We start from the raw sequence: 62,628 nt of genomic DNA, 5'->3' as shown, positions 1-62,628 counted from the left end.
TCCCCTAAGGATCTTCCAAAGAATAGAGCTACGTTGGGACCCACCCCAGACCTATCCAATCCAACCCGCCAGAGGTGGGCCAAGGAATCTGTAATAAGCTTCCCAGGGGATTCTTTTGCAGACAGACTGACACCATTTGGGTCTGAAGAACAGAGGAATGATTCTATCCAAGTCTATTTACACAAGAGTCAGTTTAGGGAGTTTCCCAAGGAAAATAGTTCTGCTTATCTCACATAGAGGAAGAAGAAGGTGAGAGTCATAATGAATATACTTAAGTTTAGAGGGAAAGATGTTTAGGTTTGAAAATGTATTGTTTTGAGTAAAGGAATTCAAGATAAATAAACATGTTATTAATAGATTTCTTTGTAGCTCCCAGTCCCAAGAATACTTAGTTTTACTACTTCCCGAAGCGTGATAAAGTCAACGAGTAGACATGAGCCCCCTCTCATAAATGAGCTTTAGGAGTAAATCTATACTGAGAGTTTGCTCCAACCCCTAACACGGTGATCTTGAGAAGAATGACCCAGTGAGTATATGACAATAGAGAGAAAACAAAGACAGGGAAAATATACAAAGGCTGAGCCCTGGCCCCAATCAGGGCTACCGAGGTTGGCATTCTAGGTCTTTCTTGACAGATAACACCCTGAAGCTCAGCTCCTACTCCCGGCTCTTCCTGAACCAAGTCTTGGTGGTGTCTCAGCACAGCCACGAATGTAGCAGGCACGTGTGGTACAGCACGGTCAGCCATGGCCATCTCGGAGCACCCCAGACCCTAGACTGTCCTGCCCAGAGACCAAGGGTGGGGGGAGATGAAGAAGACAGTGCTTCTGTTTGAAGAGTCTACCCCCATGGGCGAGACTGCTCCAGTCTGAGTGTAATCTGTAGTCACCACCTTGGGGGAGTCTAGGCAAAGATCCCTTTGCCTCAGCCTAAGCAAATGACTTCTGTGGGCTGCGGATCACTGAGACCCTCCACCTCTGCCCCACTTTTAGTGCCTTGGGAAGGATGGGATGCAGAAAGCACCCCAGAGTGTTTCAAGCAGCTTGTTGACAGTCTCTGAGGATGTGCCTCTGGGGCTCAGATGGAACCTAGCCGGGGACTCTCTCTCCATGCCTCACATCAGCACCCCTAGAATGGGGCACACCCCTTGGTGATACAGGAGGTGATTATGGCAGTACTGGGGCCATTTTTGTTTTAATAGTTATGCATTTATTTTGAAGAAATATAATTAGCTAAATATAATTAGAGTATCAAATCTTGATTTAGTAGATTTTATTTCTTAGGACAAGGTTAAAGGAAGTATTTAATTTTTTAAATGAGTCAGATTAAGAAAGATATTAAGTAAATAATGGTACAGGTGGCTCAGAGATAAGCCAAAAGTCATAAAGTGGTTGGAAAAGAGACAGCTCTAGGCTGACCACAGGAGTGAGAGCCAAACAACCAGGCCCCCTGGAAGAGATGGAAATGCCTTCTGGGAAGGACACGTCCTAAAGGAACGCAATGTCATAGGTCCCGCGCAGGAGGAGGAAGGAGGAAACCGACCCCTTCACATTTCCTTCCACCCGCAGCCTCGTGCCTATGGCCCAGGCTAACAAGCTGCGCAAAAGAGCAAACGAAAACCACAATGATCTTGTCAATAACCATAATATACTACTTTTGTAACCAAAAAAAATATATATTTTCTTAACTAAAAGTGTTATTTCACCAAAATTCCCAGGGACATTGCAAGCAGGAGCTTTAGCAACAACAGGAGACTGACCATGGGCCCCGGGCACCAGCCGTGGGCAGCAGGGTATCCACTGCCTTGGCATGGGCAGAGACAGTGCCACACTGAGCCAGAGAAGGGAAATGACCTTTGCCAAAGAGCGGCCAGGATGCTAGTCCCAACACTGAACCAGAGACACTTACTGCGGACTCCCAGATGACTTGAAGGGAAGCTGAAATTTTTGCAAGTTTGTTCCATCTTTATCATTCTTAATTTGTATTTGTGAGTGTGTGTGTTTGGCAGTGGTCATTATGTTAGGGCATAAGTACAAATATCATTTATGAATCAATAAATATCAGTGTGCACACTCAGAATTGTTTGCCAATGGGAGGCACGATCAAAAAAGTCTGGTGACTATACATCCATGTTACTTTCTAACTGCACCTGCCTGGGATAGTTGTCTACCCTTCCGCCATGTAAACATACCTCCCTCACTAAATGCTGGGGGAGAACAGTTGGGGAGTTTTTTGGGGAACCTGTGCCACCAAGTTCAAACCGTTCCATGTTGTAGTGGGTTCACCAGGGCCTGGAGGGTGGGTACAAAGGGGTCCGGGCTCCTTGTGGGGAGTGGATATAGAGAGGTTCCATAATGTTTCCTGGGGTACTGGAATGAGCGTAGGACTAGCCTTCAGAGGGGCATGTGCTGGAGCCCCAGCCCTAGCACACATCAGGTGCACAATTTCAGGTGACCCACTCTGACCTTCAAGTTCATCTTCTACAAAAAGAAGACACCAGTGAGTGATGTATACTTCATGGTATTCTTGCAAGGCTCACATGAGTTTACAGAAGAGGGAAAGAGCTTTGGGGAATCCTAGAGCATCTTCCTTCACCCAGGCAGGGTCCCAGGCATAGGGTGGCCCCACAGGCCCCCTGAGCTCCAAGGCCTGCAAGGAGGGGGTGCCAGCCAGGGGAGTCCATGCTGAGGCCTCTGCTCAGACAAAGACAGATCTCTGCTCAGGTGAGCCAGAGGCATGCACAGCTCGGGTGAGCTGGAGCACTAGCATGCAGCCACCCACACCAACCATCAGCCACCACTGCCACCTGCAGCCTCCTACAGCTGCTGAGGAGTTCAAAGGCAAGGTGGCTTTTGCTCTTTGACTCTTCTGTTGATCCCCACCAGACTGTGGGGAGGAGAGTGGGGAGCAGAAACGACTGACACACACAAGTGGCAGGCTCCCCTTTCTGAGTGGCCCAGGGCTCCTCCTGCCTTGCAGCCTCCATGTCACCAAACTCCTCCAGCCCCTGCCCCGTGCTCCCGTGAGACAAATGCAGGCTGAGTGAGGCAGGTTGCAGAAAACAGGATAAATCAGGACTGCTTTGATCAGCTGCACATTCAGAAGGCTTGGGGTTTTTTGTATCTGTCCTTGAAGCATCTAGAAACACCTAACGGCTTGGATGGCTCCCCTCTCTCTCCTTCCTGTCACCCAGGCACCTGGATGCATATTGGACCCTGGACCAGAGGCTCCCAAACCCTTGTGCACCCTTTGGAAGAAAGGGCTCCACTGACCTCCCCCAACCTATCCCCACCCCATCTGCTTCCTCCAAGCCTCTGTAAAAGATCTCTGGGGCAGGAAAGTCGCTTTGACTCATTCCATTCTCCCATTGTTGATTCTTGCCATGTCACGAGGCAGGAGAGAGGGAAAAGTTTTCTCTGTGCTTCTGTGGGGATGTGTGAGGGAGGGAGAGGCGGGCTCATCTCTGCCTGCATCCGGGGCCAAGAAAGGACCCACGGAGGTCAGAGGCTCTGCCTTTCACTCCAGCTGGTGGCACAAGAAGCAGAGCAGGTACCCTACCCAATTTTGTGACCTTGCACTGCACAGAGGGCACTCTGTGGGTTCGTAGGGAGGCTGACATCACCAACAGATTGGGAGTTTCTCAGGTTCAGGCACATGGCTCATGTACCCACACCGGGACTCCCACAGCCCAGCTCAGTGCCTGGCACACAGGAGCCGCTTGTGGGTGCTCAAGTGAGCCGAGAGCACAAAGCCACACCAGACTCGGCTCTACCCTCCCAGAGTCAGCACAGTGTCCACCACAAGTGGATGCTCAGTACTCATTTGATTAAAGGCTGCTGGAATTAACAGCCACCCCTCTCCTCCCTCTGCCCTGGCTGAGACCCTCAATCTGAACACCCAGAAGATATTGCAGATCAGGGCGGAGCCTCAGAGATCCATTGCACAAGTGACAGCCTGAATTCGAGGTTTTACCCAAATGAGAGCTCTCCCAGCAGCCCAGGAAGCGGGTAAAGGGGGAATTCTCACCACAGCACAGACAGACAGGGTCACAAGGACTGCTGGTTCCATGCCACCTGTGCATACCCTTTACCAGCAAAACACACTGCGGGAAGCAGAGAATGCCAGAGCCAGCTGTGTCACCTCTACGGTGACTCATTTCCCCACGCAGGTGCGCAAGCAGGTCCACCTTGGGTTTCAATATTATGGGGCTGATTGTGAACAAGAGGCACAGAGTGAAGCAGGGAAAGCACAGGGTGTGAGGTGCCACCTGCCGGGTGTCCACAGGCCAATCACAAACCTTCCACAGCATTGCCTGCCTCGCTGGGATGTTGGTGATGTTGGTGCAGATGACATGAGAGGTGTGAAAATGCTCGGCAAACGGGAAAACCCTCCACACTTGTGCATTGTTTAAGGTGTTAACAGGAGATGCTGGTCAGATTCAAAGGCATCTCTTGGAACAATTGGGGCACGGTGCTATTTGTATAGACTCAATGTAAAAGGTCATGGCCACCCACCTCCCCATGCCCAACCATGCAGCTCTGCCTCACTTTCTTCTAAAAGAAAGCCCAGACTCCAGTGTCCTGAGTCCAGCCTTCCATAGCTGCATGGAGGGCCAGGGGACCCAGAAGAGAGAGACAGGAGCGAGAGGAAAAGCAGTTTGCTGCCCACTGGGAGCCCTAAAGGGAAGCAGAGCAGTTGTGAATGATGTGTCTCCCACGCAAGCAAGGATTCATCATGAAGCTAATATGCTAAGCTTCAGGCCCCTTCCTTGCACAGACCCTCCCAAGCCCCTCTACCTAATTTTGTATATATAATTTTGTATTGTTTGTCTAAGAAGGCCTGAAAACCACATAAACTTCAGGCCCCACAAAACCTGAATCTTCCCTGGCTCCAAAGTAGAACTCCTCTCTCCTCAGAGATAAGCCCCCAGCTGTCCCCAATCCGATGGCCCACGTTCTCCACCTCCCAGCCTCCCCCCGCCCCAAGTCCTGCCTAGGCATTCCCCTGTCTGGCCGAACTTGGACAGGCCAAGCGCATTCCTGCCTCCAGGCCTTGGCTTGTGAAGTTCCCCTGCCTGCCTTTCCCCTAACTTGTCAGCCCAGTGAACTCCTACTCACCCTTCAAGACCCACAGCAAATACTTCCAACAGTAGGAAGCCTTTCCCCAAGTCCCAGCCAGAATGAGCACTCCCTCCTGGGCGGCCCCACCACGCTCAGCCTGTCCCTCTGTCACAGCACAAATATCCCGCAAGGAACTGAGGGTGCGTCCGCCTCCAGCCCAAGCTGTGCTCCTCCGGGGTCCAGATGGGCTTATCTGATTCTGTAGCCCCAGAGCCCACTAGCTCAGGGCTGGCCCCTCCCGAGTACAGGGCAAATGTTTCTTGATAAATGAATCTATGAACGACAGAGTGATTTAAAAGGTCAGAGTTCAGTCCGGAGCGGGCCTGAGAAACCATTCCTGGGGCCTATGCGCCCCCTAGTGGCTGAAATGGTGCCTTCCCCAAGAACTGGAGGCAACAGGCAAGGCCGCAGCTCTTCGACCTCCGCCACCCCCAGTGTGTTTGCCAGGGTCTTACTCACTTGGAGGCTGTGTCCTCCAATTTCTGTACTTCCTTGGCCAGGAAGGCGCTAGGAGGACTCATCTCACCGTTGGTCCCAAAGACCCCCAGCCCAGGCCCGGTTCCCCTGACAGTGATGTTGGTCTCGGTATCTCCCTAACAGGGTCTTAGAGAGGAAAAGTGGGGTTTGGATCATAATCCTGAAAAACACAATCCCAAATGCCATAATCCCAAATGTTGAAATCCAGAAAGATCCTGAAAATATGATTCAGAAAAAAATAATTTTAAAATTCTTTAAAGATATTTGTTTATGTTTGTAAAAATGGATTCATTTGAGAAACATATGAAAGCATGAAGGAATTTGGGATCACGATCAGCTCCCAACAAGAGAAGGCCAGCCCTGCTTGCTGTGTGCCTGGTCCGACATTCCTGTCTGTGGCTTCCAAGGCTTCTGGCAGCCTCCGAATGGGCACCTCGAATCCCAGGGCCTCCGAGACATCTGGACTTGTGCAGGGCCAGGATGAACTCTAGAGACCCAAACCCACAGGGGGCAGCATGGCAAAGTCACACCTTATTCCTGGTTTCTTAAGGACCCCGCCAGCTTCTCCATTCCAACAGCCTCACTCCCTCTGCATCCCACACGGCCACCACCACCCCAGCCCTGCCACCTCCACTCGGGACAGTGCTTCGTTGTGCTTTGTTCTGCCTGTGCAGTGCTGTGTTCATGCTTAAATGTGCTGCCTTTTGGTGTGGCATGCCTTCTGCTGGTGTCTCCACCTCCATTAAATATATGTCATCATGTCCCTCCATTTCTCCTGCTCCTGAAAAACTCTGAGTCAGACAGCCCCTCCCTTCTGCACGATTCATTTTCATCCTCCTTTTCACACCATTTCATGTCTGCCTATAAAACACCACCTAATGATTGCCTCTTCTAGGAAGTCCTCCTTGATTAATTATTAATGTTCTTTCAATAATCATACACAGCTGTTTTGCCACACAAGCCAGGCATGTGGACATTAGAGATACAGCCACAGACCTCTAGGGCAGGGAGACCACTACAGTGACAGGCAACATAGGAGGTCAGCACTGGGGCTTAAAGAGTGCTGGGGGCTGGCACGGAACCCAGATCTGGGGGCGGTGGCAAGGAAGCGATCCTGGGTATTGCACTGAAGGATGATTCACAGCCAGCTGCCAAGCAGAGGAGGTGGCAAAAGGGGAAGGGGCTCTGGGCCGGAGGTGGAGAGGCAGGAGGGATCATGGGCACAGAAAGCTCCGTGTGGTTGGGAGGCGGCTGGGGAGTCATGTTGGGGGGGCAGGTCATGAGAGTCATTGCTGCTCTATCAAGGAGAGGCGTGACTATGTTGGCTCTTTAGACAGCTCACTTCAGCTCCAGCATGTGGGGGACCGTTGAGGAGCAAGACCAGGATAAGGGACATACTAGGAGGCTGACCCAGGGAGGGCATGGGGGAGAGGTGGACAGGACATAGGGAGGGGGGGTCAGCAGAGTTGGGTGATCAATTGGATGTAGTGAGGTGGGAAGACAGAGGACTCCCAATAACTCCCAGGGTGTTGATAAGGCAACAGGGCTGATGGCAGTGCCACTGATCAAAATGGGGACGTGGGGGAAGGCAATTCCATTTGTCCTGTTGGGCTGGAGGTATCTGCCAGCCCCCAAAGAAGAGATGTCCACCGGGCAATGGAGGTAGACATTTAGAGCTTAGGAGAGTTCTCTGGACTCGAAAGTTTAATCTGTGAGGTGGCAGTGCCCAGGTGACAGGTACAGCCTCGGAAGGGGGTGCGATTCCCAGGGAGAGAGCATAAGCAAGCAAAAGAGGGTCACAGAGGGTGTCCTGAGGAACGCTGACACGCTGAGTGGAGGAGATGGAGAAGATCCGGCCAGAAGGAGGAGGGCAGTCACAGTGGGACAAAGGTGCCAGGAAGACAGGCCAACTCCGCAGAGAAGTCAAGTGATGCCATCGAACACTGTACCAACAGAGGCGACCTCAGCAATAGCAGTTCCAGTGGCACGAAGGGGGCAGGGACCAGACCACTAAAGGTTGTAGAGTGAACGCCGGTGGAAGGGGGAGGTGGAGAAAGGAGCAAAATAGAAAGGTCATGCATTTCCGTGATAAGTGTAGGTAACGAGAGCTGGCCACTCTCTCCCCACGCTGAGTGATGAAGGGAAGCGGTGGCCGCAGAGCTTGAGACAGGTGTGCTGGGAAGAAGGGAGACTTGGACATACCTACCAAGTATGCTCAAGAAAGGGAGGCATCAAAGGCACAGAAGGACCTGCTGACTGGCACTCTCTTCTTCTTTTTTTTTTTTTTTTTAGATACAGTCTCCCTCTGTTGCCCAATCTAGAGTGCTGTGGCATCAGCCTAGCTCACAGCAACCTCAAACTCCTGGGCTCAAGCGATCCTCCTGCCTCAACCTCCCGAGTAGCTGGGACTACCGGCACATGCCACCATGCCTAGCTAATTTTTTCTATTTATTTTCAGTTGTCCAGCTAATTTCTTTCTATTTTTTAGTAGAGGCGGGGTCTCACTCTTGCTCAGGCTGGTCTCAAACTCCTGAGCTCAAAGGATCCGCCCGCCTCGGCCTCCCAGAGTGCTAGGATTACAGGCGTGAGCCACCGTGCCTGGCCTGCAGCTCTCTTCTTAAGGAGAAAGGGAGAATGATGTTCAGGAGGCTTTGAGGGGATGAAGACACGTCCCCCACCGAGGCTGAAGGATGATCAGGAAGGGTTTGGGTGTAGCTGGGTCTGTGGGGGTGGGAGGGACAAGGACAGGCGAGAAACTGAAGGCATTCCGACCTGAGGATCTCTTCTTCCTGTGTGCAGGAGGGGGTCAGAACCCCTGCTGAGAGTACTGGGGAGGGGGGCCTGCAGCCCTGACAGAGCCACCACAGGGAAGCTGACTGTGGACACACAGAAAAGTGCTGGGGCCAGGGGAGCCCCGCTGGGTGCTGTTGCTGTGGTCACCTGGGCATGGTGAAGGCCTTCAGCACCCAGCTGCAGGGGTGGTGTGGGTGGGTGGTTGGCTTGCACCAGGGGCAGAGTTTAGCTGGCCGGGTGTTGCAGAAGAACAAGGAAGAAGGTATTGGCAAGAGTGGTGTGCTGAGGGGATTAGCCTTGGGGGCTGAAAGCAAAGCCAGGATTTGAGAGAACGGAGATGGACTGGGAGAAATGCGAGTCCAGGAGCAGGAATTCTGCAAGAGGCAGAAGGGCAGGTGGAAGGAGAGCATGGGAGTGGGAGGGCCGGGAGGGTTGGGAGCAAGACCCGAGGATGAACCAGTGGAGACTGGGTTTTCTGATGCCAAGAGGCAGTTTTTGTGGAATGAAACACAAACAGCTTAAAGATAAATAATGACATTCATGTTCAGTTCATCCAAGCCTATAATTTGATACCTGGCCACAGGGGTGGGATAACTGCAGGGGCTTAAACATTACTGACCCTACGACCTAATTTTCATATGATCAATATGACGGCTAAGTAGAACAAGTTTTGTAATTGTTTTAAAAAATTGTCTCAGGCACTCATGCCCTGGGGCTGTCCACCTGCCATGGTGCTGTTCTGTTGAGCAAGGACTGTAGTGTCCCTGAAGCAGAGGGACTTGTGCTCCTGGGCATGCTTTGTCTGCTACTCACCTCTCAGCCCCCAAGGTGGTCCACTGTACCCCCTTCCCTGTGTCCACACCTCCTTCCCTTGATGTTTCCCTCCTATCCCAATCCCAGGTTCAGTATCCCCCAGGGCCAGGTGTGTGGGGAAGCGGGGAGAGCAGGAAATGGACCCAAGGTGGGGAAGGCCCAGGCTGGGCAGCTGCGGGAGGGTCTGGCAGCAGTCGTGGCTTGGGCATAAGGAGAAAGGATGACATTCACAGTGGGGGGGGACGCCCCCAACGGGGGTGGGGTGGGGGGGAATGGTGAGAGGCACATGCCAGGGAGTGGAGCTTGGAATAGGGACCAAACCAGAAACCTACTTGTGAGAACACAAGAACACTCAGAACTTGAGGACATTCAGGGGCAGTCACCTCTCTGTCAAAGCAGGGACAGTGCAGGTGGGGTGCCAAAAGCCCAGCACCCAGCAGGCACCCCTCTGGGCCCACCCATGACTCGAGGGCTGGAGCACCGAACATGTCCTGCCTCCAGGCCACACTGCTCTGGGATGTGACCAAGAGCCCAGCTCCGAGGACTGGAGGAAGAAATGAGGCGGGAGTCGTCCTTCTGAAGAAGCAGAGACGGCAGTTTCAGAGCCTCGCCCCACCCTCCGACCCCTAAAACAGAGCACAGTGCTTTTGAGGTTTTGCTGGTAGAGAGGCAGAGTCAAAAAGGGCAACTGGGGCAAGTGACAAACAGAACAGAAACATCCCCAGAGCCTGGTGGCAGAGCTGGGGGAGGACTCTTGCCAGGCCAGGGGCTTGTCCAGAGAGGGGGACCCTCCCTGCTCCTCCACCCTGGGGTTTGTCCCAGGCAGGGGTCGCTGGGCCCCGCCTCAGTCCAAGTCACCAGGCACTTCCGCGCCTACCACATCCAGGGTTAGGAGCTGCGGGAGCTGGGGCGGGTGATTAAGAACGTCTCCCAGACCCCGGCTGTCCCTTACACGGCGCCGACGTGAGCAATGATGAGAGGGAGTGTGGAGAACACTGTCCCCTGTGAAGCCGGGCACATGGAGGGGGTGGTCTCCGTCTGGGAAGGGGAGTGGTGTTTTCTCACATAGGTACTGAGGGGAGGGAAGGCGCCCAGCGTGGAGCCCGCAGACCTGGAGGGGTGCAGCTCTGCCACTCCCTGAGGGCTCAGCCCTCTGATTTGGGATAACGAGCAGCCTTAGGAGAAACAACTCAAAGCGCCTCAAGTGCCAGGACTTTGCCACCTGCAAAGTGCTATGCAGAAGTTGGCCGCCATTGTCAATAACACAAAACATGCAACGGGGGCTCCATCACCAAGGCAAGCAAGTGGGGTGCCGTGGGTGCCCTGGGCCCACCGAGACCCCTCCATCTCGATTGGCCCTCAGATGTGCTCTACCTCGGTTCCTTCGCTGCCTCACCTGGAAAAGCAGTCTAGGTTCCCCAAGTTCTGCCTCACTCTGGGCCCACGTGAAACCCTGGAATTGGTAGGAACCCCAGACCTGGAACGTAGCGTGATGTCCTCAGCCCTACTGGATAAACTGGTCTAGAACCAGGGCTCCCACACAGCCCTGCTAGGAATCAGAGATCTCCCCTCCCTCCATGATGGGGAAAATAAGACTGAAGCCAGTTAAGAATCTGCAGACAATTTGATTAGCATTTTATCATCTTATCTCCTTGCCCTGAGCTTGGGAGCAGGTGGAGGCGGCACAGCCCTGGCAGACAAACCTGCACACCCACCTGCGAGGCTCAAAGAGGCTTGGAGTCTGGGTGGGGCACAAGGAGACAGCCAGGGCTGTACCCCAAGCCCAGTCCCCTCGGCACCAACCCCATTCCCACACTCCAAACCATCCCCACTCACGTGCCTCTCCCCTGGGTCCCCCTGCCTCCTGCCATGGCCTGCCTGGGGTCTCCCCACCCCATGACCTCTCTGGGGACCAGGAATGGGGGGAGGCTGACGCCTTTTTCCACCAACACGAGTCCCAGCCCTTTCCCATGCTCTGAGTGTGAACACCCTCTCCCACCTCGCCACAGCCCTCTTGCTATTCACTCTTGGTGCTAACGAAAAACTGGAAAATACCAAAATAGGACCTGCTGGCATCAGAAGGCATGAGTCAGGGTTTTGCTGCAGTCGGCTTAGCTTCAGCCAATGTTATAACCTCCCTTGCCAGACTAGAAGTGGGGGGTGGGAGGGGCAGGCAGCCCCGGGAAGCATTGGTGTTGGGAATGCAGAGGGGCCACCTGGCTCCCCCGGGGGATCTGGGAGGTTGCCCTTGCCCGTCTTTCCCTTCCAGGCTTAGCAGCCTGTGTTCCTCTGGGTGCCATTGGCCACCCGGAACCCCCTCCACAGAGCTGGAGTCTAGGGGCTCCCTCTGGCTATTCCCTTCCCTGCTCCCTTCCTCTAACCCCTCCAGTCCCCTGCCAGTTCCAGGTCCCCTGGAATGCTGGTTCCAATCCGGCTTCCAAATCTCTCTTCGGACAGCCCTGAAAACAGACACGGGTCCTCCCACCGCCCCCCTCACTTGGCGGCCAGCCCTCATCCTTTGGATCCCAGACAGTAGCCACCCCGCCCCCCCCCTTTTTTTGTTTGTTTCCAATTATTTTATTTTATTATTTTTGTATCTATTCAGGATACTATGGGGGTACAAACATTGTGGTTACATGTAATGCTGTTTGCCCCACCCAAGCCAGGGCTACAAGCGTGTCCGTCCTCCATACAGTGCATTCTGCTTCCCTTAGTTGTGAATTTAACCCCCTACCCCACCCCTACTGGCACCCAGTGAGTATTACTACAATGTGAGCACCTTAGTGTTGCTCAGTTAGTACCAATTTAATGGCAAGTACATGTGGTGCATGTTTTTCCGTCCTTGTGACACCTCACTTTGAAGTATGGGCTCAATCTCTATCCAGGATAATATAAGAGGTGCTAGTTCACCATTGTTTTTTGTAGTTGAGTAGTATTCCATGGTATGCATATACCACATTTTATTAATCCACTCATGTATTGATGGGCATTTGGGTTGTCTCCACATGTTTGCAATTGTGACTTGTGCTGCTATAAACGTTCGAGTGTAGATGTCTTTATTATAGAATGTCTTTTTTTCTTTGGATAGATCTGGTCCCCCTTTTAATTTTCCTTTGTTGATCTAAGAGTAAAGGGCAGAGACAGCACATCCACGCTGCCCCTCTGGCCCTGCGTCCTCCCATCACAGTGTTCTGGTTGAGGGACTCCAATGGGACGGTGCCCAGGCTGGCACAGCCTCCCAGAAGCATCGCTTCTGCGGGGTCACCTGTTCTAGCATCTGGCCCTGGCTCTGCTCGTCCAGAGATGGGACCCCTTGCACCACCTCCTCAGTGACAGACACGTGCTACCCACAGTGGGGACCACCGAGAGGCCACAGATAGGCCAGGCCTCAGGGAGGTGATTAACAGACCAGGCTTTGGCCTCAGAGAGACCTAACTCAAACACCAGATCTGAGCCTGTTCTCCCTTCTGTAAAATGGAGAAAACAATGCCCAGCTCACAAGATCATTGGGAGGATTGGACAACATACTCACATGATCTCACTCAAAGAATTGGGTATTATGCCAATGTATTGATTTTTTAAAAAACGGTAAATTATTTCAGGAACTCGAGCGGCAAGTCCCCACCTGAGGTTATCTTCTTGGCATCAGTGTTCCAAGAAGGCAGAGTCAGTAACTAGATTACCAGATGAGCACAGTGAGATCAAGGGAAGTGGAGGCGGTGGGGGAATACTTCACCTGTGCCCTAGGGAAGCCCCACAGCCACCACCGGCCCCCACAGGCCACCCTGTGGCAAGCACAGCCCGCTGGTGCCCCACTCCCAGGCCCTTCCTCTGACCTGGGCTACTGGGCACTGATTAGCTTGGATCTACAAAGCCTGTTTCCTCTGCACCCGGACCCCCTTTGATGACTTTCTCTAGACATGAGAGTGTCCCCTAACTAAGCCAGAGTCAAGCGTTGGTCTCCTGAGCCTCTGAGAGGATGTATCTCCTCCCAGTATGAGTTGACTTCACAAAACCAGCCCTCCTTCCTCCAGGGGTTCCGGCTTTTGCAGCCCACAGCCTGGCTGTTGGCAAGTAAACAACAATGCCTGGGGCATGACCCCACCCACGGCCTCCGGCCCAGTTTATTAGGACTCAGTCTCCCCCTCTGAATTGGAAGGTCCTTGACCACCCGCCAAATAGGCTTCCAATTTTGTTCCATCAAAAAGCAAAGTGGGTCAAGGCAGGCACCCAAAGCTAACACATCAAGTCAGGCCTCCCTCCAGTTCCCTCCAGACCCTGCTCGAGGGCCCGTTGTCAGGGGACATAAAGTGACAGCTCCTCCTGCCTGCTTCCCACGGCCCCGCTGGGTACCAGCAATGGAGACAGGCCATTCACTGGGCTCCGGCTCCTCCAATTTTGCAGTTGGGAACCAGGCATACAGTGGGCAAAGAAGGAAGAAGAAGGACGAGTGCTTCATCCATCCGAGGCCTCTCTCCGTCCCTCCCTCCATATCCCCGACCCCCTCAGCCTCTGTCTCCTCCATGTTTCTGAGTTTCTGCCTCTTCATCGACTTCCACCTGCCATCTCCCTCACTGTCTGATTTCTCTCTCTTAATTCCTTCCACTCCTCTGTTTCTTTCAGTTGGTCATTTTCTACTTGCCTTTCTACTCTCTGTTTTCTATCTCTCTTTCTCACCTCTCCATTTTTCTGTCTTTATTTCAAAGTCTTCCCTACTCTCTTACTTTGAATCTTTTTTGCCTGTTTATATTGCTCATCCTTTCCCTGCCAAAGATAAATTTTTAAATGGGAGAGGAGATGGCCACCAACCTGCCACTGATTTCACACACCTTGCTCCCCACATACACAGACCCCAAGGTCCTGCCAGAGTCAAGCTGGTGGTCCCAGGTGCCATCCCCAGAATCACGCTAGCCTTCTCCAGGTCAAGCCCCAAGTGGACTCTCAGTCAAGCTCGCCCTGACTCCAATTCAGAAATGACCAGATCGGGCCAGAATGAGTATTCCTGTTCTAAAGCATGGCCCCAGGAGAGCCCTTCTCCGCGGTCAAACACCCGTCCCTGCCCAGCCTGGGCAGGTGCGCAGCACCCACACCCCACTGTGCCCCACCCCCTCTTCCTCTGCCTTTCACTTAGCTTATCTCAGCAGTGACGATGACAGCAAGGGCACTCCCAGCCTAAGGAGGCTTTCCTCATGCTTTGGCCCAGAGCACTGAGGGTAAGTGTGAACCTGGTCACGTCCAAGATGATTCAGAGGAGGAGGAAGACGGGGTACCTCCGCTTTCGGGTGTTTCCCAGAAGTGAGATATAGGGGTGGTTGGGGTCAGATCCCTGGGACATAGCACCCAGTGGCCTGGGTAGAACCAGGGGGTCTGGACAGAAGGCACCATTACTTCCCGACTTACTCATTTCAGTTCCTTCAAGAGCTACCATCACCATCACTCACCCAGGCCCTGCCTAGGGAAGAAATGACTGCAGCCCCAAACCAGCCATGGGACCCCCAGGAGTCTGACTGAGCAGGACAGCTCCCTCCAAGGACCTCTCTGGCCCCTGTAACTCACCCTGTTCAGACCCAGACTCTTCATCTTCCTCCCCAAGCCCACCCCTCACCTCTGTTCACCACCTTGGTAAGTGGTACCACTATTCACCTGTTCACCCACAGACCGGAAATCACCCTGGATCCCCCCACCCTGGTTTTCCAAATCTGGTTCGTCACCAAGTCCACCCCATGCCTGGAACTTCTCCCTGCTCTCCTGGGTCCCCTAACCTGGGTTCAGCACCTCGTCTTCTCTCACCGGGACTTCTGTGTGCATCCCTGCTATTGTCCTACCCCTGTCTCTCCCTCCACACGGCTGCCAGGGTGATCTTTCAAAATAAACAAAACAGAAACAAACAAGTCACCCTTCTGCTGAAACAACTCCTACTGGCTCCTTGGTGCCTAGAGCTGTGATCTCCAAACTTCTTTGATCCCTGTCAGCAACAAGAGATGTTGGCACACATCTCTAATGTGTGTCTGTTTATTTACGTCTACACTGCGTTTGCACGCACTACCGTCATTAGCCCTGTTGTGCCCATGGTTTTCCTCTTGACAAAGTCCTGTTCATCCTCCCAAGCTCAATTCAAATGTCACCGCCTTGGGGAGGCTGCCCCAAACCTCCGGCCGTGTTTGCTCTTTCATCGTGGCCTCTGCCAGTGGGATCAGTGCGATGTCTGTGCCAAGTCCCCCTCCTAGGCCTGGTAAGGAGCTTCCAAGGCAGGGACGGTGTCTCACTCATCCTTATGTTCTCGGCGTGCAGCTCCCTGTGGGTGCTCAGTAGCTATCTGATTAATGACAGGGTTTCACAGAGACAGGGAGGAAGTCAAAGGACAGTGCCTGAGGATCTCGGGTTCAAGAACTTTCATTCTGGCCTTGAACCCACTCCTCTGTGGGCAACCTGGGGAACGGGCAGGGGAGAGGATGAAGGAGAAGGGAGGACTAGGGAGGGGCATCCAGGATGGTGTCTGTAGGTGGAACCTCACACAACACTGTTCACCGATGGCCTTTCAGGCTGAAGACAAAGGCTATTTGGAAAAGCAGGAAACCCGGGGTGGGGGTGAGCTTCCAGCACCTGGCGGCACTGTGTCTGCGTTCCCGGCAGCTTCCCAGAGGCCCGGTGCCACCCAGGGGCTGCAGCTTCTCCCCAAGCATCGCTCCGTGGCCAAAAGCACTCAGTCAAGCCAGAGACACCAGCATCATCAATAAATTATCATCCATGGGGCCTGGCCATAGACAATCTAAAAGCATCCTCTCTTCCAACGGGGTCAACCCGATGAACTCATTTGTTAATGGCCCACCACTGACTCCATCAGCCGTATGAAACCTGAGTCATCCCCAGTCCCCCACCAGCCGGGCCTCAGTTGCTGCGCCAGCATCTCTAGCCTCCAGCATCCCAGTGTCCTGCCCTGTCCTGTCTGCCTGCCAAGTGCGGGCTGCGTGGCACCTGGCCAGGTTCTCGGTCCCTTCATCTGCAAAATGGGAGCATTAAGACTTAGTTTGAAAGGTTATCAAGACAAAATTCAATCTATATAGCACAACACAGAGATAAATAATAAATAATTAATAATTGTAATAATAATTAATGTTTATGTCAAATAACATTTTTCTTCCTCTTTTTTATCAACCCTGTGGACCATGCTTTAATTAAGGCCTTCTTCATCCTCACCTGGACTATTCCAACTGCCTCTAACCTGGTCCCCCTACCTCTCCCCTATACTACTGCCAGAATTATTTTCCTCTGTGGCAGGTATTGTGGTTTGTTTTTTGGGTTTTTTTCCTGAGACAGGGTCTTTCTCTCTTATCCAGGCTAGAGTGCAGTGGCATCATCATAGATCACAGCAACCTCAAACTCCTGGGCTCTGGAGTAGCTAGGACTACAGGCCCATACCACTGTGCCAGCTAATTTTTCTATTTTACATAGACACAGGGCCTTGCTCTTGCTCAGGTTGGTCGAACTCCTGACCTTCAGAGATCCTCCCGCCTCGGCCTCCCAGAGTACTAAGATTACTGTTGTGTTTTAAATTAAATTTACTCAACCAACATTGAAGCACTTCTTTGTGTGTCAGGCACTGTGCTGGTGCTGAGGATATAAAGACAAAGGAGATCTCTCCCAGGGAGCCCAGCATAGGGGCTCCTTAAATACTTGAGAGACTATTTTAGCTAGATCACTGCTATGGGTTGGATGTGTCCCCCAAAAGGCACGTGTTGGAAACAATCCCCAATACAGCCATGTTGGGAGGTGGGGCCTAATGAGGGCGGAGTGAGTGGATTAATGCCCATATTGCAGGAGTTGATTGCTCGTGAAAGGATGCTCATGTAACAGGAGAGTTTTTCTCTGTCCGGAGTTGGCTCCTTGTAAAAGGGCATTCATATAAAAGAAGAGTTTGTCTCTCTCTCTCCTTCCTGGACTGTTGATGAAGCAAGGAAGAATTAATGAAGTATACAGAATACATGGCGCACAGTAATCAAACATACATTTTGAAGTAGTGATTCATTTAACCTGTGACTGAAATAATAAGTTTTCACTTTACTGACAATATTTATATGGGACTTACTGTGCCATTGTAAACACTTTACAAATGTTAAGTCACTTAACCCTCATAGCACCCCTAGGAGTAGGTCCTATTATTGTCCCCATTTTACAGATGAGGAAAGTGAGGCACAGAGAGGTTAAGTAACATGCCCAGGGTAACACAGCCGGCAGGTGACAGAGCTATTATAGCCAAGATTTAAAGCTGTGCCTGAAGGTTATCCCATGGATGTGTCCAGAACCTGAGAAAATAAATGTAATAAAGTAAATCTATATTATTTCCTTTCTAGCCAGATTCTTAAAAAAAACAAGCCAAAAAAACAAAAAACCGTTGTCGCAGTACTGTGTTCCTGGTCTGGAATCTATAGCACAGTCAGGATGCAAAGCAGTATCTCCTAGCTGCATTGCCCTCCCTGTCTTCTCCCACTGGGCTGCCCCAGGGTGAAATTAAGAGTAACCCTGAGGCCGGGGGCGGTGGCTCACGCCTGTAATCCTAGCACTCTGGGAGGCCCAGGCAGGAGGATAGCTCAAGGTCAGGAGTTCAAGACCAGCCTGAGCAAGAGCGAGACCCCGTCTCTACTAAAAATAGAAAGAAATTAGCTGGACAACTAAAAACATACATAGAAAAAATTAGCCGGGCATGGTGGCGCATGCCTGTAGTCCCAGCTACTCGGGAGGCTGAGGCAGGAGGATCGCTTGAGCCCAGGAGTTTGAGGTTGCTGTGAGCTAGGCTGATGCCACGGCACTCTAGCCCGGGCAACAGAGAGAGACTCTGTCTCAAAAAAAAAAAAAAAAAAAAAAAAAAAAGAGTAACCCTGAGAGACAGATGAAAAGAAAGGGGCTGGACTCAGAATTAATGTGAAATTTGTTCTCCGCCTAGTTTAAGGGGAGAGGGCTGAATGAAAGGTCTTCCGCTGAGACTGCTATCAAGTCACACGGGCAACATGGAATCTGCCCCGTGGCCCCCAGGCAGGCCCATGCAGGGCTCTGGCACTACAGGGGCCTGAGTGGCTTTGCAGAGGCCCCCGGAGGACTACAGAGGCCATTGCTGACCCCTCTCCACGACCCGTGCGGGGCCCAGCTGTGCATGGTGGGTGCAGAGGGCCTAGGCGTCCCAGGTTACACTGACCTGAACCCCAACATATCTGAGCCTCTGTCTGCTCCTCTGTGAAATGGAGGTGACAGCAGCACCCTCATTACACGGTGGCTGCAAGGACAAAATGAGGCAGTGCAATTCTTCCCACAGGCATAAGAGCCTGGCACACGGGAGCACACGTTATATGTTAGCTGTTTCTTTACTGTGTGTGGCTCGTTTGAAGCAAACGTGTCCTGTCATTCTGTGAGGCTCATGCCTGTCTTCCCCCTCCCCCTCCGTCCCCAGCCTCAGGTCACACACGTGTGGAAGGGCGGGGCCACGAGGGGAAGGCCAGCTCCCACCCAACACAGGTGACTGGGGTCAGGGCTGGGATCAGGTTTGGGATTCTCTATTTCCCACTTCTTTGGTGCAGATATTTGAAGCTCAATTCACCGCCTCTGAGCCTGCACCACATCTGAGGGTTGCTATGCAGTGAAAATCCTCTCTAGAAAGTTAGCGAGTCCACCAAGAGCCTGCTGGCACCCCTCGCAGTGAGCTGCGATGTCCCCCCACCCCCCATTGTCCCCTGTAGGACGGGCACTGCATTCCCTGCGTGCTCATTCCAGAGCTGCTTAGTACCGGTGATCCAGGCTGTGGCCGGCTTACGCACGCCCACTGCACCTTTCTCTCCCTAATTTCTTGGAAGAGGTTTGAACAAAAGGGCCAGTCACTGAAACTGATCTCAAATTACCGGGGTCCAGAGGGAAGAATCATGGCTGGAAGGAACCCCAGGGGTTCATCTCTGTCACAGTCTCTGAATTCAGCTCACTCCAGAAATAACAGCCTCTACCCACTCCTGAGCGTGGGAAGAGCTCCAGAACAGCATTTATCAAACGTTAAGGTGAATGTAAATCACCTGGAGCCCTTGTAATGCAGATTCCCACTGAGTAAGGGTGGGCTGGGTGCTGGGACTCTGAGTCCCTAAGGTGCTGCCAGGTGATGTCGCCACTGCTGGCCCATGAGCACACCCTGAGCGGGAAGGAGCGTGGCTCGCTGCCCTCAGAGGCTCCTGCTTCGACAGGGAAAGTGCAGCACAGGGGCAGACTGAGCTCCTCAAGGCAGGAGATACTTTAGTTTCTCCAGCCACGGTGTCTGACCGCACTGTCTGATAGCATCGTAGGAAATATTTGCCGGGTAGATGTATGGATGTAGGGAAGGCACATATAGATGGGTGAGTGGGAGACTGCTGATGTTATTAATAAGATCAAATGTACAATCAGAAACAAGTGGGCTGGGCACGCCTATAATCCCAGCACTCTAGGAGGCCGAGGCAGGGGGGATCGCTTGAGCTCATGAGTTCGAGACCAGCCTGAGCAAGAGTGAGACCCCGTCTCTACTAAAAATACAAAAATTAGCAGGGCATGTGGTACGCACCTGTAATCCCAGCTACTCGGGAGGCCAAGGCAGGAGGATTGCTTGAGCCCAGGAGTTTGAGGTTGCTGTGAGCTAGGCTGACGCCACGGCACTCTAGCCCGGATCACAGAGTAAGACTCCGGCTCAAAAAAAAAAAGAAAAAGAAAAAGAAACAACTGGCAATTAACATACCTATAAATTACATAGAGAGGTAAAAATATCTAGGGGTAAAAAATGAAGGGAAGGAGAAGGAAGGAAGGGAGGGAGAGACGGAGGAAGGGAGGGAGAGAGGGAGAGAAGAAGAGAAGGACAGAGGGAGGTAGGGAGGAAGGAAGGAAGAGAAGAGGACAGTGAAAGATGGAAAAGGTTTTCCAAACCCCCAAAGTGTTTTCTTTCTGTCTCTACTTAACCATGGTTTTCAGCTTAGTACGATTTGTGGATGCATCCCATCTCCTTCAGTGGACTCTCCTAATCCCCAGTGCTTTAGCACCAATAAACACACATCTTATGCAATGAGCGGGGAATAACAGCTCCATTCACCACGACTCTCTCTTAAGTACAGGCACTTCACATGGATTATCTCACTTAATCCTCATAACAACCTCAGGAAGTCAGAACTATTATTACCCCCACTTTACAGATGAGGACAAGGCACTCAGGAGGATTAGGTAAAATGTCCGCAGTCACACTAATAATTAGGACGCAGGACTCCAGCTACTAGAGCTCATGCTCTTGACCAAGGAAGTTCCAGGTTTTATGAGGCCTGAGCTTACACATTTTGAGGAGCCTTGTTTAAGAAGGAGTATACCAAAGCAATCTCCAGCAAAATTTACAGACATGTGGCTGCGTGAACAAGTTGCTGGGACCCTTCCCAGGGCCCAGAGGAGCCATGCAAGTGAGGGGCTGTGCGGCTTCCTTGGCTTCATGGTAACCACCTCTGATCCTGACATATGCTGGAAACAGAGGGGGAAAGGGAAGAAGGAAGAGAAAAAATTGTTAGAAAAAGAGATGAAAAGATGAAAGGGGAGTGAAAAGAAAAAGAGGAGCAAAAACAAAAGAAGAGTCTAAAGAGATGGGTGGGAAAGGGACAGGGCAGAGGGATCTGAGGCTTCCTCTGGAAGGACGGATGTCTGGCCTGGACGTGGCCCCTGGCACCTGGGGGGAGTGGGTCTCTACTCTCTCCAAGCCACTGTGCCCCCACCTGTAAACCTTGCAGCCCCCTACCCTGGGCATCACAGCAGTCCTGCCCAGTCCTGCCCACCTGCCTTCTCCCCAGGCCTCTCCGCAAGCTCCCAGACCCAACTGGCAGCTGGAGCCAGGAGAGTTGAGTCATCGTCCCGACAACCAGCCACGCCCACCAGCCTTCTTGCCCAGGCAGCTACCTCTTTCCTGGCTCATCACCTGAGCGCCAGGAAATGCAAACCTGTGAGCCAGACATTTCACCTGGCACATACAGGAGTCACGACAATGGAAGCCTTGGCTCAGGGTGGCCCACTGACCTCTCACTGCCCCACTGCCAGGGTCCTGCTTAAAAGGGATATGCCTACCTGCATCTTCACAGCCCTGTCCCCTGAGGTCACTTGTTCCGGGATCACAGGCTCTTGACTCTGCCCCAAACTTCCAATTCTAAAGGCCACCACCCCATAGTGGGGAAAGACGAGGGCCCTGTTGGCTCCAGGGTCCCTCCAGGACAGCCTCAGATCTCTGCTACTCAGACATAAGCCCAAGGCCACACCTCATTGATCAGCCAAGATTTGGCCAACAATCAGTCAAACCTACCTGGTATTCCTCCCCCTGTGCAGACATCACTGGGGTCCTCCATGGACCATGTACCCAGGGCTTTCAGACACTTGTGTTCCATTCAGCCTGTGCACATGGCTGGTGGAGATAGGGGAACCAGGTTCCAGCCCCAATTCTGCCAAAAACTACTTCATCTCCATGAGCTATAGTTTCCTCACCTGTCTGATGGGAACAAAGTATTCCTCACGGGGTTGTTGTGAGACTGAAGGAGACGGCACACAGACGTGTCTAACCTGGGCTGGTCTCCTGGGAAGGCCAGGACCGAGAAATGGCAGAAGACATGGATTGGTCTGGAATCAGACGCTAATATACTACGTGAGCTTGGGTAATTGACTTTGCCTTTCTGGAATTTAGTGTCGTCACCCACAGAATGGAGGCATGGAGCGAACAGTTACCCAAGTCGCTCCCAGGTCTGCAGTCTGTGGTTCCAAGGTTACGCCTTGCACACCCTCTAGCCAGGGGACAGTTCCAGCCGTCAGGATGTGGTAGGACGTAATTCAGAAATGACCCTGTAGAAGAGGAGACTCGGGCCCTAGCCATGGCACCAACAGTGATTTTCAAATATTTAACGAGGCAGGCTCAGCAGTTGGAAGGGCCACTGGCTGGTATGCGGCATGTTAATTACCCCTGTGCAGGGCAGCTTCGCTTCTGATACCCGGGGAAAGCGGGGAAATCTCACCTCCTTAAGAAGAACCCTCCCCTTCTCCACGGACTTCCCAATCCTGCTACTCCAGGCATGGCAGCCACCCGTTCTACTGAGCAGCAAATCCTGTCATCCAACTCCCAGCCTCCTACAACTTCCCACAACCCCAAACAAACGCATCCACACAGGGAGAAGTCACGCAGCTGGGGCGGGGCAGGGTAGGGGGGGAACTTCTGACATCACCCTCAACCACCACCCGGTTGAGTGGAAGTCACTCAGGCGGGAAGGCGTTTATGACATCTTAGGTGTGTCACCTGTTCTAAGGCCAAAGGGCCCATGAATGACTCCAGGTGTTCCAGCCCCTAAGGCGGGTGTCAGGTTACAAGACACATAATCATTCCAGTTTGGCAACTTCACCTGTAGGGTTGTTTTAATCGACCCACCCCACAGTTCCCAAATCACTCCTGGAATACAGCGGTGGGAGGCAGCCGGCTTGATAAGGGGACGGGGATGCTGGACATGAGGGACCAAGGCCTGCCCTGCACTTAGGCCTCTTCCAGCCAGTGCTGAGCAGGGATTTCTGACCTGCTGGCCAGGTGTGGGGAGGCCTCCGCCTGACTTGGGTCGCCAGTCTCAGCTCCAGGCTGCAGGGAAATATGGAAGATCGCAGAGCCAGCATGGTGAGTGTGGGGGCCCTCTGCTCCCGAGACCGGAGGGAGGGTGGGTTTCCCCATTAGGGCCCTTCAAGCAGCCTGAGAAGTCATCAGCCGAGAACTTTGCGACTCCTTCCAGGTTAAAAAAGAGGTCATAGCTGAATCACCCCCACACCCCTCCCCTTAAATGTCTTATGCACACCTGCCCTCTTCTCACCCCCACTGCCAGCGGTCCCCCGCCCAGCACACCCAGGAAACTGGGGCACAGAGGTCAGGGCCATCCTTTCTGATGGTTCCCCCCCTAAATGCTGCATGCTCTTCTGCCCAGAGTCTCCCGGCCTGTCGGCTAGAGGTCAGCACTATTTTTCCAAGGGCAAGTGGTTGTTTTGATGCCACTTTGTCCCTCTGTCACTCCCTGTGGAAACTGACTCCTTTTCTTTTTAAAGAAAATGGTGCGGAGATGCCCCAGAACGATCTAGGGTGTTTGTAGAGATCTTATGCTTGGTCTCTCTTCATGCCCTCACCCTCTGTCCTCCTCTGAACACCTAGAATGTCTTTGCTCTCTTGGGACAAAGAGAATTGACTCCATCTTTCAAGGAGGGTGACTGAAGACCAGGGAGGGGAAGAGACAATAGCTGGGTCTGAGGTGGAACCCAGGGAGTCTTCATTCTCCAGCCCTTGGCCAAGACGCAGTAATTTCCCAGCAACCAAAGGGAAAGAGAGAGGGAAAGAAGGGAAGGAGAAGCAGCTATTCAAAGGGGAGGACGTGACCTGTGGGGGCCCCTCAGATGGGTGTCTGCTGACTCCCAGCTGCAGCCTCTCCCACGACACTCTTCCAAAAAGTCTGGCAAGAGCTAGCTCAGTGCCAGGGTAGTTGAGGGTCAGAAAGGGTTTGCCTGCTTTCTGCTGGAATTGAGCCAGGATCAAAGCGCCAGCTTCCTGCTTTCCCGTCCAAGGAGGTGCCCTAGAAACTCAGCCTGTGTGCAGAGAAGCCCCATCCCCTGGGGCTGCAGGAGAGGGGAGGAGAACAGCAGTGCAGCCCGCCCAGCTGAGCTGCTTCTGGGTGGCACTGAGGAGCCCTGGGCTGCCTCTTGGGGGAAGTTTCTAGGTCAGATTACTGCAGCATGAACTGTAGAATCAAAAAGCTAAATGGGGCCAGGTGCAGTGGCGTGCACTGGTAGTACCAGCTACCTGGGAGGCCAAGGCAGGAGGATCGCTTGAGCCCAAGAGTCCAAGGCTACAGTGAGCTATAGCTATGATGACGGCACTGCACTCCAGCCTGGGCAACAGAGCAAGACCCTGTCTCAAAACAAACAAACAAACAAACAAAAAAAGAGACTAAGAGGCTGGCTCCCTTATTAGCTGTGCTGTCTTGAGACTTTAATCTTTCTAAGACTCATTTTTCCCCGTAAGTGGGAATGCACACACAGGGTAAGTGCAGAGACTGAATGGGCTAATATAGTAAATAGGTGCTGGGAACCATGACACTCTGCACAAACGTAAAAACTCGTGACTAAAGATGGATCCACTTTCATCATGGATGGCACACCTGACACTGACCCTTTGCCACCCAGTGAAGGAGCTGGGCATTGCCATATGAGTGAGAGAGGGCAGGTGGGCCCCAAAGGCAAGGCAGCAGCATGGCCGGTCTCCAGGGTAGGATCCAGGGAGCCTCTGGCCCCCCGAGCTAGCCATTAAACCACCTGCGCCTAATTACCCTGTCATTGTCCTCTAATGAGGCCAGGACAACCATAGCTCCCAGCCCTAGGGAGAGAATGGGACAACTCATGCCCCTCCCTGCCTCATTCCATATCCACAGGCCCCTCCCTGTGACAAGGTCAGAGTCCCTCATGGTGCTGCTTCTGCACAGTGGTTCTCCCTGGAACCCATTAGACTGGGTATGCCCAGGGACAGCTGAAGCCAGGGACAGCCCGAGCAGAGATTGGAGCCCAAACTTTGTCTCCAAGGGAAATGTGCCCCTTAATATCTACTCTGTATCACAGGCCTGGAGGGAAGTCAGGGACTCTGTGACTGGCCATCCTGGCCTTGACTCATTACTGCCCTGGAGGCCCCAAACACACCAGGAGCCACAAGGAAGGCATTGACACCTGAGGTTAGCCCGCCCCTTCTAGCCCCTTATAGCCACTCTGGGGGCAACGGTCCTCCCTACCGAGTCCTCTGTTCCTTGCCAGCCTGGTACAGACTCAGGGGCTTGCCTGGGCTTGTCTGGGGCTCAGGAATGTGGCAGTCAGCCTGAGGGTGGCAGGGGTCTGGGAGTGCTGCAGGGTCCGCCCCAGACTGGGGCATGGAGCCCAGCTGCCCACTCAGCCCCAGTGGTGGCCTCCAGGGCTCAAACGGAGAGCTGGGCAGTGGAAAGCCCCTACGGGGCAAGATGGGCAAAGGGGGGGTGCTTGCCCAGTGCTCTCCTGCACTCCTCACCACCTGAGTGAGGGGACCTGGTGTCACTGTGACCCCCAAAGGAGCTCCAGCCAGCCAACTACCATTTAATCATCTCCTGCCATTGGCCAGCCTCTAAATGAGAGTGGGCGGATGCAGTGCCTAGGTTCCACCATGAAGATGCTCAGAAAGGACAGTGTGACAAGTATAATACCAGCGGTGACGACAAGGTACCTCTGGAGCCAAGAAGGCAGTAGATTCTCCCTAGCGGGTTCGGGGAGATGTCCCAGAAGAGACAATATTTGCACTGGGCTTTGAAGGATGAGCAGGCTCTCTCCAGGCAGAGAAGGTGGAGAGGGTGCTCAGACAGAGGGAACTGCATGGGAACGGCAAGAGAGTGGGAGTGTGGGGACAAGGGGGTCACATGCCGTGGCTGGAGCAAAGGGCACAAGTAGCAGAGAGAGGACAGTATGAGGTCTGGCCCCTGTGGGTGGCCAGGGAGGCCCCTCCCCTGAGCTCAGGTTCAGGGTCCCCACCGTGCCCTGGAGCTCAGTGGGGCTGGGCTGAGCCACCTCCAGAACTTGGCATGGGCCACCCTTCCCCAGCAGGCAGGGCAGCAGGTGTCCAGCTCTGTGTATTCATCCCACAGAAAGGCGGCATGCCTCGCCCATGCCAGGCACTAGGGACTCGCTGGCTGGGGAGAGAAAACAATCTGAATCCTACTCTCATGGAGCTCAGAGTCTAGAAGGGGTGGAGGGTGGGGAGGGAGGGATATTATCCAGTGATCACACAAACTCACATTTAACAACTGAGATATGTGCTGTGACGCAAGACAGGAAGCTGAGAGGCCCATACAGGGCACAGGGCCTTGCTGGAGGGGGTCAGAGGAGCTGAGGCTACATCAAAGTAGAAGCAGCGTCTCCCAGGGTTCTTCCCTCCAGATCTTGGGGGTCAAGCTCCGTGCCTGGGTGCTGACCTGGAGAAGAGGTTTGGAAGTCAGGCCTCCCATGTGCCCCCCAGGCCTCTCTCCTCCTCTCCGCCTTCTTTCAGTGCAGCTGAGAGCCCAGCTGTCACTGCAACAAACACCCTTCCCTCCCCAGCCAAGCTCTGTGACAAAGCCTGTGAGATCAGAGATCCGAGGAGCTAAATGTGAGAAATGAGGAGAGAGGGAAGTGCGAAAGGGGAGAGATGAAAAAAACAGACCAAAAACGGGGCTCAGGAACTCTCAGAAAGCCCCAGAACCAACCCAAGACAGCAGGAGACAAATGCTCTCGGGCTTAAAAATTGTCATGGCCTCGGACTTCCAAGATCCCTCTTCTGCCCTCAGTCTGCTCAGCAAAAACATTGGCCTCAGTAAAACACTTCCAGTCCCCAAGCAACGAGTTCCCAAGATGTGAACTCCACCAAACCTAAAATGCATTCCTCTGCCATATTTTTTACAAACCTTTTGCCACCAGACTGGAAGCTTCTTGAGGACAGTGTCTACGTCTTTTCTGTCTTTTGGTCCCAAACCGAGAACAAGGCCTGGCATGAGATAGGCACTTGGTAAATTCTTGTGAACGAATGAATGACAGATAAGTGATTGAAGACAGAATCACCTAGAAGCAGTTTCTGATTTATCTGACCCTGAAAACAAGGTTCACGCCAAGTTCAACTGGAAAACATGCCCGATTCTACCTGAGGTGTCACCAAGGCATTTTCGTCCCAGATGTGGCTAGGTATGAGGGGGGTATGGGCCTGAGCCTGCCTGGAACCCCCAGTGACAGGGGATGGGAAAGTCAGAGCACAGCCAATGTGGCAATCCCCCTGCGACATGTCTAACTCCACCTCCCGGCCTGTGTTCTGACTAACCATCGTGACAGTAAACAGCCCTCCCGCCCCTGGCTCGCAGAGCAGCTCCCAGCTTCCTGGCATAATCCACGCGCAGCCAGAAACTCCCTCGGGGCAGCAGATGAAAACACTCGAGGAAGAACATGAGAGACTGAGATGGCCCCTGCCCGGAGGTGGCAGTGGCGTCTTCTGTCACAAAGTATCCTGCACACCAGTCTGGCTGAGCTTTGCCCGCTGGGGCGGTTGAGCCGATCAATGCTTTGGGCATTTCCTGCGATCCCAATCTCTTCTCTGCAATCTGCAGGCACTCATTCATCCATTCAGCACGTGTTCCCTGAACATGTACTACACGCTAGGTCCCGGCCAGATACTGCGGAAGATTCAGGGAAGAACATGCGACATCCAGGCCCTCAGTTCTGTGTGCTGCACAGATGGACAGGGGCAGGTGACCTGCTTTTCCCTCACCCTAGGCAGAGCAGGACACTCGCTCACCCCCTGATGTTTACAGGAAGGGGGCGATTATAGCTGAGGTCAGCCACATCGCTCTGCCTTGGGTCTCATCCCAACTCTCTGAGACCCTGTAATCCTCATTCTACAGACAAGGAAATCAAGGCTCCAAGAGAGTAGTGACCTGAAAAGGGTCACTCAGCCAAGAACAAAGGGACAACCAGTGTCTATAATTATCTTAGACTTTCAAGAAGACTAAGATAAGGATTCATACCTAATGCTGCTCAAAAAAAAAAAAAAAGTTACCAGGAGATCATTAAGGATAGAAAATTGACCTGAAGAGAGAATATTGTGAGTGAATCAGGCCAGGACTATTCTTATCCGTGGCGGGAGACAAGAGAAGTGTCAGGCTAAATGCAAACTCTTCAGAAAGAACCTTAAGGTCTTCTAAGAAAGTGGTTTCCCCAAGTACACTGTGGCCGCAGAGCCCTTTGCCCCACTGAAGTCTAATGCAGACCCCACCCCACCCCGGAGCACAGAAAAAGAAACAGAGTGCAGAGTTTGAAAGGACCCTGCCCTCACCCCTTCACCCTGCCCTCCTCCTCCCTCCCCTGGCTGCACTGCCGAGAGGGGGGCTGCAGTGCTCTGCCGAACCCCCAGGAGTGTGCATGGCCCTTATCTGGCCCTCCCCTTGGCTGCTGCAGAAACCTCCTTCACAATCCAATCCAGCTTCTATTCACACACCTTCTGTTTCTAGAAGCTCTGGTTGCTTAAAACAACCCTCCCTTTGCCAAGAGAAAGGGCTCTCTGTGACTTCCAGCATTCCTCCTTTGCGTGGTCCTTTGCCTTGTCCTCGAGATGTCATACACATTTTAAAGGACCATGTTCATGACCCTTTGGTCCTTGCATCTCTGCCCTGCAGAATTCACACAGTTTACATGACATCCCTTCGGGTCCCCTGACTGCCCTGGTCACACTCCCTAGATGCACTTAGTCCATAGAGTCCCCTCCTCAAGTCAGGCCCCTTGGCCTATGAAATCATAGATTAGCCACCGTTTGTTCAGCTCCTGTTACACACATGCCAGGCCCTCTGCAAAGCTCTTTCCCATTAATAATGAATAATTTTTGAGTATCTACTATGTCATGCACTCGCCAAGTTCTATTTTAATATTGTTATTAATAATTAATAAAAATAATAGAATATATATGCTCCATGGCACACGAACTTTGCCTCTTGTTCACTGCTGTATCTCCAGCCCCCAGAAATGTGCCTCACTGAATGGATACAGTGTTACTGCTGTTATCATTATTATTATTACAGCTAACAATCATCCCACTCTTGCTATGCACCAGGCAATGTGCTAACGCTAAGCATATTTGGGGCTCATTAGGAAGAAGACTTATTGAATCTCTCTCTCTCTCTCTCTCTCTCTTTCACACACACAAAATTGAGGATTTCAGTGGTTAAATAACTTGCCTAAGGCCTCAGGCCTGTGAGCAGCAGATGTAGGATGAAGACTCCGGCTTCAGGATTCCAAGGCCTGTGCTCCTTCCACTGTAAACACAGCCTGTTCTAGGAAATGGCATCCCAGCAAGGAAGAACTTGACAAAGCACTCACAGAGTTACGTGAGTGGGCAGAGAAGTGGGAAAGGAACTCCAGGTTATGCAACCACAAAGTAATAGATGCAGAGAAGTCACTGAGCTGTGATTAAAGCACTGTTTATAGGATTGTGAGTTCAGAGTTCACAGGAATGAGATCTAGGAGATCCTTGTCAGGGGTGCGAGGCTGGTTATCATCGGAGCATCCAGAACAGATGCGAACGCTCAATGCTGCCCTTGTACAGAACCTCGGTGCGGATCCCCCTGGAACACCGTGTGGAATTCCGCTCCCCAGGCCTCTAGGGTAACCGGAGCTGAGGGCACTGATTTCTACCCACTAAACTCCTCTATACGTCAAGCACCAAGGCAGGCACATCACGTCATCATCTCATTTAATCCTCACCAACAACCCTATGAAGTAGATCATCTTCTCCCCATTTTACAGATGAGGAAACTGAGTCTCAGAACAATTCATTAACTTGCCCAGGACCACATGGCTGGGAAGGGGCAGAGCTGGATTCAGGCCAGTGCACCTGACTCAGGGCTCAGGAAGAGGAAGAGCAGGGGACACCCTCCTGACCAAGGCTGCTGAGACCCTCAAACCGCAAGGACCAGCCGAGGGGAACCACGAGCAAGTCTGTAAAATTGGGAGTGGGCTTGCGAAGGCAAATTGTACCTAGCAGGGGAATACCTTACAGAACCTTCCTCACTATCACCCTGTGCAGTCAGTTTGATCATAACCTGCATTCCAAAGGAATAAACTAGGCCCAGCAGATGTTAGGTGATTTGCCCAAAGCTGCTCCGCACGTAATAGAGGAGTCAGACCTCCTAATGCCAAAGTTCCTTCCCACCCCCCCACCATTTGCCTCCCCCTTAAAGTTTAAAGGACAATCCAGGATAAGCAAAAGGGCATACAATTTCCCAAAGACAGTCTAAACTCTGTGGAATTCTCATAAACATCAGGCTACATCTTGGGTGGCAGCTCCTCAGTTCAGGTCAATTGCAATGTTAGAGAAATCTTCTAAGCTTTAGCTCCATCAGCCCTTCCCCACGGCAAACCCCTAAGGGTCCCTGTCAGGCTGGAAGTCTGAACTGCGTGCCCTGGCCCCTGCTGGCTCTCTGGAGTCCCCTTCAGCCATTGCTCAGGCATTGCCCTCAGGTGTGCAAAGATGATGGCACCTTCCTTTTAATCAGACCCTCCTGGGGAGGGACGGTGGGCCCAGATGGACCCACCAGCCTGGGGCAGAAGGAAAGCTAAACGAAGTAGAATTGCTAAGAACTCAGAAAGGCTGGAGAGAATGGACTGCTTCCCCTGCAACCACGAGAAGGTTCTCAGACGGATCTGTAAGAACTGCAGTTGGCAGCAGGATCACCTGGAAGCAAGGGGCCTCCCATGGGTGCAGGGCTTCTGACAAATTCCATGCAATGGACGTGTGCTAATACCTCACTCCTACCCTTCCCGTTGCCTCTGGGGAGAGAGAGCATGACTGCTGCACCTCAGTTTCTCCATTTGTGACACAGGGATAGTTACACCTTCACTCTCTCCCCAGGGCCTACCTGGAGTTAAGAGCTGTGTGGTAACACAAAGGCTGATTCTTAAATGGCAGGAGCTGAATGGCAGGCTGGTGACAGGATGATGGCAGGCTGGTGGCAGGATGATGGCATGTCACCTGACACCTCTCATCTGCCCCAGGCCCTGCCCTGGAGCCATTATGTGCTAGGATGGGGGCTAAGGTGCTCGGCTCAAATTGCCAACAGGTCAGCACCCATGTGGCTTAGAACAAGGCAAAATGGTTTCTAATGTAGCAGCCGAGGCTGAAGTTAGCCCTAAAGGAAAATGTGCTGCTGTAAGGTCACCTGAACACAAGGCAGCGAGTGTGAGAATGCTGCCTGAATCTCCTTTGTGGGAGAGCTTGGATACCCCCCTGCGCGTGGCCGGGGACTAGGGCGGGCCTGCCTGGAGACAGGTGACAGGTCAGAGGAGGCTTGGAGGCAGGCGTGATGAGTCATCTCTGCGGACCTCCCATGCACTCTGGGCTGCACTTCACAGCCAGGCTCATCGCTGGAAACTCACCCTCCCGCCCTGCCAGTGATCGTCCAGCCCTCCACGTCCCCTCTCCTCACCTTACCTGTCATGGCTGAGGCATCCAACAGAGACTGCCTGTCCCCGCTGCAGGTGGAGAGGACACAGCTGCTTACAGTTGGGCTGGGGGAGGAGCGCAGGGTCAGGGGTCGGAGCACCTTCCTCAGAGGAGCCACCAAGCCCTTGAGCCAGCTGTGGCTGAGCCCTGCTCTACCAGCCGGCTGTGAGCCGCCTCTGGAAACCCAGAGAACTTTCCCCACCCCCTCCCTTGGGATTTCCCCCACTGCTTGTCACTGGCCTCGGCAACCTAGCTGCTACTTGCCAGAGCCTCAGAGGACCTGTTTATCCTAGCACCTAGCAACAGCAGCACCGCTGGCTCTAGGCTTTCCCTGTGTGACCTCAAGAAGCCAGGGCCTTGGCCCCATGGGAGCCTGAAGCTGCCACAGATGGGATCAGGGCCAGAAATCCCCCTTTTATGTGCCCCTACTTTTCTCCCTCCATCCACACCCCGGTCAGTCTAGCTCTGCCCCTACTGACTTCTTTCCAGGGCGAGGAAGTGCAGAATCAGCATTGCAGAGAGGAGGAGAGGAATGAGGTCCCAGGGGCAGGCTGCTCGCTCGGCAGGGAAAGCAGAGGGAGGAGCCGGCCGGCCTCCTCTTCTTCCCTCCTTATTAGCCTGGTGAGCACCTGTCCGTTTCATTGTGAGGTTATTAACCCTTTTACCCCATCTCTGAAAGACAGTTCCCAATTACCCAAAGGGACCTTAAGGTTCAGAGACGCTGAAGGGCGTGCCCAAGGCCACTCAGCAAGTCAGAAGACAAGGCAAGATGAGAACTCACACTCCCCAGGCTGGTTCCTTGGGGCTTCTCTGAAACACACTTAATCTTCACTCCATTTCACACGAAAGCTGCCTTGGGTCTGGGTTCCTCATCTCTCAGCGGAAAGGGAAACAGGACCCTAAGTGTCCATTTGCCATTTGGGGCTGAGCTAAGCCCAACCAGGAGTTTCTCCAAGATCTAAAACAGTGTGTGGGGTGGGGGGCACTAAGGGAAGGAGAAGGAGGTGAGAAAGGCAGAAACCTAATGGAAGAGAGAGGGAAGGAGAAATGCTACTGTCAGTAAAACCCCTCCCAGGTACAAAGCCCTGCAGTTGGCCGTTTTCCCAGTACGTTCTTTGCGGGAGGTCTCTTACCCCCATTCATGGACAACTTGCAGAGCTAGGAACTGGTCGGTCTGCCTTCAGACCAAGGCAGGACTGGGGAGACACTGGGGCAGTCTCTGCATGCTGCCTGCGAGCTAATCACATGCGACAGGACCACATTGCAGGGGAGTAGACATTCAAAAGGACGCAGCACAGCTAATGACGCTTACCCAGATGGGTTCCTGAAACTGTGGGGAAGTGAAAACGGCGGTCCACTGAGTCCCGAAACCTGGCCCCCAGAGCTGGATGTGTTACTTACTTGCCCTGAAGCCACAGAAGTATATGAGCCACGGTTTCCTCTTCTGTGAAATGGGGATCATTTCTCAGGGTTGTTCCAAGAATTAAATGGGATAGCATTTATGAAAGAAGGATATTGTAAGCTATATAACAATACTCAACTGCAATAGTCAGTGATTCTGTCTCCACATGTTGGTCTTAGATTAATGTCTCTGCTGCCAGTGACCAACTGAGCAGCAGGAAAAGAAGATTCTCTGAGCTAATCGGGCAATGGCAGGTGTTTTTCAACTATCGAACATCCACCCACTTCTACCACCCCACCTCACCCCCTATGCCCTCTGGCTTGGGTCCTCCTGGGCCCTGGGGCCCTGAGCATTTCAGCCTTTCCACTGTACTCCAGATGCCAGGAGCTTCCTTCCCAGATGAGCCCAGGTCGGACACCAGCTGGGCCGGATCCAAGCGTCAGGGTTCTGCGGCAGACTGAGTCAGCAGAGCAAACATACCTGCCCCAGCCAACGGCCCAAACAAAAAGGCAATGGCCAATGCCTGCGCTTGGGCTGGGCTGGGCCTGGTTTGCGGCAGTTGTGGCCAGGGGCTGAGTTCAAGTTGGGGTTAAACAAAGACATCTCCAGCAAAGCAGAAGGAAGCACAGCTGGTCTATGGTGGCCTCATAACTTCCCTCTTCTCTCTACTAACTCCAGAGCAAGACGCTTCTGTCTGGCCTCAGTTTTCTCATCTGAAAATGAGGAAGTTGCCTGGGATGGTCTCTAGAGACCCTTCTAGCTTTTGCATCCTGTGATCGTGACAGGGACCCACCACAGTGATGGGTACCAACTCTTTCTCTGAATTCTACCAGCACCCCATTTGCTCCTTTCCTCAGCTCAGGATTGCTTCTAGGCTAAGAGAGGATGCAGCTGGCCATAAGTCCCTGTTTCTATCCCGCTCAGGAATGTCATTGACACTGACGGTCCCCAATAGCCACTCACAGGCCTAATATGCACCAGCCTCCCTGCCCATGGGCCCGGATAACCACGGCCTTCAGCAGCTCCCCTTCCCAGAAGTTTAACAACCCATCATGTCCAAACTGTCTGTGTCAGAGATGTTTGCCAAAGAGCTTCAAGAAAAGCCAGAGAATGAGCCACTGAATGGAAGAACCCAGGCAGCATGACAGTAAGGGCAGATCCTGGTAAGGACAAGAGTTTGACTTCCTCAAAGCACTCAGCATAGCCAGGTGACAGCTTTTTTAATTTTCTCTTTGAACCTTGGGTGCATAGCATTGAATGAATCATAATCTTTATTCATGACACTTTTCATTGGTGGTCCCTGCAGGGCCCATTTGTAACTTACTAGCAAATTAGTTGGTTTTAACCATGTAGTAAAATGTAGCTTCCATAAACCCACCACCCCAACGAAAGCTAGAACCTAACCATAACCTGCATCGAGCCATGAGATCCCCCTCCCATCACACACACACCCACGCTCCTGCTGAGGTAGGTGGACACATCACTTTGTTTATTAATTCAACAAATATTGACTGCACATCTTTGACAGCCTGGAACTGTGCTAGAAGCCCCCTGCCACAGTCAACGTCACCCTGAATCCCATGTCCATCATTCCCTTTCTTCTTTATGAAAAAGATTCTGTACTATATGTAATCTTTTGGGACTTACTTTTTTCCTTAATATTAAATTGCCAATGTCATCCGTATTATTTTTGTGTTGCTGTAGTTCATTCGTTTTGACTGCAGCATAATATTCCATTGTGTGACTATACCATAGTCAGCTTCTTAAAAGCTGGCCCGAGATTGCGTCCTAAAACAGAGACATGTTCATTACTTCTTTCATTCAACAAGTATTTATTCAGCACACACTATCATGCATTGTAGGAGGCATCGGGGGTGTGGTGATTAACAAGACAGTCACAGTCCCTGTCATTCTAGCTTACAGTTTTGATTTGGCCTATTTTTTTCTCTCTTTTGTTTTCAAACAGGTGTGGAATTTGTTCCACAACCACTCCTCAGTGGATTGCAAGTGAAAACATACTGGCCACTGTTGGGCGCTGGGGTCACTTCAGCTCAGGGGTGAGGAATCCAAGGCCCCAGAGAGTGCAGATTCTAAGCCTCCTGTGTTCCCTCTCTGCCTCAGCTTCTAGCACAATTCTGGGCCCATCAGAGGTGTGCAGTCAATATTTGTCAATTCAATAACAAACAAAAGAAACTTGCCCTACCTACGGAAACGAACGCAGGCATGCACGCACAAGTAGACTCAGTGGGAAAGAGTGAATGGACAGGAAAGGCTGGCTGGATGCTCTTAGTGTCCCTCCAGCCAGGCCCTCCCCCAGCCTCCCACAGCTCAACAAACACCCTCTCACCTGCTTAACTAAAACCTAAGTGCATCCAGTTCGTGGGCGAGGCCTATTGCCTGTATCTTCCAAGGATACAGGTGGAGTCTGTCTACCACCAGCCTCCCTCTGTCTGCTCATGTCCTCACATTGCTCCTGCCATGCCAATCTCTATTCTGTTCCTCCACCCCCCAAGCGTGTTCCTGCCTGCTTGGCTCCTTCTTGTCATTCAAGTCCCAGTTCAGGTGTCACCTCCCCAGAGAGGCTCTCCCTAAACACCCAGACCCCTTCCCTCGACCTCCCACTCTGGGTCTCCATTCAGGCACTGTCTCCTCTCACCTGTTACTCTCCACATAGCACCCACCACTCTATCTTTTCTGGTTTACCTGTTTAGGGCCCATCCTCCCCCTCCACAGGCCCCCCCCCCCTCCCCTGAAGTGCGAACTTCTAGCGGGCAGGCCTTCAGCTGTCTTGTTTGGGCACCACTCCCATTCTTATGGGATTATTTCTTAATTGTCCTTGGCTCCTCCTGGAGTAGTGCCTGGCTACACTCCACAAACATTTGTTTAGTTTAATAATTAATCATTTAATGCTACCCATCCTGGTTTTCAGACAACTGGCATCAATCCCTTCCACCCTTGACTTGACTGAGTTAGATGAACGGACTTTGTAAACTGTTTCATGCCCATCCTGTGTGAATCACTGCTGGTATTAATGACCACCTGACTCCAGGCACAACGGCGCAGAGCTGCCTGATTCATTCTCATCTTCGGCCTGGAAACAGTCCCTTGCCTCCAGCCCTGGTGACGGGGGAGGAGAGACAGCTAAGAACCAGCCACAGTGCAGAGCCCAGAGTTCAGCCCAGTTCACTGTCAGTCACTGAGTCTTTATTTGGTCCAAGCACCATGCTAAACACCAAGGGGACAAAGCCAATGAGAGAGAGTGGCTAATACTATTATTACTTGTCAACTAAAAATAAAATTTTAAATTAAAAAAAAAAGAAAGAATCAACCAAAAAATAAAGAGAGAAGGAAAACAGTGGCTGCCCATCGAGAGAAGTGCTGTGATAAAGACCTGCACCAAGCGCTGCCGAAGGTCAGAGGATGGGAGGGCGAAGGGAAGGGCACGCCATTGTGAGCCTGGCACTTCCCACCAGATAGCTCGTGCAACCTCACAGGAGCTCTTGGAAGGAGGTGACATTTTTCCTTCTTTACAGAGGATAAACCTGAAGCCCAGAGAGGTTAAGGACCTTGCCTGACAGCACGCAGTAGATAGGAGGCAGGGCCTATATTTCAGCTGAGCCCCTGCAGACTCCAGAGCCTCCACCGGGACACCCATTCCCCAGTGTCACTGAAGGACAAGGCTGGGCACATCCCTCCAGCAGACGCAGGCTTGTGTTTGGGAGGAAAGGAAGGAGTTCACCCTCCCGATTTCTGTGCCCCCAGTGCTTAGCCGCGGGAGCAGGCAGCACCCCAGGACCCCTCATATCTAATCTAGGACACCCACCCAGGGGTTAGAAGAGGTCCTCTCACTCCCAAGCGGGACTGGAAAATTTCCCGGCTGGAAATGCTCCTCCCCCGGCCACCACCAAGGCCGGTCATGACCTCAGAACAACAGGGCAGGCACGTCCCTGGGTGGAGGCCTAGACCATGGGCAGAGCTGCTGCTCACCCAGCCCAGGGACTCCAGATCCCATGCCGGACTGGGAAAGGGAAGAAGGAGAAGGAAGGTTTCTGGGAGGCCCGACAGAGTGAGGGAAGGGTTCAGAGTGCATGAACCTGTACAGCATGCTCCCCTTAACCTTTCCCAGGAGCCTTTGTGTCAATGGCTCCTGCGTGTGACTCTATGGGGCTGTGTGTGAGCTGAGTGCACATGTGAAGTGGTGTGAGCAAGCGGAAGTGCCTTTGTGTATATTTGTGTGCATGTGTCCACGGCGACCTAAGACGACACTCAGAAGTACCAGTGTTCTGCTAGGTTTCTGTTGTTTGTTTTATTAGGTACAGCACACATGCAGTAAAGCAATCAAATCTAAAGTCTACCACCCAGTGAATTTTTACACATATAAACACCCATGTAACCAACACCTAGAACAGATCTAGAAGTTTTCCAGCATTCCAGAAGGCTCTGTTGTGCCCCTTTCAATAACTGCCCAACCTCCCTAGTGGTAACCACTGTTCTGGCCCCTATCGCTATAGACTAATTTTACCTTTCAAACAGTATATAAATGGAATCATACAGAGGTGTACATTTTGGTATCTGGTTTGTTTCCTTCATCATATCTACAAAATTCATCCCTGACATTGTATCTAGCACTAGCTTACTCTTGTCTATTGCTGAATTATATTCCATTATATGAATATACCACAATTTATTTATCTACTCCACCAGTGATTGACATTTGGGTTTTTCCAATGCTTAGCTATTATGAATGAAGTGACTATGACCATTCACATACAAGTTGTTTGCTAGGCGTGTGCACTTCTTTCACTAGGCTATATCCTGGGGAAGAACTGCTGAGCCATAGAATCATAGAATAGTCACATGTTTAACATTAGTAGATTTAGCCAAACCATTTTCCAAAATATTTGTACCAATTTACACTCCCACCAACAATGTGTGAGAGTTCTAGTTGCTTCATATCCTTATCAACACTTTGTATTGTCAGTCTTTTTAATTTTAGCCATTCTGGTGTTTATGTAGAGATATTTCATTGTGGTTTGAATTTGCATTTGCCTGGTGAGAAATGATATTAGTCATCTTTTGGTACTCATTTAGCTCCTTGGGTATCCTCTTTTGTGAAGTGTCCAAATTTTTATAGAAATATAATATCTATAAAAATAGACAAATTTTTGTCAAAAACAGACAGTAAAGCAGCATCATCTTGAGGAATTCAGCAATACACACAACCACCCAGCAACCAGTTGTTTCTACAATTGCTAACTAGTTGTTATAATTAATAAACTAGTTGAACCAGGTCAAATAGGTGCCAAAACCTAAAGTTTTCATTTTGAACCAATTATGTGGCTATCACAGAGCCTCCCAACTGAGATTCAGCAAGGAAAAGGGAATGCAGGCAAGAACCGAGAACCTCCCCTGGGCTGCCAGCCCCAGCCAGAGAGGTCCCCTTGCTCAGCTCATTGACTGTTTCTCCTTCAATTCCAGGAGCCCGGCAGTGATCAACCCCTGAACAGCCATGGTAAGCACAGGTCCTGCTTTCCTTTGTCCACCTCAGCCTCTGAGTTTCAGTTACCAAGTAGGTCCTAAGCCACTCTTGCCTGGCCCTCGCCAACACCACCAAGTGCTAAGTGCTGTGGGCGACACCCACCCACACTCATCCACCCATCATTCAACAAACATATTAGGGAACTGCAAGTCCTAGGATTCATTCTAGAAGCAGGAGGCCTGGTCTCTAGGGAAACAGAACCAACAATCCTAAAACTCCAAGAGCAATGATTCTCCAGTTCACTTATTCAGTTACTCATTCTTGTATTCATTCAATCAGACTGTAAGTGCCTGCCATGTGCCAGGCCCTGGGCTCGATGCTGGGCTATCACAGTAAATAAGACAGCCAAAGTCCCTGCCCTCATGGAGTTCATGGTCTGACCATGCTGCCAAGGAACAAGCCAGACAAAGGCATTTTAACTGGGAGAAAAGAAAATAGCAGTGTTTGCCTGATATACAAGAAAAAAATAAGTTAATAAATAGAATGATCCCAAATTTCAGGGTTTTTTTCCTTCTATTACATTTTCTTAAACCATTGATATCCACTCCTGATAGCTGGCTGGATCAGCAAAACAAATGAGCAAGGAAAAATTAATATGAACACATCAATAAGAAAATGGCCAAACCCGCTTACTTTGACAGCTTATTTATTTCCCAGTTCAGGGTCATTAGTTAATAATGATCACAGGTGAGGTAATGTTGGACAAGTAAAATGGTGCAGACTTTGCACTTTGGAATTTAATACATCAATAGGCCATGGTGTCCCCAGAGAACACCAGAGTTCCCAGTGCTCCACCACCTGAGTAAGCCTGAGAACTACTGAACCAGAAAACAAGCTGAATTTGCCACCAATGCCTGGCGTAAAAGGTGCTCGGGAGGGAAACATCAGTGCTGCTCACGTGGGCAGGGTTAGTGCCATGGGTCAGGCCCTGGATGAGAAAGCTGTCACAAAACGGGGAGCAGCAATGAGGGTGTCGGTGGTGGAGGGAAGAGCCAGAGCTCTTCAGACTCAGAGGTAAGAACTAATACGGGTTGTTGGAGGACCAGGAAGGGAACCTGCCTACGCAGAGCTGGGGCTTGGGGAGGACTCACGATGCAAGTCCATTTGGCTAAGAGCGTGGCCAAATTACCCTGGCTTTGAAAACCTAGAGGACAGTGCAGTCCAGATGTAGGAGTCATGGGAAGCCCTTGTAGGCTCTTGAGCAGGAAGTGACAGGAAGAAGGCAACCTAGGCCGGGCGCGGTGGCTCACACCTGTAATCCTAGCACTCTGGGTGGCCGAGGCGGGCAGATCGTTGGAGCTCAGGAGTTCGAGACCAGCCTGAGCAAGAACGAGACCCCGTCTCTACTAAAAATAGAAAGAAATTATATGGACAACTAAAAATATATATAGAAAATATGAGCCGGGCATGGTGGCGCATGCCTGCAGTCCCAGCTACTAGGGAGGCTGAGGCAGGAGGATTGCTTGAGCCCAGGAGTTTGAGGTTGCTGTGAGCCACGGCACTCTAGCCTAGGCAACACAGTGAGACTCTGTCTCAAAAAAAAAAAAAAGAAGGCAACCTTCAGGAAGCTCTGTCTAGGGGGAGGGGGAGGACAGGCTGGAGGCAGGAACAATGCAGGCAGGGAGGCCGTGCAGAGCTCAGTGGGTTCCTTCACTTAAACTAAGTATGAAAATCCTTCGCCTCCTGATGGGGGAAGCAGATCCTCCCTGAGAATTTCCGGGAGGCAGAGCCATTGGGCCCTGGACACACGGACTCAGGGCTCCCAATAGGTCACTCACTCCCCAAGAAAACAAATCAATCTCGTGTCCTCCGAGGTAGGTGCTCAATAAATAAATCATGCATGAATGAACAAAATGTCACCACAGCCGTGGCCCCAGGGAAGAGTACAATTCTGAACACTAGCTGCTGAAACTTTAAAAGCAATAGAAGCTAACATTATTGATAAACCATTTTGTGCCAGGTCCTAATAGTTTACAGGCAATACCACTTCCAGTCCACATTCCCAGTGCCTGGCCTCTGCGTCCGAGGTTAAAACTCTCTTTGGGGGAAATGCTAAGTTTCCTAAGCTTTCCCTTATCAACAGATTCATTAATATCAGCATTTATTGAGCACCAGTCTATGGCAGGATGCCATTCTCTGCTTTTGAAGCGCTGAGGAAAGGAATAGAGACAGACACGTGACTAACCATCATTCGAGGCACAATAAAATGAGATCTGCAAGAAAGATGGAAGGGATGCGCTTAAGAGGACGGAGGCAAGAGCAATTCATTTGTTCCTTCAGCAAATAGTGATTGATTGCCTGCTAGGGGCCAGGCACTGTCCTAGGCACCAGGGACTCAGCTGTGAACAAAACAGACAAAAAGTCCTATCTTCATGGAGCCTTCATTCAGGCAGGGGTGGGAGGAGACAGAAAATATACAAACTACATAAAATATAGAGGATGTTAGAGATCACGAGCGCTTTGGAAAAAAAGAAAGCAAGGAAAGAGGATGGGAAGCGTTGGAAGATTTCATTTTAAATAGGGAGGTCAAGGAAGGGCTCACTCAGGTGACAATGATGACAGACTGGGAGGAGGGGAGGGAGAAATCCAAGTGCAGACGAGGGACAGAAGAGCCGGCCTGTTTCTCCCCAGGGTTGCCAAGTGTCACCACAGTTCCTGCCCAGCTCTCCCTGCAGAGAAGTCCCCATGGCACCGCCTCAGCTTATTGCCCACAAGGAGTGGGGACTGCGGAGAACCTACTTCTGATACTTACCGAGAATTTAACCTTTCAAACCCTCTCCCATGTCCCATCCCCGGGATAACCACGAGCGATGGACAGCGTGGTCATTATTACCTCTGTTTTAGGCGGCGAGGGGCTCCTGTCTGGTCTCCCTAACCCCAGACTCTTTGTTCCAATCCATGTCCTCGCTGATGAAAGATTCACCTTTCTAAAATTAATTTGATCCTGTCTCTGCGCTGCGTGAAAACGTCCGAAGGCCCCTCACTGCCTTCAGGATAAAATCCAGGCTCCGTAGCGAGGTGCTGGGGAGTCTCCACAGACGGGCTCCCCCGGCCCGGCCTCCCCGCGTGCTTTGCTCCCCGGCATTCGGCCACTCCGGCCGCTCTGGCTCCCTCCCTCCCTTCCCTGAGCTGGGCCGGCGCCCCCCACATACCTTTACCTGCATTTAAGCGTTACATCCTTTTTTTTTTAAAACCTATCTGATCACAAGCTTCCATAAGTGCTACATCCTGAGGAAGCTCTTGCCAGTTCACTTCTGACGCCGTCTCCATTATAGCTCGCATCCTCTTCCACCTGGAGGAACTGCCGTCTGTGTCCCTGTTGCCTCCTCCCTCCGACTGTGATCTCCTTAAAGACAAGAACTTTGCTGGGAACTCGCTGTTCTTGGGATTGAAGTGGAGGTGGGGCTGTTGGGTGCATTCATTCGTTCACAAGTATTTAAGCTTCTACAAAGCACTGGAGGCCCCTGTCCTCCTGGAGCTTATAGTTTAATGAAAAGAGAAGTCAGGAGGTTAAGAAAAGGAGAAGTGACAGAATGGTGAATGGGTGCATGCTGAAGTGTGTGCCTGAGGGGGTCGGACCTCTCCCAGGGCAGGACAGGGGGCAACCCCCCAGAACAGGCTCAGGCAGGACAAAGGGGAGGTGGCCTGGGCTGGCAGCTCCTTTGAGGGGTGCTTGTGAAAGACTGGTGAGTGAGAGAAGGCGGGGAGAACATGTGCTGATGGAGCTGAGCCTCATCTGCAGGAATAACCTCCCCAGCATGAACTAAATCTGTCCCCAAGGCATTCCTGCCACAGGCCAGAGGGTGGGAGGCTGTGGGCCATGGCCAGGGAGTCCCCAAGTGCTGACGGCGTGCTCTTCCCCCTGCCTCATGTCTCCTTGCAGATGCCGCCTGCCTGCGCAAACCCCGTACCCGTCTGGAGACCTTCAAGAAGGTGGGGATCCCCATCATCGCGACACTGGTGGGCCTCATGGCCATCGTCATTGTGGCTGTCCTCAGTAAGTGACAGCCCCTATCCAACTTTCATCCCCTAAGTAAATGCAATGCCCCCCGCCCTTGCCCCCTCAGTGGGGGGCATTGGCAGCCCCCCCTGACCTTTACCCCCTCAGCAAGTGGCAGCCTCCACCCCCACTCTCACCCTCCCACCCCACAGTCATAGGCATAAAGCTTTGCAGGAAAAAAAACACATATCCACATGTATCCACCCCCTGGTTTGAAGGGAGCTTTCTTCTAAGAGCGAAAGAGGGAGATGAACTCAGCCCCCACCTGTCCCAGATGGCTTCTACCCCAGATGCGCACAGTGGCATATGTTACAAACCCACGCAGCAGTTTGCAGGGGCAGCCACGCCCCCTGCCTCCTTCCCGTCTTCTGCCGATTGACAGCTGAGAGGATCTGAGAGGCCCCACTGACTGGAGGAACAGGGGACGTTTCTGCTATGGGCAGGGAGAGAGGGGAGGCACCAGACCACCCAGGCAGACGCACAGACCACCCAGGCAGACGCACACCTCGCCACCTTCAGCCACTCTTCATCGTGGCCAGTGCCCCAGACCCAGTGTGATTGTGAGCAGGTCACTCTGCCTCAGGCCCTCATCTGCAGTAAAGATTAAACTGAATGAGCAGTGCTGTGGGTCCCCTTGGCTCCTATCTCCTGTGGCTGAGTCATTGTCTTTATTCACCCCACAGTCACAGTGGGCTCCTGACCACAGCTTTCACAGCAGGGAGTAGGGCACAGGGCACCAGAGTAGGAATCAGGACACCTGGGACGGATCCTGGCTCTGCTACTTGCTGCTGGGGTGACCTTGAGTAAGTCCTTTGACCTCTCTTACCCTCAGTCTCCTCACCTGTAAAATGTCCTGCCTCCCTCAGAGCACTTTCACCAATGAGATAATGTATGTAAAGCATCTGGACAAAAAACAGGTTTTGCAAAAGAATGTGTCATCAGGCAGCATGCAGAGATGTGACCCAGCACACGCATTTGCTAACTGGGACAGGGCTGTCAGGAGCTTGCTCTTGCAACTGTGGTGGCATTTCCACCGGCAGGAGCCACTGCCTCGTCGGAGGACGCTCAGAGAGATTCTGATCCAACCCTTCACTCTGCACAAGGTCTGAGGCTCAGGGAGGAGATGTGGCAGTCAAGGACAGGGCTGAGACAGGACCCCTGTCCCCTGATTGAGCAGGTCCGTCTCCATCTCATGGCAGTGGAAATGCAGATCCACAACACAAATGCCACTCAAATCCCTGAGAGCCCTGGACAGTGTGAGCTGCAGGTCACACCCCAAATCATTTCTTCTTGACCTTGGCTTGCCCAGCGTGCCGGTGGTTTTGCAGCAGCAGCAGACTTGCCATCCTGTGTTATTCAGACTCATATTAAAGTGAGCTTGCTTTCTCTGAGCATATGCCCTGCCACAGTGGAGAGAGACGGGGCCAAATTCACCCAGAGAAAGCTAGGCAGGCACTAAAGCATAATTTAGAGCTGGGTGCTCCCTGTCCCAGACAGCCCTGCATGGCCTCCATGCCCTGAGCCCCCCAGATTCTGTAATCAGAGGTGGTGACACAATCCTCCCTCCTGGGCTAGGCCCCTCAACCTTTGTCTTTGGGGTCTCAACTGGTGACACTGTCTCCCAGCTTTGTCCCAAGTGGATGGGGTGACTCTGCCTTACCCTGGCTCCTGATCACAAACAAAACTCCAAATATCTAGGTAATATCTGACCTGCTCCTTCTTCCTTGCTTCACTCAAACCAGGAGTATGGGAGTCGGCAGATCATACCTTGAGCTCCTTTGGGGAGTTAGACAGATCCTGCTGTACCATATAAGCATCATGTGCCCTTCAGAAATGAATCCTGACTCTAATTCTCAGTTTCCCCATTTGTAAAGCGAGTTAATAATGACATCTGTCTCCTAAGGCTGTTGTCAGGATTGCATGAGGAAATGTAGGGAAAGCTCCCAACACAGTGACAAGTGGGGACCATCATTACATTTACTGCCACCACTCTTAGGACCAGCCAGGGGTGATGTGGGATTAGAGCGGGGAACGTCAGGCCAAGAGGTGTTCAATTAAGAAGGAGGAGTTCCTTCCTGCCAGTGGTGCTCAGCTGTGAGTCTTCACCAAGGAGAAGTTCTGAAGTATCTGTTCTCGGGCTTAAAAACACTCACTGCGTCCCTACCAGCCCGAGATGGCAAAGCTGCAACAGAATTTGAAGGCAGCTGGCAGAATCTAAAGATAGCAGGCAGAAAAACAAAACAAAGCACCAACTCCTAATGGGGTTTTCATCCAGATAAAAGCGCCACACTCTAGAACTATGCTTGATAATTATGAGACACTGTCACAACTATCAGCTCACTACATGTTGTCAACAGCCCTGTGAGGCAGGTATTATCATCCCATTGTACAGATGAGCAAACTGAGGACTGGGAAGGGGAAGTGATTGCACAGTAGGTGCCAGAGCCAGGACTCAGAATTGGGTCTTTGGACTTCAGGTCCCCTGTTCTGTCTCCTCCTCTGTTCCTAGAGGGCACTGACCACCAGTTGGGGGTAAGAGGCCGGTAGGGCCTGTTTCTAAATTTCTCCCACACACGTTATCTCTCTTGACTCCTCAGCCGTCTCGCAGGCATGGGACCGGCGTTATTACCCCCACTTTACAGAAAGGACCCGGAGGCTCAGGACCGAATCTACCTACTGCCAAGTGGCAGAACAGGGCCTGGATCCCACACCTGCCCGTCTCCAAGCCCAGCACTATCTTCAGGAAAGCACAGCCTCTCCCTGCCCTGGGCTGCCTGCTTGACTCTCAGCCCTCTCTGCCCCCTCCCTGCACTTGCCTTCCAGTCAAGGAGATTCTGGAGAAATATTACTTCTTCTGTGGGCAGCCCCTCCGCTTCATCCCAAGGGTGCAGATGTGTAACGGGGAGCCAGACTGTGCCTCGGGGGAGGACGAGAAGCTCTGTGTCAAGAACATCCCTGAAGGGCCTAAAGTGTCTGGTGAGTCCGGGGGCTGAGGGACAAGAGAAGTGGCCACAGCAGGAAGCCCACGCAGGCCCCGTGGTGCACCCTAGAGCACGTGTCAACTCGCTTGTCAGTTTCTAACCCTGTTGTACAAGGTTCTTGCGGTCAGGAAGGACCATGCCTGGTCACCTTTAGATCCCAGTCCTTAACACACAGCAAGCAGTAACTATCTGATGATCAAATGTGGCCAGAGGGGACAGGAAGGTATAACTGAGCTGCCCCAATCCCTGCTGTGCCTGGGTGGATTTGAGGCAGAGGGCTAGACTGGATGATCTTGGGGAGTTCCTCCTTTCTTTGAGATCTATTTCAAGGAGTGTAGAAAAGAGACCAAACAGCCATTTAACCAGCTGTTCATTCGTGCTTATTGTAACATGCTATGTAACAGGGCCGAGCCAGGTCCTGCAGAGAATATGAGGTGTTTTGAGCATAAACACCATGTTCTTTCTTGGACTGGGCTAGCCCAGCCTGATCCACTTGGTACTTCGGCTCTGAAGAGAAAAAGATAGCCCAGGAGATGGGTGATGGGGATTTCGAGGGGCAGGGCTGAATGACTTCCTGTGTATTTTGCTCTTTCATTATCAGAAGTCAAATGCCTGTGGGCATCTACTGGCAGTGGCACTTCTCATGCCCCCTCCCCTCTGACTTTACATGGAGAAGGACCTAGGTTCCCTCCCTGAGAAGTTTCCCCAGGTGGGGCAAGTCATGTGGACCGTGGTTAGGTGACCATGTCCTTCATCAGCAAGACTGATATCTGTAAGACAAAAGGGGGCGCTATTATTCATTGTGCCAGGGCAACAGGTCAAAATGGAGATTGACCCTAGAACATTTGGTCACCCTAGATACCGTCAAAACAAGGCTCAAACAGACAAAGCCAAAGGAAGGAACTTCCCTTGATGTTGAAAGTGTTGGTGCTCTGTGGTGCCCCCAGTTCTGGGTGGGGGAAGCTGGGGCTGGGGTCATGGTGAGTTCTGCAGGGGCTGGGCCAGATGCACCCCACCCTCCAGCTGACCCAGGTTCTTGTCCTCCCAGTTCGCCTCTCCAAGGACCGATCCACCCTGCAGGTGCTGGACCGGGCCACAGGGAACTGGTCCTCTGCTTGTTTCGACAGGTTCACAGAAGCTCTGGCCCAGACAGCCTGTAGGCAGATGGGCTACAGCAGGTACCCAGCCCAAGCCTCTGGAGGCTATCACCTTACCCCTGCGACCTCTTCTGTCCTTTCTTCCTCCTTCTTTCCTCCTCTTTCTCCTTTCCTTCCTCCCTTCCTCCTTCTTTCCTAAAACTACAGGCATTGGAGCCAGGCAGAACTTTTGGATCCCAGTGCTTTCACTTACAAGCAACATGAAGTTAAATTTCTGCAGCCTCAGTTTCCTCAAGAGTTACTTAGGGAGCAAGGCATGGTGGCGCACGCCTGTAGTCCCAGCTGCTCTCGAGGCTGAGGCGGGAGGATCGCTTGAGCCCAGGAGTTTGAGGCTGCTGTGATATATGATCATGTCACTGTACTCCAGCCTGAATAATAGAGCAAGTCCCTGTCTCTAAAAAGAAAATAAGTTAATTAGGGAAAATAATTTCATAGGATGATTATGGGGTGCCAGTGAAAATATGTATGAGGTCCCCTCCAATACGCATACACACATACACAGAGTTCTAGCTTCTATGCGGTCCTCTCCTTGCCTTTATCCTCAATCCTCACTCCTTCATCCTGACTTTGCAGTTGTTCCTTTCCAGTAAAACAAAGCCTAATTTACTTATCGAAAGTCCCGTGGGTTACAGTTTAGTTTAAGGGAGGCTGATTTCGTTGGGGCCCCATCATCAGCAAGCCCAGCTCTCTCAGCAAATTTCAAACGCAGTTCCAAATCTGGAGTGGATGAAAAGGTGTATAATTATAATAAGAGTAATTAGCATTATGGATATTTATATTCATTTGATCTTGGCAGACAACCAAAAAGGTAGTTATTAATATTATACCTACTTTATAAATAGACTCAGAGAAGGCAAGTAACTTGCTTGGGTAGGTGCTGGGAGGTAGAGGGCTAGAATTTGTGCCTAAGACCCCTAATTCCTGGGCATCAGAAGTTCTAGTGCCTCTTTCTCCAGGTGGGGTAATGCTCTCTTCTCGTGGAGCTTCATCTATAAAGGAAAGGGAGATAAGACAGCTAGTCCCTCAGAGAGCCTAACCGGAGAGGATGGAAAAGAACCTGCATTCAGTTGCAGAGTGGGATGACCTATCCCTGGCAGGCCCCAAACTTCTTCAGGGTTCTAAGAAACTGGACCCAGAGATGAGGCAAAAACAATAACTACTAGGCAGGCATCACCAATCAATCACAGACCTCTCTCCCAGTAATCCCTAACGCAGCCTCAAGGTCCTTTTTCAATAAATGCTCCAGGAAGCCATTACAAATCGATCAGACCTATTTGCCCTCCTGCTCTGCTTATCAAGCTTCTGCTGCTCTCGACCCTCCATGGGGTGCAACTTCTAGCACTGTCTAGGAAGGACACCCTGCCACCTTCATTTTAAAAAGAGCTGGAGAAGGCACACCCCGCACCTGCTGTCCTCCTCTCCTACGGCCACCCCAGCCCAGCCCCACTGCAGCCAGCCCCTCCTCCCCACTGTAGTCCAGTCAACTGCTGCATCAGCTGTACCTAGTGCTGCAGGCTGAGGCTTGATTATGAAACCTGGGTGTCTCCAGGAGTTCTTAAGGTGGTAGGCTCCTGGAATTTCTGTCCTTGCAGAGCTCACTAAGGCACCAAACCACCTGGCTCCAGTCCTCTACAAAATCAAAGTTCATCAGAATCCTTCACCAGGATGTAATTGGTGAACAGTGGTTAACTTTCCTGGCAATGCCTGTTTCCACCTTATCCCTCTTCTGGGTCTCAGATTTCTCTACTTTCTTTCCTCCCCCTGGACTGGATGCCCTTCTTGTTCTAGGATCGCAAAACCAAAGTGGGGTGGACCCTAGGGATCATCTGGTCCACCCATCATTTTACAGAGGAGGAAACTGAGGCTTGAAGAGACCCAAAGAAGGAATGTGACCTGCTCAATGTCACACATCAAACTAATGTCAGAGCTAGGACAAGAATTTAGTTCTTGAGGGCTCTTAAAACAGACTCTGATCCTCCTGGGTCCAGGACCTGGATCCACCCCAGTAATGCCAGCATTCCTGCCTGAGAATGTGCCATTCAGCCAATGCCATGGATTGACCCAACCCTCCATGCAGAGCTTGTACTAGCATGTACTAGCATGGTTGGGGAAGAAGGAAAAGATTTGGAAGAGGCAAATTTAGTAAAGGAATAATCAGAGAGATGAGCTTAATCAGGGAAGGCTTCCTGGAGGAGGGAAGACTTAAACTCAAAGTTTGAAAGAAGGCAAGCACAGGTTAGCAGAGAAAAAGAGGGAGGGTGATCCAAGGGAGAGAAATGTTTGTCTGGATTCATACGAGGACTGATCTAGTCTTGTCCTATCTGCAAGGAGGCCATAAGTGTAACCCCACTATCAAAGTCGGACCAGATGCCTTGTTTGGAAAACTGAATATCCACATCTCCTCCAAGGTGAAAAGGGAGCTACCCTAGGTCCCTGTGCCTCTTTGTTCTCCCTGCTATGAACCAGAAGAGACTGCTGGGACATTCAAAATAGGGATAGAACTGGGAGTTTGAAAGGGGGATCCCTAGCATTTCTCCAGAGCTCTGGGTTCAGGACAAGGAGTCCCTGCCTGAGAAAGCAAGGCCACGTCAGCACTGAGTCTAGGGCTGAGTCCTGGGGTGCCAAGGGAATGCTCCTTATTGTATAGCAAAGCGGGCCCCACCCTCTCTGAACAAGACCACCTCTACTGCCCTGCCGCTCTCCACCATCCTCTCTCCTGGGAGTAGGGACTACTCCTACCATCTTGTTCTAACCTCCTGCCCCAGCTCACAACTCTCTCTCCCTCCTGATATGAGCAGCAAACCTGCTTTCAATGCTGTGGCGATTGGCCCAGACCAGGAGCTGAATGTTGTTGACATCACAGAAAACAGCCAGGAGCTTCAGGTGCAGAACTCAAGTAGGTAAGTAAGAGGACATCATCTGGCCTGCAGAAGGCTAGCACATGGAGTCTGCTCTTAGGGCTGCAGCCAGCTCACCCTGAACAGACTAGCAGCAAGAGGGATGTAAGTCAGACTACTGGAAGAACTCTTAGCCAGGCAGATCATTAAATGCCAAGAGCTATAGAATCACATCTCTGATAGGTTTTCTGTGTTGATTTTTTAAATACAATGGACAGCTGGACAAAGTGTGCTGTCCTACCCTAAGGCAGAGGGATGGATAAAGTGACCTTTCCATCAATCTGAACAGTAAAACCAAGTGTTTTTTGCTAGTGCCTTAGGTTTCCTAATAAATTTTCCAATAAGCAAGATTCCAAAGGTCACTTGTCCTTCCCCACCACTTACCCAAGCCAGAGTAAGACCTCTCTACCTGCCCAATGCTCCAGGGAAGGGACTCCATGGCCCATTGGTGGCCTACTCATATGCCTCACCACGTGATAGAGCACAGCATCTTGATGAAATCTGTCATACTGCAGTACAGTGGCTCAGAGAAGATTCTGGCTTCTTAGCATTCAGGGTTATTGCTGAGGGCTGCTTGAATAAATCTTGAAAAGGACAGGGTTGGTAGCAGAATGATCGTTAGCCTAGAATCCCATAGAAATACCTTCTTCTTGCATTCGGAAAGTCATCAGTACAGCAAACTCTGTTCCAGGCTCTTCTCCCTTCCCTTTCAGGCTGCCAGAAGCCAGGGTTAGGCTTGGAGGCAGGCAAGGCCCAGCACGTAGTAGGTGCTCAACAGTGAGGATGTTGAATCAAATCTAATTGAAGTACATGTGCTGTTTCTAGACAGTCCGCATTATGCAGGTTCCAGATTTCCCAGGTATTGGGAGGGGACTTGAATTACCAGTACTAGAAGGCCTGGGTCACTCACTCAGCCAAGAGAGGAGCTGAAACCACAGGTCCCTTTGTGTCTCTTCCAGACCCTGTATCTCAGGCTCCCTGGTTTCCCTGCACTGCCTGGGTGAGTGTGCCCCAGCTCGGAGTGTTCGGGGCCTGGGCCAGCAACGTGTGGGGAGGAAGGCCTTCATCCTTTTCCCCAAATCTCAGACTCCAAGTTTCGCTCTGTTTTGGTCCAATCTTACTACTTCAGTCCTTGGGCTTGTGGGTCAATGCTCCTTCTCATGGTTGATGTTAAGAACTCCCTTCTCCCATCTGCACACAGCCCACGACCTAAGCGGGGACCTGAGAGAGAGGGGTAAATCGGGAAAGGGCGGAACTGGGCCTCCAGCCCTTCCCACCCCTGGTCAGGGCACATGTAACCAACCTCCTTTGTCACATCAGCTCTGGTATCCAAGATCAGATTATCCACATTCACTTGAGCAAACATTCATCGAACAGCTAGAATGTGTCTAACTCTGTCAGATGCCAGTTGGGAGAAGAAAATACCAGACGTGTAAAAGAGCTGGCCACTGTCCTCCACTGAGTAAGAGAGAGATGCAAGACAATATGTGGGAAGTGCCAGACCGAGTGGCAGTCACCATTGACGTGCTGCAGAGAGAGCTGGACAGGGGTCAGAAGACCTGGGCACCCATCCCATTCACTTCTAGTGTGACCTTGAGTAATTCACCTGACCTCTCTGAGGTCCATTTTCCCAACTTTTAGTCCATCTGCCTCAGGGGACCCTCCTAGCTCTAGCAGAGCAGGTAAGAAGGGAAAACTAGCACTGTGGCCGGGCTCATCCCCCCAGCTCCATGGAGAAGCACTAAGCCGGGCCTGGAAGGGTGGCCAGAAATTGCAAAGCCCAAGAGAAGAGGAAGAAGGTCGCATCACTGCCTGCACAGTGTGGCAGGGTATATGCTTCCCTGTTGGATGTTAAGACTTTTAGTCATTATCATGTGACCCCTCCCCACAACACCTAGTGTGTGGGATCTGACACGTCAAAGGATGAATAAATGACTAACGAACAGCCACATCATCTGAGGTGCTGCACAGAGTAGCCCTGAAGGCACAAAGCAGCTGAGTGACAGGTCCTCCCTTGAGGAGTCTCTGTCTCACAGAGAAGACAAGGCCTGAGCACAACCTCATCAGAAAGCTGGCCAACACCCTGGCAGGCTATGAAAATTCCAGAGCGGAAAACCCCCAGGGATTTGGCAGCCTGAGGCTGTGCCCAGACTAAACACTGAAAACTGAGCCTGTAGGTGCCAGCGTGGAGGGACCACGTCTGTCTTTCTGTCTTGCCCACCACTCTCTCCCTGCACCCAGTACTGCCCGGAGACACGGTAGGTGCTCGGCACAGATTTGTTGAATTAATGAATGATATAGATAAACAGGAAAAGAGAGAGCATTTCAGAAAGGGGCAGCTTCCTTGATCAAAAACAGAATGACTTTTAGGGAGCTGCAAGGAGCTTGTGGGCGTCTCTTTATTGTTACTCAGGGGGAGTGGCTGGGGACACTCCCCCTGGGCAGGGCTTTTGTAATTTTGTGTCACTGTTTGGTTAGAAGGTCATGAATTCCCAGCACAAAAGACACGCCCATGTTCACAGTCTAAACTCCTAAACATATCCAAAACCAAAAAAAAAAAAAAAGAAGAAGAAAAAAGGAGTAAGGAGAGGGAAATTTGGGAAAAGCCAGTGGTCTAGGACACTCAATATCTTCCCATGAATAATTCAAAAATGGCCTGGTCCTCCTCCACCTTCCCGCCCCAGCCATAGGGGCTGTGCTCGGGGTGGATGTTAGACCCCAAGGGGAAGCGGCCCCATCCCGCAGAGCTTGACTTGCTGCTTTCTCCCTCCTTCCACTGAGTCCAGCCTGTGGGAAGAACCTGAAGACTCCCCGGGTGGTAGGCGGGGTGGAGGCCTCTGTGGATTCTTGGCCCTGGCAGGTCAGCATCCAATACAACAAACAGCACATCTGCGGGGGGAGCATCCTGGACGCCCACTGGGTCCTCACGGCGGCCCACTGCTTCAGGTAAGGCCCATGGGGGCGGGAGGGGGGCCGGGAAGGGGCAGAGCTTGGGGCCCTGTCTCCTGACACCTACCCCCTCCTCACTCTGCCCTGGAGACCACTGCCAGAGTGTGGCCACCCCAGTGAGACACTGGCCGTGATGCCCTTTGTTAGGCACTGGGGGTCTGAGCAGAGGGTGCTGGACATCAAGCCAAGCATGACCTCTTCCCAGTGGGAGCCCGTCAGCTACCAGGTGTCCTCACCCCACTCCCACGTTGTTCACTCCACAAAAGCTCTTCTGCTCTGCCTGGAGTCCTGAGAACTCACTCTCTTTTTGCCAGTCTTCCAGGAAGTGGTTCCAGGATCTAGAGTCATGGCCACTCATGCATTATGTCCAGAAACTTAAAAAAATTGAAAAGTATAGATTCCCTATCAGTCCAGCAGAGAAAGGCCTGGCCAAACCCCTAGGAAGGGCCACTCCCAGGCGCTCTTCACTTTTATTCATTCATTCATTCACCATCTAATGAGCATCTACCCAGGTACCAAGCACCAGATACGTGCCCAAGTGCATTAGACCCCATCACTGCCTTCAAAGAGTTCATGGTCTAGGCCAGTGGTTCTTAACCTTGTTTTAAAAGTCTGGCAAGAGCTGTAAATCCCTTGCTTGGAAGACACCCCTACACACTAAGCTGTGTCTGGCATGGGGAGAAAGACAAGCACAAAATGTAACTGACCACAACATAAGTACCAAGTGAGTAACACAGACAACGCAAAGGGTTGAAGCAGAGAGTGCTGGGACCCCAGAGCCCAGGCATTGGAAAGATGGCTCTGGGGTCCCAGCCCTCCTGGAAGTTTCCTTGGGCAGGTTTCACTGAGGAGAAAGAATCAAATCTCCCTTGAGAATTTGGCTTCTGGTAGGTGAGTCTTCAGACTGCCTCTTTTCCACCATATACCTCCTGGGGCAGCGACATGCAGCACCCCAATCCCAGGGCCCCGGGGACCCCGCCTTTGGCAAAGCCTCCTCATGCTTGGCTCAGGACTGAACCCAGCTGTCTCTGCCCGCAGGAAGTATCTCGATGTGCCCAACTGGAAGGTGAGGGCTGGCTCAGACAGACTGAGCAGCTCCCGCTCCCTGTCTGTGGCCAAGATCGTCGTCATTGAGGTCAACCCCATGTACCCCAAAGAGAAGGACATCGCCCTTGTAAAGCTGCAGTCCCCACTCACGTTCTCAGGTGATACGTGGTACCTGGGAGCACAGCCTGAGGGTCACCTGAGCCCCTTACGTCAGGTTTCACTCCCACTCCGCCACTAGCTCACTGAGTGCCCTTGGCACATCATTTCTCCTCTTAAGACCTCAGCTCACCCATTTGTTTCTGACTATTACATCAGCCTAACATCACCAATGCCATGAGGCCCCGTTGAGCTGTCAGCTAACACCCCACACCCTCCCCTGTTGGAGATCCTTCCAAGGTCTGTTTTCTCTATTTGGAGCCCCCCAAGTGAGAATCGTAATCCAAACTTGGAGTTGCACAGGACCTTTTGAAAAGATCCTCCAGTTCATTTCTCACCCTTGACCCATGTCCAGGAGCCTGCATGGTATCCCTGCCAAGGGGTCATTGTGCGCCTGGCTGCTCTCCTCCGGGGACAGAGAACTCCGTACTCCTAAGGCAGCCCACAGAATCTTTGAACAGCTGTTAGATGCCCCGTGCATAGATTGAATAGGATTTCAATCAGCATTTCCCACTGTGGTTTCCACAGGACATTGGTCCCTTAGGGAAGAGAACATTCCATTGTCAAATAAATTTTGAGGGGGGAACATTTTCATACTAGAGCTCCCTTCTTGGAGCACATTTGTTTTTTAAATGTATAAGACGTTTTTAAAAAGAATCTGTTTAATTGTGTTTAACCCACATTTTCTAAATTATTTAGCCACAAAATCCTTTTTTTATGCCACTTCTCCCAGCATCCTACAGAACAGGTGTTATAGATACTCTGGTATGAACCCTTTCAGGGGACTTAGCTGCCGGGCTCTCCTGAACCCCAAGTCTGTTTCGAGATTTGTGCCTGGGATTTGTTTTAATCAGGTATGGTAAGGCAACAGACCTTTGAGAGAAGAGTTTATTATTTAAAGTTCTTGAGGGAAAGGGACATACCTCGCCAGGCCACACAGTGCCACGTGGGGAATCACCTGGGGCAGGCGGGAGGGGAAAGTGTGGCTCGGAGTCACTGCTGTGGTTTCCATGGGAAGGCCTCGACAAGGTAAGGCGGGCAAGTTTGAGCAAGCGTGGGATTGGATAGTGTGAGGAATTCTCTAAGCTATGGAGGTTGGTCTCTAGTGGTCTGGTACCTGGTCCTGGAGTGATTTAGAGCAGGGAAAATATTGGCTTGGTGTGTGAGAGTTAGGTAAAGAAGGTGGTTGGGGGTGTGAGCTTTGGATTGGTTGGTTTGCATATTAAAGGCATGCTCACATACAAGTTAGCTGCAGGAATTAGCTAATCCAGTCTCTCCCAGACCAGCAAGATCCCTACGATCACAAACCATCATAAAATACAGAAAATAAAAAACATGATTAATACAGGATCTCCCTCTTCCTCTCTGCTCCTGGCAGGCACAGTCAGGCCCATCTGCCTGCCCTTCTTTGATGAGGAGCTCGCTCCAGCCTCCCCACTCTGGATCGTCGGATGGGGCAATACGGAAGAGTATGGAGGTAAGTTCTGGGCTCAGGACCACAGGGCAGGAGATGTCCTTGTTTGAGGGAGCAGCTCTCCCAGAGGTGATGGGAAGGAGGACCATCCTTCGGAAAAACCCATCCTGGAGGACCAGGCGCCAAGGTGCCAGGCAAAAAGCAAAGTGGTTTGGTGATGCAGAGAAGTAACCTAAGCTGGGGAGTTCGAGGCAAGAATGGGAATGTAAGTATGTTTTCAACCTCCCAGGGAAGATGTCTGACGTACTGATGCAGGCATCAGTCCAGGTCATTGACAGCACAACGTGCAATGCAGAGGATGCGTACCAGGGGGAAGTCACTGAGAAGATGCTGTGTGCGGGCAGCCCGGAAGGGGGCGTGGACACCTGCCAGGTGGGACCTCTAAGGATCATGAGAAATTCTATGAATAGGGATGTAGGTCCTAGAGAGACGAGAAGACCCAGAGGCTGAATGCCCAACGTGTAGTCTTGCATATGGCAGGCACTCAATGTGTGATGACGGGAGGAAGAGCGAGAGGGAGGGAAGGAAAGAATACAGTCAGATAAAGATATAAGAATGGATGGGGGCTGGGTATGGTGGCACACACCTGCAGTCCCAGCTATTCAGGAGACCGAGGCAGGAGGATTGTTTGAGGCCAGGAGTTCAAAGTTACAGTGAGCTATGATCACACCACTGCATTCCAGCCTGAGTGATAGCCCCATCTCTTTAAAAAGAAAAAACAGATGGACGGATGTAGACAAGCAGAAAGATTTCAAATGTCTACTTCATACACGAAGATGACATTACTCACCCTCCTCACACACCTTTACTTCTCATGATCTACAGGATTATAAGCCCTTTGAGGGCTGGACCCCAGGTCTGTTTTCTCTGTGACTGTCCCCAAACTGCTGCACTGCACTAGGAAAAAACTCCCTCATGCTGGATGGACCATGGTTTATGTCTCCCCACCCTACCCTCACTGGCCTTCAGGACAGCTTAGCAATCCCTGTGCCTGCTCACTCCCCCGCATAGTCAGAGGATCTCCTCAGCCATTTTCATTAGAACCCCCAACCCTGCTCTCACCCCTATTTTCATTCACTAAGTTAGTTCGTGCAAGAGGTATGTCTTAGTCATCTCTTGTGTGCCCTGCCCAAACATGGAGGGCTTTGGGGACAGTGTCAGCCCTCAGAGAGCTCACGGTGGAGGTGGTAGGATGCATAAACAGGCAGGTAGGCTATCGTGTTATTGGGTTCAGAGGGAGGAAGCCCCAGGACCTATAAGAGCCAGTAAAGACCCCAAATAAGTGTACTTTTCACTACCTTTTTCTTGTTATTTTGTTACCTGCTTGTTTGCTGTCTCTCTCTCACCCCATTTGATTCTAAGCTTCCTGACGGTAGGGATCTTTGGGGTGTTTTTGTTTTTGTTTCCATTAGTTGAATCCCAATTGCTTAGGACAGTACCTCACACAAAATAGGTATTCCACATGTGGTTAAATAAATTTGGGAACTACTAGGTTAAACAAAGACAACCAGGCTTCCTTACTGCACCCCTCAGAGCCCTCAATCTGCTAGTGTGAGTTGTGAGTCTCTGGGAGAGGGCTAACAGCACACCCACAACTTCCTTGACCCCAAACAGACCATTTTCCCCAGAAGGAAGAGCATTCCAGGGTGCAGGAGCAGCAGGGAGCCCAGGAGCGCACTGGGACACAGGTGGGCCAGTTCAAGGAGGGGAGGAAGGAGAAGCCCAGCCCCTGGCCTGCCCTCCCAGCAGCCCCTATTCTGGCCTCTCACAGGGTGACAGTGGAGGGCCCCTGATGTACCAGTCTGACCAGTGGCAGGTGGTGGGCATTGTTAGCTGGGGCTACGGCTGCGGGAGCCCAAACACCCCAGGAGTGTACACCAAGGTCACAGCCTATCTCAACTGGATCTACAGTGTCCGGAAGGTAAGCATGAGTTGGCCCTACCCATTGTCCCCTCCCTCCCTTCCTGTACCCTGGGGGTACCAAATCATCCTTAGGTTTGATCTAAATGGCTCTGACACCCCTTTACATCCCAAATACTTTTCACGCCCAGCAAGCAACAGCCTGAGATTTCACCATTAAGGCTGAAATTAGTCAGGTCAGAGATTCCAGTTAAATGCAAATAGCTTAGGGCATGGAACACACCAAGCTTTATTTTCTGGCAGAATGAGACTCTGAGATCCTTTCCAGAGAGAAGATTCAGATAAGGAAAAGGGTAGAGAGGCTTATGAGACTTCCTGGCCCCTAGAGCGTAGGGAGAGAAGCAAAGAGCTTCAGGAAAAGAAGACTAATTTTGTACATGTCACTACTTTGCCAGTTTCAAATCATCTGACTTTCTCTTCATGGGTCTCTTTTATTCCAGGCTGAGCTGTGATGCTGCTGCCCCTCTGCAGTGCTGGGGGCTGTGTCCCCTGTGCCCTGCCCGCCTAGGGACCCCCTGAAGTCAGACACAGACCAACGGCCCCCTTGGGCACACGTCTCCACCCACACCTCAGAATTTCTTGGAGCAGTAAAGGGTCTCCCTTCCTGTAAGAGATCCCCACAGCCCAGAGGCACCCAAGGAAGTCGGCAGCCCCAGGCCAGCCACCCCCTGGTGCTCCCAGCATTCCAGGGAGAGAGGCAGCCCACTGAATGAGCCAGCCTGTGGGCTGAGATCTCGGAGGCATCGCTAAGCCAAGAAGGAACTTTCCCACTCTACTGAGTGGAAGTAGTCTCTCTCGTGAGAGCTCAGATCACCAAGGACTGGAGTGGAGGAGGAAAGGGTCTGAGCCAGCCCTCTCCTTCTCCACCCATCCCCAAGCCCACCAGAGCAAGAAACCAGTTGTAACGTAAAATGCTCGGTCCCACTGTAGGCCACTACTGTTACCTCCTGTTATTATTATTACCTCTTTGGCTGCTGTCATTAAACAGGTATGTGAAATCTTTGGCATAGGCTGGCTGGGCTGCTTGATAAGAACTGAGCTCAGACCATTGAACCTTTATTCTTTGGCCTGGGGAGAAACAAGTCCAAGGGAGGCAATTGTGTCTCAAAATAGAGGCAGGAGGAAGAGGAAACATGGAAACCAGATCTACTGAGTGGCGGTCACAGTGAGCTGCAGACTGGGGGAGCCAGAGTGAGCAGGTCTCATTCCCACACAGGGCCTCTCTCTGCGCCCTCTGTCCCTCCCTGCCTGTGATATCAGCTGTGAGCCAGGAATGACCTGTGATTCCGGAGGGAGATGATTGAGTCAGTCAAGGTTGACATTCAATCAGGGCTCCCCAAGTGGCTGGAAGGAGGTATTGCACCTCTAAATCCTAACTTCTTCCTGGAGAGCCCTCAGTGTGATTTCTTTCATTCATTAAAAAAAAGAGGGAGAGAGGGGCCAGATGCAGTGGCTCAAGCCTGTAATCCCAGCACTTTGGGAGGTTCGCTTGAGGCCAGGAGTTCAAGACCAGCCTGGGAAGTATAGCGAGACAACTCCCCATCTCTAGGAAAAATTAGGCATGGTGGTGCACACCTGTAGTCCCAACTACTGGGGAAGCTAAAGTGAAAGGATCGCTTGAGCCTAGGAGTTCGAGGCTGCAGTGAGCTATAATCGTGCCACTGCACGCCAGCCTGGGTGACAGAGAGACTCCCACCTCTTAAAAAAAAAACAAAGTGTCACCTGTTAGGCATGAGGCAGTCCCCAAGCTGGGTTCTGAAGAAATAAGCATGAATAAATCCCTGCATTCAAAATGGTTGAAGAATTAAGCCCCATGGACTTCTCTGGTAGCTACATGGAGGCTCAGGTTTTCTGAGGACCCTCTTGTTACAGTTGAGTCAGATCCTAGATAAAATATACTTGTTCATGCCTTACTAGGTTCTAAAATATGCTTGTTCATGCCTTACTAGGTTCTTAAGAAATAATGAAAATTCTCAAAGGCCAAAAAATAATAATGAAAAAATAAAATAACATAAAGCAAAACCATCAGAACTGTGAACTGAAACTAAGGTGGTGCTGGCAGCAGTAACCTAAAATCTTGGGTCAAGACCTACATGAAGGCTGAGATCAGAACTAGACGTGGACCGACTGCAGGGAGGGAGGGGAGCTGAACCTGGGACCCCCACATGAGGCAGAGACAACTGAAGGGGCCAAATGTGGTCTTGGGAGGCAGGTCATCTGGAGGAAAATATCCCAGATTTAGAGCCTGTAGATTCCTAAAGATCCTCTGAAAATAAGTTCGTAATCAAAGATCAGAGAATGTTTAAAAAAGAAAAACACCATAAGTGGAATCATCAAAACCAGCTAATTTAAAACCCCAATGACTTCAGATGTTAGAATGATCAGATAATTATAATAATAACTAATATTTTACAGATAGAGTATCTGTATGCACCAGACACTGTTGTGTTTCATGTACTGAGTCATTGCACACTCACAGAAACCTATGAGATAGTATTATTCTTGTCTGCGATGAGCTTACGTACCTTGCCTGAGGTTACAGACTGGTAAGTTGAACATGAGCATTCTGAACACAGAGTTCATATTATAAACTACCACACTAGAGGGCCTCCAATATCATAATTTACAAAACACTTAAAGAAATAAAAATGGATACTATTTCCACATTTTAACATTATTTTTAATTGTGGTGAAATACACACAACATAAAATTTACCATCGTAACCACTTTTAAATGTACGATTCAGTGGTATTATGTACATTTACAACACCACCATCTCCAGAACTGTTTTTACCTCGTAAAACTGAAACTCTGTACCCATTAAACAATGACCCCCTATTTCTCCCTTCCCCCAGTATCTGGCAACCACCATTCTGCTTTCTGTCTCTATAAATTAGATTACTCTAGATACCTCATGTAAGTGGAATTGTACAGTATTTGTCTTTTTGTGCATAGTATCTTCAAGTTTCATCCCTGTTGTAGTATGTGTCAGAATTTCCTTCCTTTGTAAGGCTGAATAATACTCCCTTGTTTATACCACATTTTGTTCATTCATCCGTTGAAGGACATTTGGGTTACCGCTATCTTTTGGCTATTGTGAATAATGCTGCTATGAACACAGGTGTACAAGTATCTCTTTGAGACGCTGCTTTCAATTCTTTGGGGTATATGCCCAGAGTGGAATTGCTGGATCATATGCTAATTCTACTTTTAATTTTTTGAGGAACTGCCATTTGTTTTCCGTAGAGACTGCATAGTTTCACATTCCCATCAACAGGACACAAGAGTTCCAATTTCTCTACCTCCTCACCAACACTTGTTATTTTCTGTTAAAAATAGATATTTTGATAATCAAGCAAAAATGACAGGCGTTTTTAGAAGAGTCAAATAGGGCTCTTAGAAATAAAAACCGGCTGGGAACAGTGGCACACACCTGTTATCCCAGCACTTACGGAGGCTGAGGTGGGAGGATTGCTTGAGCCCAGGAGTTGAAGACCAGCCTGGGCAACTTAGCAAGACCCCATCTCTACAAAAAATTTAAAAATTAGCCATATGTGGTAGTACTTACCTGTATTCCCAGCTACTCAGCAGACTGAGGCAGGAGGATCACTTGAGCCTAAGAGTTCAAGGCTGCAGTGAGTTATGATTGTGCCACTGCACTCCAGCCTGGGTGACAGAGCAAGACCCTGTCAAGAAGGAAGGAAAGAAGGAAGGAAGGAAGGAAGGAACAAAGGAAGGAAGGAAGGAAGGAAGGAGAGAAAGACTAGTTTTTAAAAGGGAAAACTGAGTAGATGGGGTAAATAGCATTTAAGACACAAATTAAGAAAGATTGAATGAATTTGAAGATAGATTGAAGAAGTTACTAAATTTACAACAGACATAAATAAGGAGATAAAAAATATGAAAACAAGGCCATGAACAATGAAGGCAAGAGTGGTAAGGTCTGACATATCCAGTGTTCCAGAGAGAATAGAGACAATGAAAGAGAGACAATATCCAAAGAGAGAATAGCTGAGAATGTTCCAGAACTGATGAAAGGTGTGAATCCCAGATACAGTATATACCACCACAGTGTACACCCATACAAACAAGGTGGAAAAATTAGAATAAATCCACACCTAGGCATATTATAGTGAAATTGCAGAACACTAAATATAAAAAAAAAAAAACTCTTGAAAGCATCCAGAGAGAAAACTCACATCACCCACAGTACCGGGAAGGTACCATAATCAGACTGACAACAGACTTTCCCACAGCAATAAAGGAGCTGGAACAGGAGAGTGTACCTTCAGAGTGCCAAGAGATTATAACGGTCAATCAAGAATTGTGAACCCTACGAAACTATCTTTCAAGAATAAAGACATTCTCAAAAACAAAAAACAAAAACAGAGTTTACCACCACCAAACTTCCTCTAAAGAAACACCTAAAACATATATCCCTTTTTTATTTCTTTCAATGTTTCATTTGGAAAATGAAAGGAAGAACCAAGATGTAAGAAAGAATAGTGAGGCAAATGGTACAAATGTAGATAAATCTAAAACTTAGTGTATATAACATAACAATAATCTATTTTATGGGTTAATTTTTAAAAGCCTAACTAAAATATGGAGTAACAATAACATGTAAAGTAGAAGGGGATAGATGGAGTTAAAACATTCTCAAGTTCTTAAATTGTTCAAGAAGAAGGTTAAATATTGATTAAAGTTATGTTACATAAGGTGTTGGTACTATATTCTAGGTGGTCAAAGGGTAACCACCAAAAGAATGGAAACAAAGTATGTCACTTCCAAAACAATAAAAAGGAGAAATAGATTAGGAAAAATCAAACAAAATCAAGCAATTTCAAAAGAAGGAGGAGGAGGAGAACTAAGAGGAGGGAAAACATAAAAATGGAACAAATAGAACATAAGAAGATGGTAAAAAAGAGTATAATAATCACAATAAATGTTAAACTCACCAATTAGTATACAAAAATAGTCAAATTGGATAAAAATGTGAAATCAAGCTATGTGTTATTTATAAGAGACATACACAAAACACCGCAGTACAGAACCATTAAAACTAAAAAAGGTAGAAAAAGATATAAAAAGCAAGCACTTAACCAAATTTAACTTGCGGTAGCTACATAATTTTTTTTTAAATAGAGATTTGGGACAAGACAAAACCGACTTTAGGATAGAGTCACTACATAATCACAAAAAGCTCATTTCTTCAGGAAGATATATTAAGTGAAAACTTGTAAACAAAGAAAACAACACAATCCTTTTGTCACCTCTGGAGTTGGTATCACACCAAGTCTGTTCTTTGAAATGATATTTAAAGAGAAAAATTGAGCATTATTCTGATTTGCCATAGGAATCTACTTTCAGGTAACGGATAGCTCCAGGTGGTGAGGGAAAGCTCTTGTTTCCTGAAAAGTGTAGCTAATCATATGGATGAGTGACAGAAAACCACTGTTGGCAGCTTCTAATGAAATCATTGATTCAGGCAATGATCATCAATGAATGGTAAAACCATTAAGTGAAAGGTTAATGAATGCTGTGGTCTGAATGCTTGTGTCCCCCCTCAAAATCTATGTGTTGAATTCTAACCTTCAAGGTGATGGTATTAGGAGGTGGGGCCTTTGGGAGGTGATTAGGTCATGAGAGATTGACCCTCACAAATGGAATTCGGGCCCTTATAAAAGAGGCTTGAAGGAGGCTGTTGGTCCCTTTTGTCATGTGAGGGCACAGCAACAGGGTACCATCTATGAAGCAAAGAATGAGCCCTCACCAGACACTGAATCTGCCGGTGCCTTGATCTTGGACTTCCCAGCCTCCAGAACTAAGAGCAATAAATTTC

The 62,628-nt window shown here is 50.8% G+C and overlaps 1 protein-coding gene across 5 annotated transcripts; it reads left to right on the top strand.

Annotated features, from left to right (window-relative positions):
- Window positions 1-22,614: 22,614 nt before the first annotated feature.
- On the top strand, window positions 22,615-57,787 carry TMPRSS4 (transmembrane serine protease 4). 5 transcript variants are annotated; one of them, XM_045556381.1, is made up of 14 exons: window positions 22,661-22,875; window positions 38,144-38,177; window positions 42,088-42,201; window positions 45,028-45,180; window positions 46,234-46,363; window positions 49,141-49,242; window positions 50,199-50,239; window positions 52,026-52,185; window positions 53,227-53,393; window positions 54,770-54,868; window positions 55,095-55,237; window positions 56,497-56,553; window positions 56,637-56,786; window positions 57,226-57,787. In XM_045556381.1, the coding sequence occupies exons 1-14, from the start codon at window positions 22,852-22,854 to the stop codon at window positions 57,235-57,237; spliced, it is 1,386 nt and encodes a 461-aa protein (XP_045412337.1). In that variant the 5' UTR covers window positions 22,661-22,851; the 3' UTR covers window positions 57,238-57,787. The 5 variants fall into 5 exon arrangements, with proteins under 5 accessions (XP_045412339.1, XP_045412337.1, XP_045412336.1 ...); XM_045556380.1 differs by having other exon boundaries at window positions 56,494-56,553; XM_045556383.1 differs by lacking the exon at window positions 56,497-56,553 and having other exon boundaries at window positions 22,615-22,875.
- The last annotated feature ends 4,841 nt before the right edge of the window (window positions 57,788-62,628 follow it).

This window comes from Lemur catta, chromosome 7 (genome assembly GCF_020740605.2).
Source record: "Lemur catta isolate mLemCat1 chromosome 7, mLemCat1.pri, whole genome shotgun sequence".
In the NCBI taxonomy this organism is placed as follows: domain Eukaryota; kingdom Metazoa; phylum Chordata; class Mammalia; order Primates; family Lemuridae; genus Lemur; species Lemur catta.
This window is presented reverse-complemented; position numbering and strand designations above follow the sequence as displayed.

Bases quoted from the DNA above. Each gene is read 5' to 3' on its own strand.
- TMPRSS4 (XM_045556380.1), top strand. From the start codon at position 22,852: ATGGAAGATCGCAGAGCCAGCATG. The intron at 50,240-52,025 runs GTGAGTGTGCCC...CACTGAGTCCAG, and splicing joins GGTTTCCCTGCACTGCCTGG to CCTGTGGGAAGAACCTGAAG. The intron at 55,238-56,493 runs GTGGGACCTCTA...CATTTTCCCCAG, and splicing joins GGGGCGTGGACACCTGCCAG to AAGGAAGAGCATTCCAGGGT.